The following is a 72,089-nucleotide window of genomic DNA, read 5'->3' on the forward strand; positions in this document are numbered from 1 at the left end:
AATGTTTATTCTCTTTGATTTTTTTTTTCATAAAACATGATGAAAATATGCATATCTTCTAATAAATCTTGTCGATGTATCTAAAGTAAAGAATGTCAGTTGAAGAGTTTTTATGAATTAATAGTAAATTGCATTTTAGTCCTTAATTTGACCTGGATTTTTTTGGTTTTGGTCCCTATAAGAACCATGATTTAGTTTTGGTTCTTATATTGAACTTTCCTAACAATTTTGCACATTTGGTCACCTAAGTTAACAACCAAGATGTTAATTATTTGAAATGACCATTTTGCCCTTGGACCAAAATTGGCTGTACTTTCATTTAATAATGTATTTAAGCATATTACTTTCATTAATATTTTATGTTGTTGTTGTTGTTGTTGTGCGTGTGTGTGTTTACAAGTCCTGAAATAAGATGGCATTGTGGTCATGCATATCATTTTCAGAATGGTTTTAATACGGATCCGAGAAACACCATAAGCAGTTTCAGATTGTTGTTGGTATTTTAGTTGTTAATTCTCTTTTGTTGTTCTTCTGTTGTAGCATGTAGTCGTTTTGATGGGCATAATACCTTCTTTTTTGTTATTGTTGTTAACAGCTGTTTAGTTTAGCCGAATAAATTTCAGTTAATCTCTAAATATTATTAAAAGAGAACCTTTAATTCACCAATGAAGCAACCAGAGCCCTTGATTGTGTTTTAATCCTAAGTTTTCCACCCTTAGATCAAATTGCTGACATCATCTTCCACAAATAAAATTCAAATACAATTACATTTAATTATAAAATCTATAATAATTATAGAATCTTTAAATCCAGTAATTATTTTATCAATTGAAACATATCATTCTATTTATATACATGATATCAGTTTCTCTAATTAATATTGTTCCTAATTTAACTCCCTTATTTATAGTTTTTGATTTCCAAATTCAAACCGGTTTACATTTTATTTTTTATTATTATTTTTTTTAAACTCATTAAACAAGCATATCAATAATTAAGTTATTAACCTATAAAATCTAATGTAATCCCACTAAATAAACAAATTATTTACGAGTCAAAATTAAAGTCAATATTATTCATAATTTATCTCTTAGTATATCTCACATAAAATGAATCAATTTGAGATAATTGTTTGAATTTTAAAACTGATTAAATAAGAAAATCAATTAATTTGAAATTTTGAATTAATATAGCTGATATCTTTCTTTTTTTCCAGATGAATAGCCGAAAATCTCCAAGATGATATCTTAGGATCCCAAATTTTTTAGAAGATACTGATTTCCTTATTAAAAAACACCATATATATATATATATATATATATATATATATATATATATATATATATATATACACAATTACACTGAAGTGGTTATTATGATTTTGGATTGAGTCATATGATTTACAGTGTTCTTCTTGAGCAATCTTCTTCTCCAATTCTTTTTTCCAAGTTCTTACTTTACTCTGTTCTCCTTATTCTTCTTCAATTTCTTGCATTTACTATGTTCTTATTATTTGTTATTATTGTGTTCTTGTTGAGAGGTCATGAAAAAAATTAATCAATCTACTTTAAGCATATTAATTTCATTCATTTAGTTACAGAAACAAAATTATACCCTTTATATCGATTTTTTAATGTGTTGACCTATGTTTGTCAAGGAAAAGTCATAAAAGTCGTTTTAATGCATGATGACAAAGCTAGTGGCACGGACCAAAAGCAGGATAAAGAAGTTTTTTATTGTTACACTTCAACTTGAATGAACAAAGAAGTATCTGTTGTTCCAAGGATTTCAATAAATCTTTTATACATATTATTATAATCTTCGATAAAAAATTTCTAATTTTATATTATTGAATTTGTTTATATCAATGGTTTTAGTTTCAAAATCACAATTATAGTACAAGACTTTACCGGCGTGGTGTCACTTACGTTATTTGATCGTGACGCAAAGAAACTTCTGGAAAAAAACACACAAGAGTTGCTTCAAAAGTTTAATGAGGTTATCGATATTAACTTCATTTACAAAAAACTAATTTTTACTTTTTGTTTGTCTATTTTTATAACCGTTAATTTTTTCATTTTTAGGAGGGTAATATGGAGATTTATCTGTCTGCTTTGAAATTACTTTTGGATAAAAAGTTGGCGTTGAAAATTCAAATTTCTCATTATAATTTGAAGAACAATGTTTGACGGATATGAATCTCAAACTTCAATGTTGATAATAAAATCACTGTTGAAATGGAAAAAAAAATTAACATCGAACATGTAACATTCTTTTACGAAACATACTACAAATACTACACTTATTAGATTCGTTTTTTATATCTTAGTTGATCAACTAACATATTTTTATGTACTACAAATATAGGTACCGTAATCTGATTCATTTAACATTTTATCGACAAAATTCGGATGTCAAGACATATTAAATTTAAAGGTTTTAAATACAATATAACTAAATCTAATATTTTAAATACTTTAAAATATTATTAACTTTTAGATTGACATATGAATTTATTTTTTATATTTAGGATGCAGTTTCGTTTACTGGTGAAAACGTCACATCCGCTTCGAATCTTGATAAAAGTATTGCAACAAGTCCACTAACTAAGCTGACATCCTTTAAAAAGTGTCTAGACATGAAGAATTAAAACAAAACTTGGAAGATGTTTACGATGTTGATAATCTGGAAACAATGTCTTCAACCAAACGATCATTAACATCAATGACAGATCGTACTTCTAGAGAAAGCAAGCCAAAACTGTTAATTCCAAAGAAAGAAAAATAATATATGATTTTCATGATTTTATATGAGTAGTTGGGTGATTTGAGTACGGTTGATTTTATCTTATGTTTACATACTATTTGGTTTTTGGGTTTGGTTTTTGATTACTTTGTTTCATACTATTCGTTTTTTGGATTAAAATTTTGATCATTTGAATACATTTTAGGTTTTATGAAATGTTGAATTATTCATCTATTTGTCTTTTGGGTTTAAACTCATATGAATTTAGAATTTTTATCATTTTTTACTCTATTATTCCGTTTGAATGTGAATTTGTCAGCATTGTTACAATGTTATTCATTACAACTTCAATATAAATATTAGCAAACTACAACTTTTTATGAAATTATAAACTTTTATAAATCTTTTAACCGTTCTAAAACAATTATTTATAGTTCCTTGTGAATTTATTGATAAATTTATTAGTAAACATTTACCATTGAATTTGAGCAATTGTTAAATTTGTTCATTTTCTATTGTTAAATCAAGTATAAATGAATTTGACCAATCGTTAAATTTCATATTCTATAATGTAATTTATGCACTAACTAATCAAATAATAGTACATATCCAAGTGGTCGGGTACCTCCAAGACAATAAGCAAACATGTAAATTATATGCAATTTCACAATATTGTAATTTTTTTAATGGATTTAAATGAACAATTACTTATTTCACTTGATTTAGATTCTTGATTACTCATATAAGGTTGTAATAAAATAAAACTATGATAAATTGAAAAAATTGTTCAGCTAAACGTTAAAATTTTGAAATTTATTGGAAATTTTGTTATATGCCAAATTATGCTTCTTTTTGTGTTGTCATGTTTGTTGATTTGACTATGTAGGGTGCATTTGAAGTTCCATTTCTCTATAAGAATGTTAATGTTCACATCCAAGTTGAAACAATCACAACTGGTAAACATTCTAAATGATTTTTTCACTTACATTAATCAAAACTATTATTTTAAGTGGTGCGTTCTCATGGATACCACACCGGTTGTCACTATATAGACCTTCTAGCGGTCTATACAAGAATCCTAGCGGCTTTATGAAAAAATTTGTTGCGTTTTCAATGAAGTATCACTCTGTCAACATTCTTCTTTATAGTTATTTCTCTTATTTTCGATATAGATGCGTGTCACAACAATAAGACAAAAGAGGTGTTAGTGACCATTAAAGATGAACAGGTAATATATATTTTAAGAATAAAATATAAAGTGTAAATTGTAGATTTATGATATTTATTTCAATGAAAGATATGTTGTTTGATTGTTAGGTTACATATTTGGTTATTTTATTATTATTTTTTTATAATTTGATTTTGACAAGTTTGATCTAAATTTGATAATTGAAGCAGGTAGGAAAGATATGTGCTAGCGATTTTGAATTTGCATTGCCCTATAGAAACCAACTGTAGCTTCACAGACCATTTTCTTATATCTTAGTAGGTCTTAACATTTTCCAAAATTCAGCTACAAGAAGTCATGGATGCACTTCTTGAATCAATCCTCTAAATCGAATTTCATTTGTTAGTTGGATGTAATGACCAAAATGCAAGATTTGTGAAAGTTCATTATTATTTATTAGTGTTAACCTTTAGCAAATTATGAAACTAATATTATATTTTTGTTCATAACATGTTTTTTTTTGTAATAATTTATTTGATCGGAAGATATGTATATGTGATTGGGTGTAGCCTGGAAAATCATATTTTGTTTTTTATAAGAAAAAGTTACTTTGAAATTGATATGGTTATGACAATTCATTTTATTTGTAATGTTTATCAAATTTCTTTGCAGAATTTAATGTTGCTGGTACATGTAACAACTTATTGTTGCTTTTGGTTTTACAGAGCTAATATGAAAAAAGTCATATGAGCCTCCATGAGGGTTGGTACACCTCCATTCATAAAGCTACTACACAACATGTTTTAATCAAGAAGTCGCATTATGTTGTGATAAAACAAAGATCACATAGATCATTTATATTAAAAATTACTATATTAAAAAACCAAATTGCTCTAATATAAATATTAAATATTTATATATAATAAGTTTGGTTAAAAAACTCTAAAAATGAATCTAACTAACATTTTTTTATTAAAATTCAACCTAAGACAAAGCTACTTATTAATGTGATATGTATTTAATTTATGTTCTCCGCGTTTAACGCGGGTCATAATCTAGTTGACAAAAAAAGTACAAATGACCCTGTTCACTAAAAGATCAAAATTTTCGTTTTTTTCAAAAATAGTTATCCGTTATTAGACTTTCATATCATTATAAAGTTATTTTTATCATTTTTTCGCTGTAAAAAAAAGTAGGATGCTATTACACGTAAATGGCCATTTTCACCAAAAAATATTTATTTTCTACTTTGATTCATTACATAAAGTACATTGTTATTTATTCAACATAGGTCATTTAAGTGGTCATTTTTTATATAATTACCAAACCATGGACTATTTCTGTTATCATTTAATCAATATACATTGCTATTAATAATGATCAAATTTACCAAATTGACCAAAAAGTCAAAAACAATATTTAATTGTATAATTACCTAACAGGGACCATTTTTGTCTTTTAAAAACCCTTTACTTTTCTGTTTTTAGCGTCTCATATCCGTATTAGTTTTATTTTTCTTCCTTATAAATAGGTCCAAATGACTAAAAAAATATTTTTTTGTCAAAATGGTTAACTTTACCAAATTTACCAAAAAGTCTAAAATGGTATAATTACTTAACCAGGGACAATTACTATTATAATTCATTCAATAAAAGTACATTACTATTAATAATTATCAAATTGACCAAATAGTCAAAATGGACTTTAATTGTATAATTACTTAAGCATGGAGCATTTATGTTATAATTAATTCAATAAAAGTACGTTGCTATTTATTCAACATATGTTATTTAAGCGGTCCAAATTAGAATAAGAAAAAAATTACAATGACAAAATTGTCCAAAACAATCAAAATGATCATTGAAACCACAAAAAGACTTCTACTTTTCTGTTTTTACTGTTTCTTATTAGTATTAGTTTTTTCCCCCTTTTTGTTGTTTCATTCTTATTAGTATTAGTTTTTTTCTTCCTTTTTGTTTTTTCACACAAACAAACATTCACATATGTCCTTTTTATTTGATAGTATTGTAACTGTATGCAATAACAATATACTTTTTTGAATCAGCTACTTTGTGACTATTTAGATTATCAGGCAACCTTGACCAAATTATTTTATTTTACTAAACTTCAACTACTTTGCTATCATAAATAAATTACATTATTTAATTATTCTAACCATTTTAAATATTATTTATACATAATCATTATAAACATACCAATATACACCAATTATTATATATATAAATATTGGTTTACAATTGTAGATAAAAAAATTTTTTATCTTCACTCGTGTATCACACGGATTATAACCTAATATATATATATATATATATATATATATATATATATATATATAATATTTAGATAATTTTATCCAAAACGTAAGGTGATCATAAAAATATAAGAAAAAAAACTTAAGCATTATGTTACCATTTATATTTATATACATATTAATAAAAAAAAAAACTTAAGCATTATGTTACCATTTATATTTATATACATATTAATAAAAATATAAGAAAAAAATTTAAGCATTATGTTCCCTTAGGAATAGTAGACCCAGTAGTTTTTTTTCCTTGACTTTTACCTCTTATATGGTTCAAAATTTTACTGTGCGCCCTTTTCTTTTTACCAGGAGGTTTCAAGTTCTCGATTGTTCTTCCCAACTTTAATCACCGATCCACCGCCTCGACTTCCTCCATAGCTTTAATCCTCTTCCTACTGCCACCGACTACATGTTTCCTTACCTTAGATCCCTCCACCGCCTAAACCTCCGACATATGTGTTTCGATTTCGTCTACAACATCACCAATGAACCTGATTAGCAAGATAGACGAAATCAAACTTCAAAAAACATACCTGAATTTCAAGGTGGAGGTGTTCGAACGACGGTGGTGCGATGGTTGGGGGTTCGATGCTGCTCCTGTTGTGTGGTGTGCGAGAGCTCGCCCAATCACGTACGGTTGCTTCCACCGCCTTCTACTTCTTTCATCCACTTCCGTATTTTGGAGATGGCTGGCTTCTTCTCCCACCGTCTCTCTCAACAAATGGTAACGCACACCGACATCCTCTTTCTCTTCCTGTTAGTTCATCTTTTCACTTAATGATTTCATGTCGCTATTCGTGAACCTGAGTGATCTGCAGTTTTCTTTTTTCTTATGCTATAAAGATTCAAGGTGGAAAGTGCCACTCAACAACGTCATCGGAGATGTGAAGGGTTTGTCTTGGAAACACGAGTACGCTGATGTTGACGCCGCACGTGCACAGAATGTTACGAGGAGGCGATCGCCACTGAGGAAGAATCGAAGCGTGATATGGAAGAGGTGAAATCAAAAGTTAAGTTTCTCCGCTCCCAAATTGATCTACTGTTTAGGCTTGCTGTATTTTTTTGAATGAGTGGTATGTTTGATTACGTTGATTTGATCTAAACGACTTTCTCAAAATAAACGATATTTTTTGTGTGGAAGAGACAACTTTCATTTTCTTCGATTTCACTATTCCAGGTTCCTCTTTTCTTATTCTCATTCGGAATTGATTATCAGAAAAAAATCAAAAGGGGAGGGTTGCTACTTTTTTCTCCTGAGGTTTCTTCTTCATTATTTTTATCAATTCTATTCTTGAAAGCAATTCACTTTTATATTTTACCCTTCATAATGTATGTTCATTGCAGGTATATTGATATGTGTATGCTTGGCAATGGCAGGAAAGAATCGTGAACCTATTTGAGAACAACACTTAATTCTGTTGTCAATATATTTGATGTAACTCTATGCCCCCAGCTTAATGTTACAGGGGTAGTTGAATTAATTTTGAACAAGCACATAAGCCTGGTTGTAGTGAGTTTGACATGTATTGTATTTGAGACTGATAGATTCTTGAAGGCAATGGTTCAGGAGTTGTTTGGGATGAAGAAGGGCACATTGTCATGAATTACCATGGTAAGGACATATGATGTTTTACTCTCTTTAAAATTTCGTCAATGATTAATATGTTAAATATGATTATAAAAATTATCATCAAATTACTAATCCAGTTTTTGAAAAAAACTATTTCAAAGGTTGAGTAAACTTTGGGCATCTTTTGAACTATCCTACCTTTTAGCTAACTCGCTTTTTGTACCCAAATTAACCAATTTATACAAACAATGTATCGTTTTTTGTTCTTGAATATTTTTTCTCATTATTCTTTCATAATGGTGTTTTGAGTTATTAAATGGGATATAAAGCACTAAACTAATGTTATGGTTGACCAGTTATTGGCAATTCTTTATCAAGGAATCCAAAACCTGGACAAGTTGTTGCAGAGTTAATATTCTTACCTCATAAGGGTGAGACTCTTTTTGATCTTATTATATATTTAATAATTTATATAAATTATGCGTCACCGATTTCTTATATTGAAAGGGTATAAAATATTTTTGAAGCCAAGTTGATAGGTGCAGACCGATCCAAGGACCTTGCTGTCTTGCAGGTAAAACCTTTTTCATATACCTTTTTTTTTTTTTTTGTAATAAACCATTATTATTTTTTTAACAATTTAAAAAGCCATTTTCCTGGTTACTCGGTTTTGGAAAAGGTTAAAATATAAAAAAGCACAACACCTTTCACCGTTTTATCGATTTACCCCTGAACTATTACTTTTTTATGATTATTATAATAATAATAGTTCAGTTACTAAATGGATATCAAAACCGGGTGATTGGAAACATTATATCGGTCGTATTTATTTCGTACTTAATTATTTATTATATTGGTCGTATTTATTTCGAATTTTTATTTTAAATGTTTAGTGTTTAGACATTTATATCTAATTTTTTGTTTTAATATATACCAATTTTACAGCTATTCAGTGGTATTTGTTACTTATTACTTTCTTTAAATGTCATACTAATTTACTAACATATATTTTGGATATTTAAAATGTCCTAAAAAAACAAACGGATTATTCTGTAATAAAGTTAATGGGTGTGGATATCAAAATATGGATATGTTTATTTATATATTAAAAAAATATATAAAATTGAGAAGATAGACGAAGGAAATGTGGTATAGAAATTTGACCGGTGATGTTTGGTAGTCAAAATTCAAAGTCTCACACGAATAGTTCGTGTATTTAGGAGGACCTCTTACCTACCCCTCACAATCCTCTCCTCCACAATTGTTTTTTTCCTTTCTCCCTCTCAATACTTTTTCCTTCCTCTTTGTCTCCTTAAGAAAAACTCAAAATCCAAGATCAAAATACCATCACCGTATACGCGAACACGAAGATGAGGCTGTTAACCCACAACATTCTCAAATCGCAGATCAAGGGAGTAACAAACAACTACCCTCTCAAAATCATTGTAAGAAAAGTCAGCGTAGAGGAAGAGACATTCGATCCTGATTATCTCAAGAGAGCGTTCTTCACTATCAATTGGGATGCCCTAGTCTACGCGTCAAACACCTTGGGATACACCGAGCTCCCTGACAAAGTCCCCGATGCGTCGGTGCTCGATTCCAATGAGTTTTTGAAGAAATTCCACCATGCACTCCTTGAACTTCAACTCGAGGAAGGTGTACTGCTTTGCCCCGAGACTTATCGCCGGTTCCCTGTTAAGAACGGGTCACCTAATATGATTCTTCGTGAAGATGAGGTGCGATTAACAATTTTCGTTACGATTTATGGTTTATTATGAAAATGCACCCTAATTTAAAGATTAGGGCTATTTCTTGAACAAATGTAATAAAATTTACTTTGCTATGTCGCATTGATAGGTTTCCACCCTGAATTTTGATTTTTGTATGATAGTAGGTATCATCATACATATAAAAATCACTTATGAACACTTGTTAGCTCTTGTTAGCTGACTTGTTCTTGACGCATCTAGCAAAGGGTTAAGGTTTCACCTAGGTCATCAAGTATTTTTCTGGCACTTAGTGTCTTATTTTGTTGTTATCTTTCTGGACTCAGACTTTGAATCTTGCAAGTGGAATGTCATTTCATATAAGTTGTATTTTTTTTTCCTTTTTCTATCTTCATATATGTTTCTCATAACATCCCTTTAATCATAGTATAGATGACACTTGTGCTACAAGTTGGACCTTGTATCTATCTCTCAGTTGAATCATTATATGTTTTCTATTTCTAACCTAATTGCCAAATTTTATTTATGATTTAGATGCGCCTTCCAAGTAAGGAGGAGGCGGAGAATAGAAAGGCGGAGGCTGAGAATAGAAAGGCAGAGGCCGAGAAGATAGCCAAGAAGAAAATGAAACGAGTAATGATATTTTAGTTGTTTAGATAAATTCCTGCTCTCAATTTAATTGGAATTTATAGTGGTTAATTGCTAATGTTTTTTTTAATGATGATCCTAAAAAAGGCCATGAAGGAAAAAAAGAAAGAAAAACAGGAAGAACCACCGAAAAAAATTGAGATGGATTGGATCGCCAAGTTCAAGCCGAAAATAGAGTTTGTACCCATGAGCAGTGATACTTGGGATGAGTACAATCCATAAGGAGTGTTTGTTTGTTTGGTTGTTTGGTTGTTTTTTGTTTTTTTTATGTAAGACCACAAAACCTCGGTTTATCTGAATCCTCATGTTAACTACAATTTGCATGAAATATTTGTTTAGGAATGCCAATGAATGTTGTGCATTAGACCACAAAACAAACTTGATTTCAGATTCATTTGAACTAGATGTTGTCGTGTAAACCAGTTTTAGTCAATGGGTAATGAAAGGGTATTTTGTGAGATTAAAAATTCTGGAATCAATCCAAATAATTACACTTACACCATTGTAATCGATGCTTTATGTAGAAGGTGGGTAGAGATGGATGGAAACCCATAAGATGAGATGTAATTGTGCAAATCAAAAACCCAGACAATGAGATGTGGTAAATCAAAAAGCCAGAGGAATGTTTAAACCAAATTTGATATGTATAGAAGGAGACTCACTTGACTCCTATAACTAGCACCTCCATTAGCGACTTTCCATATTACAGTAACAGAGGTGATGAAGGCTCCATATCTAGAGACAATTCTTCTTTTCTAGAACGAGCCGAGAGTAGTAACACAATCTCGATCTAGAGATCTATGAGTAGTATTCGTGAGATAGATCTGATACCTTCTAATATTTTTTGTAATCTTCACAACATCCGACACAATCGCCACCGGTAGGGAGTGTGCTCATGAGAGAGAGAGAGAGAGAGAGAGAGAGATATTTCCATATTATTATTTTTTTAAATTAATGAAAACCTCATAAATGGTCTTGGGTGAAATGACGAAAATATCCTTCATTTAACGGCCAAAAGTTAACGGAGTTAGCAAAAAGAACCAAATATCAAAAGTTTTGAAAACACAGGGACAATCTATGATGTTTATAAACAATGAGACTAAACTTCATATCTGAAGAAATTACAAGGACAATTTATGATTTTTTTTGTTTTTTTTTATTATCCCCATTATGTAAAGAAAATAGATAGATGCCATGACCGTTAACATGAGTCTAATTTTTAAGAATTTTACTGCTATCAAAATGAAGATTTTGACAATTTAAACATATAAAAGACGTAAAAAAAATTGAGGAGCTGTCGTTTTTTTTTCTTTGTTTTTTTATGAAATACCAAATATTTATCCTCCTGTTAAATACAATGATTAATGTGTGGATGTTGTTAAATAATAAATGTTACAAGTCAATATGGTTTAATGCATCATTCTTGATAAAACTATTTTATTTATACTTTTAGAAAAAAAAAAAAAAAAACTTTTAATGTCTCTTAATTAACTCATACTCATGTATAGTTAGTATTCAGATCTCTTTTCAGATTTGAATACGTTGATATTAAGTTTCTTAAGTGGTGTTTGTTTTTTGCAAAAAGTTATTTTTAAAGATGTATGTAGACAATTGTTTTATGCATGTAGACGTCAAAACGTCTGTGTGTTACAACATCTAAATCAATGTCTTCGGATGAGAATACCTTTCTTGCAGACCCCTTGTATAAAAAAAGATTAATAATAAAAAAAAAAAACTACAAATACCCGATTGCTAGATTTTAACAATATTCAGCCGTTCAACAAAAGTTATAAGCTAATTTGGTAAATTTAATTCAATCATATTCATAAGTATTACTCTTTTTATATATTATTAAACCAAATGCATAATATTGTCTTAAATATTCTTCGATAATGAAAATATAGAAAAAAAAAAAAAAACAAAAAAACAAAAACGAGATATATAAGTACACATTGTGGCTTTATATATATATATATATATATATATATATATATATATATATATATATATATATATATATATATATATATATATATAGGTTCAGGTTCATTTGAGACCATGCTAATTTTGTGAGACTGTGAGACCAAATTTAAAAATAATTTTAAAATGCAAAATAAAAGAAAAAATCCAAAAAATCTTTTTTTAATTATTATTTTCGGAACATTAATTACCTAAAAAAATAAAAAAAATTTACCGTTTTTCTTTAAATACGTGAAATATTCTAATAGAATATTACACTGTAAATATTCCAATGTGATTTTTAGAATGTTAGAATATTCTACTAGATTTGTCAGATATGTAGAATATTCTAATATTCTACTAGAATGTGTAAAAAATGGTATTTTTTTGGAAAATATAAATTCTGAAAATAATATTTGAATTTTTTTTTCGAAAATTTTCAATTATTTTGCATTTTAAAAATGTTTTTTTTATCTACCAAATGAGTGGTTAGGATTGCGTCTCACGGTCTCACAAAATTAGGCCGTCTCAAATGAACTTAAACATATATATATATATATATATATATATATATATATATATATATATATATATATATATATATATATATATATATATATATATATATATGTTCAGGTTCATTTGAGACCATACTAATTTTGTGAGACTGTGAAATGCAATCTAAAAATAATTTTAAAATGCAAAATAGAAGGAAAAATCCAAAAATTCTTTTTTTAATTATTATTTTCGTCACTTTTTTTACCTAAAAAAATTACCGTTTTTTTTTTAAATACGTGAAATATTCTAATAGAATATTACATTGTAAATATTCTAATATGATTTTTAGAATGTTAGAATATTCTACTAGATTTGTCAGATATGTAGAATATTCTACTACAATACGTAAAAAAGCGGAATTTTTTTTTGGTATTTTTTTTTTTTTTTTTTGGAAAATATAAATGACGAAAATAGTATTTGAAAAAAAAAATTCGAAAATTTTCAATTATTTTTTATTTTAAAAATGATTTTTTTTTAATCTACAAAATGAGTGGCTAGGATTGCATCTCACGGTCTCACAAAATTAGGCCGTGTCACATGAACCTAACCATATATATATATATATATATATATATATATATATATATATATATATATATATATATATATATATATATATATATATATATATATATATATATATATAGAGAGAGAGAGAGAGAGAGAGAGAGAGAGAGAGAGAGAGAGAGAGAGAGAAAGAGAGAGAGGAATGATCATTTGAGAACTCAAAGTTTTCCGAGAACTTGAGAACAAAACGAAGGCCGTTAGATCAAAATAATTGAAGGTTAGAATGCTTTGTGGCAGTTTTGTAAATAACTAAGAAAGAAAAGAGGCGGGGGCATCTTATTAAAAATGATCCAGAGGCATTTTAGAGATAACTTAATATACCCTTATTCGACTGAATCATGTTGATCCCTTTCCCCTTCTCTCTTTGTCCTGCATCTCTCATCCCTTCATCTCGCCTCTCTCCTCCAACCATCCACACTCCTTAATGTCCAACTCGTTGAAGTTGAATCCAAGTAACAAGAGACCGACGATGTGATTTGGATCGACAGATCGATTACATTCCCCTCACGCCGTCTCAGTCGTCTCCAACATCCCTTCAACTAATGATCTGTAATCTCGCGTGAAATATCCTGTGAACGATCGGTGTGTTCACTTACGCTTTTCCTCAACATATTCTTACTGCCTCTAGATCTGAGAGCATCTCATTTATTCTCTGGAGTCTTCGTATCCTTAATATGTTATCACCTCTGCCTTTCAAAACTTAGTACATCGACAATGAGTCGATCTCTCGCCCTAAGATCAAATATCTAGATGCATCTCATCGATTCAATTTTTTTTTTGTGTTTATCCAAACTCCAATTGATTCATCTCAGGTACATTTCGATCCATCTACTGCTTATATCCATTTAATTTTGTTTTTTGATAATCAGATTTGTATCTGGTAGGCTATGTTGGTAGCATAAACCTGCAATGATATTCAATCAGTAGTTTTTTAGAATTCGATTGATTATGCTTAATTCATGTTGTTGAAAAGCAGAAAACGAGATAATCTTCCCTTACTATAGGTAGTTTCATCCTCCTGTCAAGCTCAAACCAACACAGATTCAAGAATAAATCCTTATGTTGATTGTTTTTGCCTAATTGTTAAGTTGAACCTGTTTAGTCAATATGTTTGTAAAAAGAGTTAAATCCTTATGTTGATTGTAGGTATAAAAATAGACGCATGCATTATAGAAAAATATAGATATTTGTTTGCACTCAACATGTTCGATGAAATGTCTCAATGAGAAATATCACATGTTAACTTCACTTTGACTTCATGAATGATGAACCAATTCCAATTTATGATTCTAACGTTGATATAAGTACTTTATCACTTTTATTGACGATTGCATTAAATTTTGTTATGTTATTTACTTAAAAGTAAAGATGTACAAGTTTAAATTTGTACAAAAGTGAGGTTGAGAATCATCTCAACAAAAAGGGTGAATGTGGAGGTGAATATGCATCACCATTTGAGGATTTTTTTTTGCAAGTCATGGTATTAAACATGAGCTTAAGGCACCTTACTGACCATAACAAATGGCATCACCGAAATGAAACATTATATCGTAAATGAAATGATGAATGTCATGTTGTTGTTTATGTTTTGGGTTGCCACACTCAATGTGGGGGGAAGTAAGGTTGTCAACTAATTACCTTTTAAATAAGGTACCACAAAAGAAAACAGAAAAAAAAAATACCATCTAAGTTATGGTCGGATATAAAATCATCTTACAATTACATTCAAATGTGGGGGTATCTTACAATGGTTTTATACCTAACCCCAAGGTTGTAAGGATTTGACACTAGCTTGTTGGTTGCATCTTTATTGGTTATGCACAAAACAATAATGCTTAATGTTTATGTGTACATAACTCTGAAATAAAGGCACTCTAATGGAATCCACAACTGCTTCATACTTTGAAAATGTGTTTTCATGTCTTGATAGATAAAAGACAAGTGTTCCAAAAAACAATTGGGCACAAAAAATCCTCTCATGAAGAAGAAATGGATGAAGAAATAGATCATGATGGAGTAAAAGAGGACAAGTGAGAAATCATTTGGAGATGATTTATGCATGTATATGGTGTTAGGGTCGAAGTCTTGTTGTAAAGAGTCGAAGTGTCATTATGTAATATTTCGTATGTAATGTATTTACTAAGTCATTTTATGTTCGAAGCGTAACTCCTAGACTTAGTATTTTTTGTACTCTCAGTTTCCTATAAATAGGAAGTGAACTTAGAGTTAGATAACAAGTTTTCCCAGTATGTTGTCTAGTTTGTACTCTGTGTTCATTGAGAGTAATAAGAGCTGAAACCAGATTATATTTACATATTGTGTTCTTAATTGATCTTTAGCTTGATTAACTCTGATCTTATTCGATTTCTCGTTACAATTCCTCTTCAATTGGTATCAGAGCAGGAATCAAACTGCAATGATCTGATTTTCATTTTGAATCATCTGTTTTTGAGTCATTTCTCGTCTCAAAAATTTTCCGCACTTTTGGTTCTGAAAATCACGTCTAATCTACAGATTTGATTAGATTCTGCATTTGAATTGTAAAATCGAATGATCGATTACAAGCTTCTGATCAATTTATTTGATCAAATTTCAAATTCATCAAGTTTTCTGAATTTTCTCGTTTGTTCATCAATGACGAACTTCAACATGAACACGATGACTTATTATTCTCATCTGCTTGGATCATCAACACAAATTCCAATGTTGATTCTAGAATACTACGATCAATGGGCGGATCGTATGGAGACTACCTGAATGGACTGGATGAAGAATTGTGGAATTGCATCAAAGGAACTGTTCAACCTCCACCAAATGTTCAGAATATAGATTCATATGGTTCTACTTCTACAGTTGAAGATCAATCAACAAGGCTGAAAAACAATGAGAAACGTTGCATGAGAGAGCTGAGAGGTGCATTGCCACCTGTTGTTTACAACTACATCCGTGGTTGTAAAACTGCTAAAGAGATATGGATCACTCTCAAGGAGAAATATCAGGGGAGTGAGAAGACGAAGATCAATTCTGTAAAGCAGTGTTTGGTAGAGCTGAAGGAATTCAGACAAAAGGAAAATGAAACTATTGAAGTTTATTATGATCGTCTGAATGAACTGATTTACAGATGTAATCATTGTGGAATTACAAGGTCCTTAATGGAGTTCAATCGTACTTTTGTCATGGGACTTCGTAAGGAATGGAGGAGTGTGAGTATGATGATCAAAAATCAATAGAGTATCGACAGTTCATCTCTAAATCATCTGTACAACCAGTTGAAAACACACGAAAGTGAAGTTTCGGAAATGATGGAAGAGGCGAAACAGAGCATAGGAGGACCATTGGCTCTTGTTTCGAAAGTGTCTGAGGTGGAGACTGTTGAAAAGGAGGGTTCGGATGAAGAAGGTTTTCTCATGAACTCTGATGATGAAGTTGTAGCTTTTTACTCGAACAATCGAGTTAAAAAGTTTTTCAAGAAGCCTTTTAATCCTAAAGGGAAGCAAGGTGAGACTAAGGGAAGCTTCGTTAAGTCTGTTGTTGAAGAGAAGAAGAAGTTCGAAAAGTTTGAGAAGAATGATGAAAAAGCGAAAGAGTCAAAGACAGAGAAGAAGCTGAAAGGGGATTTAGGAATAGATTGTCATTACTGCAATGGTGCGAACCATCTTGCGAACGACTGCATGCTTCGAAAGAAAGATGAGAAAAAGAATAGAGTGAAGGACGAAGCATACTACTCTGAAAAGCTTGAAGAGGTTCGTACGAAGGCCAAAGGAATGTCGCTTGTGGCAAGAGGTGAAGATGAAGCCGATGGCACTTATCAGATCTGGTCATCTGGATCAGATGATGAAGAGATGAGGCATCCCACTCATGGAGCCATGTTTGCAAAGTTTGAGGATGGAGAAGAAGAGGAAGTGACTGGTCGATGCTTCATGACGAAGTCAAGTGACAAATCACCTATGACCACAAAGGTACGTTCTATTCTTGAATCTTTTAATATTCCTTTACAAGCATATGATTCTGAAATAGTTGCATTTGATGATATTGTTGCTTACTTTGATGCTATTGTTGTGTCTGCTAGTAACGAAGCAAAGAAACTTAATAATCAACTGCTAGAGACACAAAAGTTACTAGACACGAAACGAAGCAGGTTAGAGTATCTAGAATTGCAACTAAGGAATGCTAATACTGATAGAGAGAATCTAGATAAGGATGTTAGAATGTTACTTGCTCAATGAAACATCTATTGTAATTCTGCTAAGCGTTTGTATGCAAAATTGACTGCTTTACATCATTCATCTGATATTAGCAAAGAACAACATTGTAAGTTGTTACCTTTTCTTGTCTTTGAGAGAGAAAAAGTTGATATCATGTCATATGATTGTGAGAATACCATAGCTGATTTTAACAAAGTGTCAGATGATAGGTTTGCATATGGTATTGTTAAGATAGATGAATTTCTAAATGCTGATGAACTTGTTGAGATTGTGAATAAAAGTTTAACAAAAGACGAACAAATAAATTTTTTGAAAAGAACTGATCATTCGAAACTAGACTCTCAATTCAATTCTGCTGATATTGATGATAATTCTGATAATATTAGTGAAATCAGTGAAATTGAAGAAGAGGAAAGTATTGATTGTTCTCAGTTATCTATCATTAATGTCTCATCAAAAATCAAAGGTAAAGAAATTATTAATGATTCGATGGTTGAGGATGACATTGGAAAACCCTCTACTTCGAAAATCTGTGACTTTGATGATGTGGATGTACGAGACAGTCAAACGGATAGTAGTGATGATGAGGAGGACGAAGTCAATGTTTCGAATGATGAAGAGTCAGAAAAGAATGTTTCGAATGAAACATCTATTCCAAGAATTCACTACTAGAAAAACAGCCTTTTACGACGCTCATTACGCGTCGTAAAAGGCTCAGACGACTTGCGCGTCAAGAAAGGCCCTGTCATAAAGAGAGACGACGCGCATTTACGACGCTTATTTACGACGTGCAATTACGACACGCAATGCGTATCAAGGAAAGCCCTGTCATAAAGGAAGACGACACGCATTCGCATGTCGTAACCTTACGACGCGCGTGTTAATGACACGCAATGCGTATCAAGAAAGCCCCTGTCAAGAAAGGCCATGTCATAAATGAAGATGACACACAGTTTTGAGTATCATAACTTTAAATGTTTAAAAAAATATTATTTATAGATTTACTAATTTTCAAATTAAATTTGTATTTAATGTCTCATAATAGAAAATAAAATATCATATACAAAAAATACAATCCATTACATAAAATTTAATGCCATACAAATAATCGTTCCATATATAGAAAAATAAAGCAAATCAATAGAAGTTGTAACAAAAATTTACAAACTAATAGTTCTAATAACCTAATGTGTGCCTCACTGTAAACAAGATTTGTGCTGATTTTTTTAAATGTGTGCCTCACTTGTCTCCACTCTTCCTTAATAACACCACTTAAGGACTCTAAACCTATGAACTTGCTCACAGTATCTATATTGCCTGCAAAAAAAACATAACTACAAAATAAGTGTGAAGATGGATTATTACAGTGTAAGAAAAGTAAAGAACCTTGAGCTTCCTCCAATGGGACACATGGGTGGTCAGACAAAAGAACACGAGGTTCTTGGCGACACATCTGATCTGAGTCTCTGGAGTAACCGATCTTTGTTCTTTGGCTTGCTGAAGGAATTGGTTACTGTATCAAGCAACACACACTGTCAAATTTATATACTTTTTTATTTTTTTTTAAAAGTGTTTTGATGTTGGAACTTTCTGTATACTTGGGGCAGTGTTTGTTGGTTTTCATGTGACCAAACTGATGAATCAAACCATAAAATCATCACATCACAACATATGTAGACCATACTTGACCTTTGTATTTTATGTTAAAAAGGAAAACGGCATAACATTTGTAGAGCATACCTGACCACAAGCTCCATATGCGAAACTCTCTCTTGCATTTTTCTTTGTATTTCCAACCTACATTAGGATAGATCAAGCAACAACTTATTGAACAAAATTATGTTAAAACTTCATCTTCTTTTTTGTGCCAATAAAGAGAAAAAAGCAACTAACTTACTAACCTTCATAATATTCATTCCACCATTCAAAATTCTAAGCTTTTTATTTAGCAAACCACCAACTTGTTCAAGATCTTTTGGGCTTCATCTTTCCAGAAAAGTTCTTCCTGTAAGGAAACATTTCATCCTGCCACCCCACCACATGAACATCAGTCACTAAAACTATATAATATAAATATAAATATTACATAACACGGGTCCCACATGATGAATACAGAGTCACACAATAGATAGCAAAGCATACTTGTGTTTTAGGTACAAATGATTTCTTCAAATTTTTGGATATAATGAAATGAATACCTTTTGGAACAGAAAACCATTGTTCCCTATTTACAGCTTTCTTTAAAGGCTCATGAATAGCGAATATTTCTGAAAATCGTAAGATTACATTTCCATCTTCTACACAGAGAACAGGAAGTGGTGTTGAACTTTTAGCTTCAAGTGGCTCTTCTAACATATCTGTGTCCTCCTGAAAACAGAAGTTATATGTATATCAAATGTATCTTTAATTCTTTATATAAAGGAAGCTTAAATGATGTCTTTAAATAATGAACACAATAAATGTTATAAACCTTTTGAGGCCCCATAACATCAGGATCTGAGTTTTCTATTTCAACTGCAGGACTACCATCCTCTGGAGAGCATTTTTCTTGAGGAACAATTGGTAAAGAAGGACTTTGAACTTGGTCAACATTATCCACACGATCAAGTTCTTTCTGTAATTCTTCCTCTTCTTCATCTTCATCATTAAACAATGAAGATGAGGCAACAGGTGGTACAGTTGTAGAAACATAATCAGATTTTGGTAATAGATAGTCCTCCTCAGTCAATGCTTGGACTTCTGGTCCCTCATACTGTTCATCAATATCTTCATAATCAACTGCATTTTCAGCATTCAGATCATAATCTATTTGGATGTAGCACAAGAGGTGGAATTAGAAGATTATCAGTTATATAATGTCCACATAATCAACCATTATCCTATAAGTCCAAAGTCATAAATTCATTAATAAGAACAATGATACCTTGTTCAGCAACATCAGCAGATGTTTGTGAGGTTTTTACTGACAGCTGAATAATGAGATAGTAAAAGAACAAAGAGTTAGATCTAGATACTAAAATAGTGAAAAGTTCTTATCAGTTATCATACCAAAACAGAGTACATGGAAATGTGTAATGAGTAATAAAACTAATCATAAACACAAGTTGAAGGAAGTAGAAAGTAGTTGTATACATGGATATCTGTTAGTGAAGAACCAAGCTTGTCAGCTAGTGCAGCAAGATGCTCTTTTGCATCCTGAGAAACAAAACCATGGTTTTAGTATCCAAGTTGTAGGTATCCATGATGTGTATGGATGATATTTGTTGTATGTAACCTTGTCCAATTTGTATATGTATTCATACCACATATATGCCACATACTCAAAGAATACTTGAATAACATGGTGTTAGAGATATTAAATTTAGTATTGTAGTAATCATTGATGGAGTAAAATTAAACTAACCTAATAGGAATGTTAAATATTATAAAAACTTGATAAAAGACGATATGTTAAATTTTAAGAAAGACATGTGAACATAATTGTTTTAACTTTTAGTTGCACTGGAAAACAACTTCAAATATTTAAGATAGCATACCAAAATTTGTCCATCTACATGTGGATCATGCAAAGCAGTTTCTTTTGGGTAACCCACCAGCAACAGGGGTAATTTGTCCATCTACATGCAGTAGATTGTACTAGGGACTTAAAGCACTTATAAAACTATCGTATGGAGGGTATTTTGGTAAACCCACCAGCAACAGGGGCAAGTCTGTCCAAAAAAATATCTGAACGGCCTAATCATATTTAAATAGCATCAAATCAGCACCAATCTCTCTATATCTTCTTCATTTTGTCCAGAAAAACAACTAAAAGACCTTGAAAGCACAAATACAACAAAAAAATATTAAAAATATGTATTTGAAGGATTAATTAATGAAGAGAAAAAAACAAAGTAACTTTATTTACGATTTTACCCCTGTAACTGCAGTTTCTGTCCATGCCCAAGCTAATGGAAGAAAATGTCATGGGGATTTGGCAATCATGAAAAGCCCCAATGCATATGAAGTGGCAAATATCAAAACAGATTTCCATGCTTTCATGTTATCAATTTCAAATACCTTTTGAGAAAAAAAATAAAAAGTATTAAATATGAATATGTTCAAATAAAAAAGGATAAAAATTAATAAGTAAGAGTGTAATACGGTCTTGGGAAGAGTATTGATGATGTCTTCAAAGTGATATTATCTGAAAGTGGTTCTCCAATTTTTCTAAAACCGTAATTTCGCATAATTCTTGTCTTCTTTCTGCACTCTCTGTTGGTAATGGTGGTGTGATAGGACTGGCTACTGCTTTGACTATTTTACCCTTTCGTAAAGGAATCATTGCAAGTTATATATCAGGGTTTAAGAAATAGCTTAGAAAGACCATCAGTAACGGCCTGTTTTGACATAATCACAAAACTATAAGGACTTAACTATTATATAATTTTAAAAAAAAAAAAAAAGAGGGGGAGGGGGTTTACGTATCAAGGCAAAGATCTGCCAAAGAACTGCGTCTAATGTGTTCGTTTTTCATAGCAACATCAGTGAAAATACTATGGTCTGGTTGCGCACCCTGTGCAACAGCATCTACACAATACCCAAAAACATGTAAGAAAAAGCAACCTACTTTTATTTCTTCTTATTACAACATTCAAACTATAATGTCTTAATTAAAAGTACAAGGTTATAACTGGGTATAGTTTTATATAATAAGAGGATTAAAAATGACATACAGGCACGAAGTCTCATTTCACCAGCAGCTGGGAACCTGAGAAGCCAAAGGGCACTATTGGGAACACGCTTTAAAATATTGCACCTGAAACAAACATTATGTTAAATGTTACTTACAAGAGTAACATAAATTGAGATTATATCTTTAATGTTACCAAGTGATAAAAATTTCAGGATCCATCTTGTAAAGCTGATTAAAACAAGCAAATATGAACTTGTTTTCAGGCAATCCGTAAGCTGAACGCTTGGGTTGGCGGTTTACATCCAGCACATCAAGGTTTTTCTGCACCCAACCATTAAAAAAAAGATTATTAAAAAGAGCTGACGTCACTTTAAAAAATCTAACAAATTAGAATTTAGGAGAGTATGTAGTATGAAAAATCTACTCAATTATAACAATAACAGATTAATCAAACTACATTTACACCTTTACCTGCTTGTAATCATTCACAAAGTAGCAATGAGGGAGATGAACGACCTTCTCAGAGTAAATATGAGCAGACCGAGTTGGAGAGACAAATTGTAAGTAAGATTAAACATTTAAGCATCTAGTAAAAATGAGATTTAAAAAAATGAGAAGATAAAAAGAAAATCGTTTACTTCATCAGTGACCAAATACTGTATGTAGTTAGCACCAGTTGTGCCAGGGAATCCCATATATGAGACCTGAATGGGAGCTGGTTGCAGAGCAAATATTTCATTTCATGCCCCCTGGAATATGAATATATTATAGAAACAAGATGCAACAGGATTAACAAACCTTGTTTAAAACCACCATAGTTTTTATTATTGTCCCTTTTGAAACCCATATTATAAGTAGATGTGATTAATCATGAACAACAAACACTCTATTATTGTAAAAAACCATATTTGGTTTGTGTATTCCCAAGAATCAGACAGATTTGGAATTTAGGATTCCATTCCATGGTGTGTTCGGTTGGCAAATGGGCGGAATTCAGTTTTGTCAAATTTTGCATGTGATGAATTTCACCATTCCTAGGATGGGTGGAAGATATTTAATACCATTCTTCATTTTTTTATTAGGAGACCAAAAATACCCTCATTATGTATATTGAAATAACCAAAAATAAAAAAAATAAAATTTATTACAAGTGAAATTCTAAAAAAACAATTCAATTATTATTATTGAACTCCATTCCAGTTCCAGCCTAACCAAAGCATGACAGATTATGATTCCTTCATATTCCAATTCCTTCCAAAAACATTCTAAGAACCAAACAATCCTTGGGGTTAATATTTTTATGTATATTTAAATATATTTTGTTCATTGTTATTATATATACTTGAAGTTTTCATTATATTTATTTAATATATCTTGTGTGGGTATCTTGGTCTTCAATAAAAAAAAAGGAAGAAATCAACCAAATGCAACCAAAGATTCAAGATTCGCAACTAAATGCAACCAAAGATTCAAATTACAAGAAAAAACCATACCTTCTTGGAAAACCATTCATGTTTCCAAAAGAGTTGTTTGGAAATGGAAAACCAGCAACAGGGGCCACAATGTTTAATCCCACAATCTCTATCTTCATTGGCTTCCCATCAAGTTGGACATTGTTATACCTTTTGACAGCCGCTAATGCATCTTGCCTTCTTGAATACAATATCTTAGCCGTCCCCTGAAAGAAAATTTAGTTACAACAGAATCACAAACATGAAACTTTACAAAAGGTACTAAAACCTTGAAAATTACCTTTGATCTCCCACTTCTATCATAATGTATAGAATACTTTTTCAGGTCACCAACTTCTGCAAAAAGCTCCTGCACAGATTGAAGTGGTTTCATCCATGTGAGATTTCACCCAAGAAATTCTATGATTTACCAGTAAAGAAATAGAAAGTATATTGTGCACAAAATACAATCTCATCCACAAATCGACCAAAACAGTTTTCAGATACATCAGCTACACTTAACTATTTTCTTGTTACTATTAGTGTTTGCCTAACTACAAGAAACCATTAATCTCTACTATAACTTAGATTGGCTATGTACCATTTAATTCATGCCCTTGCACACGAGTAAAAGAATCTGGAAATAGATTTACACATCTTCAAAGAATCTTTAAGATGTATTGTAATTTATACTAACTTTGCCTTCTACCAAGTACCAAACTTAGAAGTACAAGGATTTCAATTTTGCGTTTATTAGATCGTCAATAAAGAAGAAACAACCAAATCAGTTTGATTTTTTGAAATATTCAAGTCTGATTTTTTATGGTTAATCCAAACATTGGAGTACGGTATCCAGATCTAGCCGAAGTTAGCTATAAGAGGTAAAAAGAAAGTATCAATCACCTTAATATCGTCATTCGAGACACTGTAATCAAGGTTTGATATGTAAAACTTCGTCCCAGTTTCAATCGCAGATGGATGGCCGCCAGGTCCAACTTTCCCCATGACCTGATCCGGAACAACGAACATATCATGCCTCCAAGCCGCATCTGGTGCCTAAATCAGACACGGAAACCCTTTACAAACATACTTTAGTCATCACCTACAACTACATAGTACGAGCAGCACATTCAGTAGCTTCCCGAACAGCAACAACTTGATCAGAGAACGAAACCTGCAAATGAGGTCTAGGGTTTACATGGAAACCCAAAAAGATGGATTATATAAGAAAAACCAAAAGGATATGAACATACCATTCGATGACCAGAACACGAACTGTGAGGAGGGCTGTTAGGGCTAGAAATAGCTTCCAAGGTCATCTTTCGACAAATCTAGGTATAATGTCCAATTGTTGTTATCTTCCATCTCTAAAGTCACCGACATGGCATCTTTTTTCTTTGGAGCCATCGTCGTTGCCCCATAACTTCGGAGATGGCGTGCCTACGATGGTCGAAGTGCGAGGGAAGAAGTAGGCGGCAGTCGATGTCGGGAGGGGGAAGGAAGGAGCTTCGATAATTAGGTCAAGAGGGAAATGAGAAAAAAGGAAGGCGGGGTTTTTAATTTTTTTTAGTATTTCATTTCCCCCCGGCTATTAAATGATGGAACGCGCGTTCCATTAAAATTTATAAAGCGACATCCTTAGACGACACACATTTTACTATAGGTGCCCTCCGTTTTTTTTTTTTTTTTTTTAGACACTAATTTAAGGGCACGCAATAATGCGTGACCTAAATCCTTAAATTTTTTGAAGAGATGACCCTTTTTTAATGTCACTCTCTTTTGTGTAACATAAATCAATGAGTGTCGTGGTTTGCACGTCGTAAAAGGATATTTTTCTTGTAGTGATTGTTGTTGAACAAGTGTATGGAGACACAAAAGAGTTTGACAAAGTGATGAATGACAAAGGTGCTCATTATTTGGAAACTAACACTGTCGTGTATCCAAATTTCACATGCACAGATGAAGTAGTTTTTCCAAATCAAGTATTTGTCACTGTTGGGCATGCTGAGAGCATCAAGCCAGAGTTTAATAAATTGGTTGAAGAAGACAATAAGAAAACTTCAGACGAAGGATTCTTTTCAAATCAAAGCACAGTCGAAAACAATCTAACGAAGAATTTGTATGTTTTTCAAATACAAAAACCACAACGAAAATGGGTTGTAAAATCAAAAAAAGAAAAGGAAGTTTTCAAACAAGAAGTTGTTGAAACAACCTAAGTTGTAAAACTCAACTCACAAGAATTCAAAACACTTGTTGACAAATTTTCAAAAGAAAAAGGAGTTTCAAAAAGAAACACATTGATGACTCTACACTAACATCTAATACTACTGCAAATGGCGAAAGTATGCTAGATGCTCGTACGGAGGGGGAGCATACGAATATATCTTCAAATGTTGAGGGGGAGCATCCTTTCGAGGGGGAGAAGAGTAGTATGAATGATGATTTCGAGGGGGAGCATCAAAATGACAATTATGTTGAGGGGGAGCATAATGAAACAGAAACAATAAATCTTGATCAAAATGATGAATTTCATGAGTTTAATGATAATAATTCTGTTGCAGGATCTGAAAATGAAGAAATGTACGAAGATGCACCATTGGAATTTGATCCAGCATATCCACCACTTGAGAAATGGACGAAAAATCATCCAAGAGAACAAGTAATAGGAAATCCACAAGATGGAGTTTTAACGAGAGCTCAAATTCGTGCGAAAAATGAGGTACTCAATACGAATCAATAATTGTGCATGTTTAATGTCTTTATTTCGAAAATAGAGCCAAAGACAATTAAGGTTGCTATGGAACACCCAGATTGGGTTGTTGCAATGCAATCTGAACTTGCTGAATTCGAACGAAATAAGGTTTGGAGACTTATTCCAAAACCTAATGATGTTTCGATTGTCGGATTAAAATGGATTTTCAAAAACAAAACCGACAAAGATGGCAATATTATTCGAAATAAAGCTAGGCTTGTAGTAAAAGGTTATTCGCAACAAGAAGGTATCGACTATGAAGAAACATTTGCCCCTGTCGCAAGACTCGAGGCTGTTCGAATATTTTTAGCCTATGCAGCACACAAGGACTTTGATGTTTATCAAATGGATGTCAAATGTGCATTCTTGAATGGAGAGCTTGAAGAGACAGTGTATGTTGAACAACCACCAGGTTTCATTAACAAAGAATTTCCTAATCATGTTTACATTTTAGATAAGGCAGTTTATGGGTTAAAACAAGCACCAAGAGCATAGTATGCAACACTTACCAATTTCTTAAAACAGTCAAAATTAAACAAGGATCAGTTGACCCCACATTATTTCGAAAGAAAGTTGGGAATCATATTATGCTTGTTCAAATTTATGTTGATGATATTATTTCTGGCTCTACTGACCCAGCTTTGTCTAGTGAATTTGAGAATTTGATGAAGAGTCAATTCGAAATGAGCATGATGGGTAAAATCAACAATTTTCTTGGATTGAATATTCGTCAAAGCAGAGAAGGAATTTTCATCAACCAAGAAAAATACACGAAGAACTTGCTTGAGAAGTTTGGAATGACAAATAGCACGAAGCTAAGAGTGCCTATGGCAGTGGGAACGAAATTAACACCTTCGTTAGATTCACCTGCTGTTGATCTTACTTTATTCAGAAGCATGATAGGTTCACTACTTTATCTAACTGCAAGTAGACCTAATATCATGTTTTCTGTATGTAATTGTGCTAGGTATCAAGCGAATCCAAGAGAACCACACTTAACAGCTGTGAAGAATATTTTTCGTTATCTCAAAGGAACAATTTCGTTAGGGTTGTGGTATCCTTCGAAATCTGGATTTTTCATTCAAGCCTTTTCGGATGCAGATCTTGGTGGATGTACTCTTGATAGGAAAAGTACAAGTGGAGGATGTCAATTACTAGATGGGAAGCTTGTAAGTTGGCAATCGAAAAAGCAAACTTGTGTTGCAATTTCCACTGCTGAAGCTGAATACATTTCTGCTGCTGCTGCTTGCACTTCTCAAATCATTTGGATTCAAAGCCAATTGCGTGATTATGCAATTAACATGAAAAAGATTCCATTGTATTGTGATTCACAAAGTGCTATACGCATTTGTCATAATCCAATACAACAGTCGAAAACAAAACATATTGCTCTTCGTTATCATTTCATAAATGATCATGTTGAAGATGAAAATATTGAAGTTCATTTTGTGAAAACAACAGATCAACTTGCTGATATTTTCACAAAACCTCTTGATGAAAAATCTTTTATGAGAATTTTGACAGGTTTGGGAATGATAGATGCGAATTCTGTACCAGGATCAATCATTCAAAATTAACGAAGTCTTATTGGTGAAAAGGTGTTGATTCAGAGGCAAAATGATTCATTCAGAGGTTGATAGTATTAACCGTTCAGAGGTTACTGTTCACATTCAGCGCTTCGACACGCTTCGTTTTCGTATATTGGAGCTGAAAATTTTCGCATGTTTGGTATCATCTTTTAATTTCGTTAGTTTGTCTTTTATTCTTTGAAAAACTGAAAAAACCAAAAATATTTTCATTTCTTTGCATTCATTTTCGAAAATTCAAAAATATCAAAAAGATTTTTTTTTTTTGTTTTACTTTTTGAAAAATCCAAAATCACAAAAATATTTTTTATTTTTCAGAAACATAAAATCACAAAAAGATTTTTGTTACTTTGTTATTTTCTTTATTTTTTCAGGAATCAAGGATGTTAACACGAAGAATTTTTCAAGGGTCATGCTTGTGTTTCTTAGGGAAGATATTTTTCTTAAAACTATGTACTAGTTAAGATGTCCCTAGAAGCATGCTGCAGCATGTCGACCCAAGCCTCTGTAGACTCGATGTGTGTAAAAGAAAGCCTTAATGAAATTTTTCATACGAAAATTTCTTCCCACTCAGGCTTACATTCGCATTAGTCAAATGAGCTACCTTACTCTTCTCAAATGAGTTAAGAGTTTACTGTTTGGTCCAACTATAACAGAGGTACATTCGAATCTTAACCAACCTTTTTCATCACAAAATTCTTAACACTTTTCACACACGAAGACACATGTTCATGAGGTCATTGATCAAACCAATCATGAGTTAGACATGTCAAACATCTGTGTTAATAATCTTAATTCATGAGACCGTGATGCAAGTGAAACCCAAATATTCGAAATTATCAAGGAATAGACGGGGAACTTTGTTCCAGATTTTAACGAAACACTTGTTTTTGTGCCAAAATTTCGTATACTCCAAATTACATTCTTTCTTTTGAGAGGTCTTGATCAAATGTTCGAAGCCCACGACATTTGTTTCCCAACAAGATCCAGTTGAAATAATTTTTCTTTGAATGTGATTTCCGTGTGAGTATCAATTCTTATCCTTAGTCACTTTTACATATTTTCCAAAGCAACTTGTCACTGAATACACTGGCCAAACAAGTAATTTCGGTTACAATTACTCACCTTATGTTTAGGATGATATGTAACGAAATTCGTAAACTACCTTTGAAGCCTTGAAAAAGAAGCCCTTCAATATTTCTCTATAAGTATTTGATTGTAATTCACGGGAAAATACACAAGCTGTTGATTATCTCTCTTGATAATTAGCGAAGTAACCTTTGCCCGGGATTTAACTGATTTCGTGTCGAAATTTTCGACATCACAGAACCCAAATTTTTGTTAGAATTACTTCTTATCTTTTTCATTGGCATACTGCACTCACGAAATCCTTGAGGTTCTAAGTAAAACCAACTTAGGCTGAAGATTTCACAAGACTAGCAAATGACTTCGTTTCGAATCCCAAAAACGAAAGAGCCTAGCCTCCAATCCGAAGGGTTTGATCTTATCCACTGGTACTCATGAACAGTCTAAAGTAATCGTTTGGCAACTTGGCCCTAGTTTCAAGGCACTTTATGAGACGTGATGAGATAAACGGCTACTGGTGCGAGTTTCAAGGAAAGACGTGGCCTACTCTTTAATGATAAACGGTTCAAATTAATTTGGGGTTACATATAAAAGGAAAATCCTTTTACTTTGATCATTACGCGATCAAAAATTCTCAGACGACCAAAAAGCCCTAATTCTCTCAAAAGCTTTCAAGAACTCACAAATGGCTGCTATTCGGAACTCCAACACTGATGAGGTTGCATCTCAACCTTTGATGAAGATCCAAAGCACCAACTACCAAGTTGAGGCCAATGTTTCACTGTACCCTGAAGAACTTAAGATGTTAATCGTTTCTCTGAAACGATCTAGGCTAGCCACTGCGATGTTCAACTCATTCGCAGTCCCGATGACATGGTTGTCTATGGCTGCTTCAACTGCTACTTATAACAAAGCAACAGATGTCATCACTTTTAATCTGGTGGATGAGAAGCGCATTCGTCTAACCAAGAAGATGTTCATGCAATTCTTGGATATTCCAAACTCTCCACCATTCTTCAAGCCTACGAATCAACAAATCATGCACATGTTCAACGAGATGGGTCATCAGCCCCCAATCGAGAAGATTAGTGACTTCAAGAAGTCAGGGCTACCCTGTATATGGAACTTTTTCTTTGGAATTTACCTAAGATGTTTGACGGGAAGAAGTGTAGGTCTTGACAAGGGCAGATTGGAAGTTTATGCAATGGTAATGGGTCTTTACTACGACTTGAGTGTAGACTATGCCACTCAGTTGTTGAAAGAGTTTGCCAAGAGCCTGGAGAACACGAATCTGGTGAAGGGGATTTCCTGTGCAAGGTACTAGAGCCTTGTTCTTGAAAAGGTGTATGAAAAATAGGGAATCCAAGTGTCACACCCTCGAACCGAATGACGGAAACGTCTGAGGGCTCGTGTGACTACCAATTGAGTTATCATTACAATGAATATACATGAAACAAACACATACATAGCCAACATTACATAAGACAACCGTCATTGTTCACATCAAGTGTGTTGTACAATTTTTCATTACATATTTGTAATACAATTATTCTGAGAATTCACAAATGGATAACATAACACTACACTTGAACATTTTCTTCAACTTATCTGTTACCTGAGAATACAAGTATTTTGAATACGGTCAACATATATAATGTTGGTGAGTTCATAAGCATGTTTGGTATAAAATGTTTTGCACTATTTGTGAAAGCCCAGAAAATCCGATATTTTCTGAAATAGAAACTGTTACGATATAATGTGATGATCCAATTAAATGTATGTGTAGATGTGATTTCAAAACATGTTCATATGAATTATCTATAATTGTATTTCTTGTATAACAGTTGAGTATGACATAGTAACGAAGTAAATTCCCGGAAAATCCGATATTTTCCATATAATAAATGAGATAGTATGATAACTTAGTGAATTTATATAAATCACCAAGTACGGCCAAATAGTGTGAAGTTGATTTCCCAAAAATAGTGTTATGGTAATGGATCTCTATGTGAGGCATTATAACCATGCATAATAATGACTAGTTCACCTGTCTTGATATTTTTCAATGCCGGTTTTGATCAAGACTTTGTCACCCTAGACTGGCCGAGTCTAACTGTAGCGAACAGCTGAGGTGTGGGGGAGTCACCCCCGTATAGATCTATACACAAACTCTCGCTCTCCCTCCAGGAGACTCTGGTTATAACTACAGGCTACGACCGGCACTCATAGGTGACAGCCGCTAATTCTCACTAAATCCCAAATATTACCCCGAGTATTGAAATAGTATCGATTCACATTCCACTTATTGTTCACATGAGTTCGAATAGTATCGTTTTCGTTTCGTTTAGTGTCTTTATGAGTTTGAGTAAGCCCAACAACACGAGAAAGGACAACGTGGTCCATTAGTCGTGTATGTTAGTTTAGGCTGTCGAGTATGCGACGAACATTTTAGTCTATCAAGCATATTATGGGTTTTGGACCATACTAGTGGTGCAAATGGGCCACTAAGGCCCAATAGCACATAAAACCATTGATGGTCCGTTTAAAACATGTAATCGGGTCACCGGAAGCCCAATAGACATGTATTATTTAAGTTGGGCCCAAAAGTCATGTTAATGGGTCACAAAGGCCCAATAAGCATGATTAGAATTATTCAAGCCCAACAATTAAAAGGTTTACTTGTTTCGTATAATATTAGTGTTGCGAAGTTGTTAAATCGAGATGTCGTAAAAATCACCAATTTGTTTTTATAACGATTCATAGATTTATAAAAATATATATTTCTATTAAATCCATAAGTTATAAATTTTGTATATTTTTGACCCAATTATTTTAATATTAACATAATTGACCAAAAATATTAGTTTGACCAATTCAGCCCCTTATTTTGATAAAGTTGACAATTTTAGTCCTTTTAAAAAAAAGACAAATTAAGTCCTTGAACTATCTTTCTTGACATTTTTGACCCAAAGACTTATTTAAATAGTGTTTCCAGCCCAAGGTTTACTTTTCGACAGTTTCAGCCCCTTTAGTAAAAAGAATTTCATTTATAATCCAAACTTTTCGCAACTTTTACAAATTTGACCCAAAATCCAAAAACTTTACATTTTAGTCCTTTTTGACAAATAAGGTCATTTTAACCCCTGAAATAGATTTATTTATTTTTCTACCCACTGTTTTGAGAAATTTACCATTTCAGCCCCTTAAAATCACATTTTTCGCAAATTTGGGCCTAAGGGCCGAAAAGCCCAAAATTTTAGCCCAATAGGCTAAAATTTACATTTTTAGTCCCTTGAAAAGCATAATGTTCATAAAAACTTCTATTATAACTGTTTTGACCTTTTGATCCTTGTAAAAACCGTAAATGACAACTTTTTCCCCAACTTTTGTTTATTTGACAAAAATAGTCCAATAATGAGTTTTATGTTGTAACATGCTTATTATAAACCTTATATGGTAGTTTTTCTTAACTTGTTAAGTGTAATACATCCTAGATCACTTATCTTTCCTTCTTGAACTATAGATCTCGAAATATCTTTCCTTTTTGGCACATATTTACCACATAAAATCAAGAAATCACACATAACATACAAATACACATAGATCTACACATTTTACTTGTATTCTCCCCCATAAAACATGTGAAAACCAAAAATAGAGGGGTATGAACTCACCTTTGCTTTGATGTTTCGGTTTTGAGGAAGAATTATGAGAAGATGATGTTGTTTTCGGCCTAGCTTGTTTCTTTGATGGGATCTTCGAATTTCTAGGAAGTTTTAAGAGTATGATTCATGAAATCAAGGTGGTAAGAGGAGTAACTTGGGTTTAAAAATGAAATAAATCATCTTAGGTTTGAAATATCTTACCAAGGATGTTGATCTTGATGAATAATCCTCTTGAAACTCACCCAAAAATCTCGAAAATGAAGAAGATGAATGAAGAGTTCTTGAGAGATTTCTTGGAAATTTTTGAAAGAAGATGGAGGTTGTGAGAGGGCGTGGCCGAGAATATGGAGAGAAGAGAGGAGAGAGGGAGTGAAATGACTTGCATGGAGATCCACCATGCAATAGGGAGGTGGCATGCTGAAGAGGAATTGTATACGAGAAATCGAATAAGATCTGAGTTTTAATCAAGTATGAATCAAAACAAGAACACAAGATGTAAATATAATTTGGTTTCAGCTTTATTACTCTCTATGAACTTGGTTACAAAATTAGACAAAGAAGTGGGAAAACTCTTATGTCTACAACAAAGCTCAGTCCCTATTTATAGGAAACAGAGAGTACAAAAAATACTAAGTCTATTACATTTCAGCTTCGTACGAAAGTGACTTAGCATATAGATTACATACGAAAAAGACTTAACACTATTCGACTCTTTACAATATTTTGACTCTAACAATCTCCCCCTTTGTAAACGACTCGAACATACTCAGTTCGTGAGAATCTGAGCAACCGAGTGCATCATCCTTCGTATCTCAGAGTACCAAGTGATAACCTTCCGTAACTCCTTCTTGTCTACTTCGTTGTTCTTCGTACAATTGTTCATACGAACTATGAAATTCGTATATTGAGACGTTGTATATCTTTCGATATCAGCAACTTGGAATAAAAACCTCTTTGCCTTCCCTTTCGTATCCTTCCCAGCAAAGACCATGCCAAATGGTTTTAAACAGATCTCACCATCTGCATACTTTTTGAGCTCAGCTTGTGGCTTCGTAGGTTCCATCGCAACAGTTACCTTTCTCCCAAGGCCCGAAGCCAGTTCTTCGTCAGTTAGGGCCAGACAGTCATAATAGTTATCAATGAAGATTTTGAGATGTGCAAGACCAAGTCGAAACACATCCTTGTCTGTTCCCTTCAGCTGAGATCCTTCCATGTCTTTCAGAATTAATGCAACTTGAATAAGATCATTCAAGTTCATCAATGGGAAGTCAGCAACACTAAAGTCCACTTGTTAGTTGTTTGCTCGAACCATATGATACCTGAAGTTCTGTATCATGTCTTCGAACATCACATCTTTCTTGATTGCAACTACTTTCTTGATCTTGACCAAGGACCATACTTCATCTTGTTCTTTACCGAGCACAGCATGAAAACGAATCTTCATGTGCGTGTAGTCATCAGGGTTTTTGAGCTTTTCACTGACCTTATACTGAGCAGTTATAAACATCATTTCGTTTATAGGAAAATCCAACTGGCTCATGTCAGTGTTGGCTATCGAATAACTCTTCCTGGGCTTCTTTTCAAATGCATTCATGTGATTGAACACAACTCTTGACTCGATAGTTTCATACGAATATAGCTTCTTGGGATCACCTTTCTCCATACCAGGTGGGTCGTTTTCCCTCAGCCTAAGAGTGCTTTGTATGTGTCTTTGACGTTCAATCTCAGCTTCGATTTCTGCTTTCTTCTCCTCTTTTGACTTTTCCACAACAACTCCTTTTCCCTTCCCAACATCCGAAGACTTTGGCTTTGAACTTGAACTTCCCCCTTCAGTAGCTGAACCAATTACAATCCCCTTCGAAATAGGTTTTGTAATCGGCTTAGTTGTAACAATTATAGTTGAAATGGGGCCAGTCTTCATAGGCATACTGATAGGAATCTGTGAAGTAATGACCTTCCCAACCACCTTCGCATCATCAGTCGAACTTTTAACCCCATCTCCCTTCGGATCATTTTTCTTCTCAATCTTCGAACTTTTGCTCACCTTACTTTCTCCCCCTTGCACCCCTGTGAAAGCAGGTGGGGCATTCTGTGGTAGCATCTGAGCAAACTTCAAAATTGGAGCTACTGCCTTTTGAATGACCTAGTCTAGTACATTTAATTTCTGAGTTAAGAACTCAGGGGTTAAAATGATTGTTGGGCAGGCTTTGAAACGATTTGTTTTAGTTCAGCAAGCAAGTTCACCAACTTCGCAAACTGATCCTTATCCTCAGTTGCTTTGGCTTCGAACTGTGGCACGGTATTTTGAAAAGTCTGAATAAAGTTTGTAACCGCCCCAGCTATGATATCAACCTTTTCTTGAATCAAAGTGTATTGAGAATGAACTTCGTGGATCTCCTTAGACAACTCCTTCTTTAACTCTTTGATTTTTAGGTTTACATCCTCACGAACCTTCTTGACATCCTGTACAAAAAGAACATGATGTTCCTTCGCAACAGTTTTCAATTCCTGTAAGGCACCTTCGAATATTCCTCCTTGAGCTTTAATGTGAAGCTCATTATTTTTATCACAAGAATCAACTTTCTCCTGAATTCGATGCTCAACCGCCTTCAACATAACATCAACCTCAATGCCAGAAATCGAATGCGTATTCCCTGAGTCAGCTTGTGACTGAAGAATCGAATTTAACTTCCTGTTTAAAATCTTGAACTGCTTTCCTGACATCAACATGTGATCAGGAATATCCTCCTCTTCCGAATCAAAATGTAGATCATCGAAAGTTCCTCCGAAACCACCTCCTTCTGTTTCTTCATCGGAATGAGGTTTGGATGGTTCAGTGGATTGGGATGGAAAGAGAGTTGTTATTGGTTGGTTTAAGATGTGTTCGAATATAGGTGAAGTGGTAGCAGTTGAATTTGGTAAGATAAATGGTGGTAGTGAAACAAACGAAGTGGACGTGATAGGTGGTAACGAAGATGAAAGAATAATGGGCTGCGAAGTGTTAACACTCATGGAAACATGTGCTCCCGTATCAGATACGTTAGCAGTGATGTTAGAAATAGGAACCACCTCATTAAATGACTTGGTAAGCACTATTTCGAGTGGAAGTGTGGTTGTAGGAGATGTGGTAGAAACATGCGTAGTTGATAAAATGAGAGGTGTAGAAGTTACCATGGGAGAAGTCGAAACCAACGGAGTTTCAAGAACGACTTCGTTCTCTGAGGAGTCATCTCGTACCATACTCCTTCGCTTGTATCTTTTCTCCTTGATGTGCTTCGCAACATCTTGAGCACGACGCTTTTTAGACGAAGGTGAAGCAGGAGCAGGAATTTCTCTGATTACGACCCCTTTGCTACTAACCTGGGTCTTACGAACTGTCTGAGAGTCATCAGAGGTGGTTCGTTTGGATGAGACTTTACGAAGTCGCTTGAGAACTCCTGATTTGGAAGGAACCACTTCCTTCGAAGACTGAGCTTCTTTATCTTCTTCTTTCTTCTTATCATCCCCCTTGGCCTTCTTAGGTGATGGCTTCGATTTGGTAGCTTGTGCTTCAGCACCATCAGGTTTCGTTTTCTTGGATGACTTCGAAAACCCTGCTTCTACTTGGAGTAACACCCCAGTTTCCACACCAGGGTTTACATTTTTCAGGTACTTTACAAGAATCTTGTGAGTAGGATTGACCTTCTTAAGCATTGCATCTGGAATTCTTGCAACACTTGTGAAGATGTTCTCATCATCTTCAACTACCTTCGAAAATTGATACTTTGAAAATTCAGCAATCTCCTCACCCTCAGGGACTTGAATTCCCTCTTTTTCGTATACCTTCTCCAAGATCAGACTCCAGTAACGAGCACAAGAAATTCCCTTGGCCACACTTGCGTTTTCCAAGCTTTTCGTGAATTCCTTCCAAAGTTGAGTAGCATAATGAACACTCAGATCATAGTAGAGCCCCATTACCATGGCGTAAACTTCGAGTCTGCCCTTGTCAAGACCCACTGTTCGTCCTGTCAAACACCTTAGGTAAATCCCGAACAGAAAGTTCCACATACATGGAAGACCTGACTTCTTGAAGTCACTTATCTTCTCGAGTGGGGGTTGATGACCCATCTCGTTGAACATAAACATTATCTGTTGGTTGGTAGGCTTGAAAAACGGTGGAGAGTTAGGAATATCCAAGAACTGTTGAAACATTTTCTTGGTAAGGCAAATCCGTCTGTCATTCACCAAGTTGAAGGTGATAATGTCAGTTGCTTTGTTGTACGAGGCAGTTGATGCAGCCATGGATAGCCAAGACATCGGAACTGCAAAAGAATTAAACATCGCAGTAGCAAGCCCTGATCGTTTCAGAGCAACGATCAACATCTTCAGTTCGTCTGGGTACACTGAAACATTGGACTCGACTTGATAGTTTGTGATTTGGATCTTCATGATGGGTTGAGAAGCAACCTCATCAGTGTTGGAGTTAAGAACAGCAGTAGCAGCCATTGTTGAGTGTTTTGAAAGCTTTGAGAGAAATAGGGCTTTTTGAATCGTCTGAAAATTTTGAATTGCGTAATGAACAATGAAATAGGATTTGCCTTTTATATGTAAGCCTAAATTGATTTGAACCGTCTCTCATGAAAGATTAGGCCACGTCTTCCTGGAAACCCGCACCAGTAGCTGTTGTAATGATCACGTTCAATAAAGTGCCTTGAAATTAGGGCCAAGTTGCCAAACGGTTAGTTTTTGACTGTTCGTGAGTACTTGTGGATAAGATCGAACCCTTCGGATTGGAGGCTAGGCTCTTTCGTTTTTGGGATTCGAAACGAAGTCATTTGCCAGTCTTGTGAAATATTCAGCCTAAGTTGGTATTACTTAGAACCTCAAGGATTTCGTGAGTGCAGTGATTCAAAGAAAAAGATAAGGAGCAAATCTAACAAAATTTTGGGTTCTGTGATGTCAAGTGTAGTGACATGAAAGCAGTTAAACCCCGGGCAACGGTTGCTTCGTTAATTATCAAGAGAGATAATCAACAGCTTGTGTGTTTTCCCGTGAATTACAATCGAATACTTATAGAGAAGCATTGAAGGGCTTCTTTTTATAGGCTTCATGGGTGGCATATGAATTTCGTTACATATCAGCCTAAACATAAGGTGAGTAATTATAACCGAAATTACTTGTTTGAACAGTGTAGTCAGTGACAAGTTGCTTTGTAAAATTTGTGATAGCGACAAAGGAAAAGAATTGATACTCACACGGAAATCACATTCAAAGAAAAAATAGTTCAACTGGATCTTGTTGGGAAACAAATGTCGTGGGCTTCGAACATTTGATCAAGACCACTCATACGAAATAATGTGATTTGGAGTATTCGAAATGGATACTGAAACAAGTGTTTCGTAAGAATCTGGAACAATGTTCCCCGTCAATTCCTTAATGATTTCGAATATTTGGGTTTCACTTGCATCACGGAATCATGAATTAAGATCATTAACACAGATGTTTGACATGTTTAATTCATGATTGGTTTGATCAATGACCTCATGAACATGTGTCTTCGTGTGTGAAATGTGTTAAGAAAGTTGTGATGAAAAATATTGGTGAAGAGTCGAATGTACCTGTGTTATTCATGGACCAAACAGAAAACTCTTAACTCATTTGAGAAGAGTAAGGTAGCTCAGTGGACTTAGAAACATAGACAAGACCCTTCAAAAAATTTCCTTGACTTAAAACTCCGAGTGTTCCATTGCAACCTTAACTGTCTTTGGCTCAATCTTCGAAATAAAAACATTAAACATGCATAATTCTTGATTCGTATTGAGTACCTCATTTTTCGCACGAATCTGAGCTCTTGTCAAAACTCCATCTTGTGGATTTCCTATAACTTGTTCCTTTGGATGGTTCTTCGTCCATTTCTCAAGTGGTGGATATTCTGGATGGAATTCCAATGGTGCTTCTTCGTACATTACTTCATTTTCAGATCCTGCAATGGAATTGTTATCATTAAATTCATGGAACTCATCATTTTCATCAAGATTTATTGTGTCTGAATCATTATGCTCCCCCTCAACATAATGATCATTTTGATGCTCCCCCTCAAAAGGATACTGTTAGGTTCATTTTTACGTATCATTTTAGTACATTTTCTTAATTATTTTCACGATATATTGTGTATATTTAGTATGCATTTCATATGTTTCATTACGTCGTTAATTTGGAACAATTTTACTCGTTTAAGTTTAATTTGTGCAGATTTATGTAAGCGGGTCATGACATTTTTGAGCACCAATATAAGTCACATGGAAGGCCTTGCAACCGCGATCGATGTCTGGGAACAAAATCCACAATAAAGCAATAAACCGAAACGATTTAAGGATTTTTTGGAAACTTGGAAGCAATGCGCGGTCTTCGTGAAGTGATTGGATCGAGAGATAAACATGGTCCTATTGAGATGAAATTTTACCGGTGTCTTACTAACTCATTAATCTAAAATATGAACGGTGGAGATTGAATTTGGACGATGTTTGATACACATTTGGGCCTCGTTAACAGCAGCAATAAAATCTGCCCAGATTCTGTTTTGGCAGCCCACTTTACCTTTTAATTGAGCCCACTTGTGAAACCTTTATCAGCCCAAAATCTGATTTAAATGATATCGTATGAAGCCCATGATTTTAAGTATGTGTCACGTTTTCCACATAAAAAAAAGAAAGGGGGATTAGTTAGAAAAAAGGGGAAGTTCACGGGGACGCACGAGAGGACAGAAAAGAAGAAGAACGAGAAAGGGACTTGAGGTTTTCTTTAGGTTTCAAACATCAAAACAATCTTGATTTTTGTAGTAAGTTTTATTTTTCGTTGATTGAATTGTAGTTTCCGGGGTTTAGCCGTATTAATCGGCTAAACCACCGGGGTTGATGTTTGGATTGGTTTAATCATTTGATTTTGTGTTTAGATCGTTGTGTGAGATTGTTATTTAGATTTAATACACTCCTATCCATATGATTTCTAATTTTCATTAATTTCGTTGTTACAATTTTAGTTGGGCTTGAGCAACCCGGTTAGGGTTTTAACGATGAATTGCTAATCAATTAATTAAATCCGTAATTGTTCTTTTAATTGGTCTAAGTAGCAAATAATACACTTGTGTTATGAAATCATGTTGGTACAATGTAAATTCTCTGAACTTACGTGAGGGTTCATTGTGTTTGGTGTTTCGTTTGTGTTTTAATGCGGCTCTCACCTAATTACAAATTGCTCGTTTGATAATTTTGTAGTGAGTCGGTTCTAACTGAAACACCCATTTTAGTTAGATAAGTTTGCAGCTTGGTTAAAGAGCATGTTTTAATCGAGTGTCTGGCGAAACGGGTTGTCAGAGCATGTTGACAACCGTGGCCAAACTAGGAATTGTATAAAAATCATTGCACGTAACAATCCATGATCACACGTCTAAATCAGTCTTTTGATGCTAATGCAATCATCAACTAGTTAGTTCTTTTTAGTATTTATTTATCGTATTTTAGTTAACGCATCCGGTTTTGTAGTCTGAATTTCCTTTTTATGTAGTTGATCATATGATTTGATGTTGAATTTGTATTCTATCTAGTGAATTTGATTTCGTTTCAATCGAATGTTTGATTTTAATTGTAATTCTTGTTGGTCATTTGAATTAGAGTTAGATCATTCAAGTTATCTATTTTGCAAAATCCATAATTGTTTTGTGAAATAGAACAAGTAACAAGCACTAAATTGAATTCTCTTGAATAAATCTAGTGTAAATCATATTCACACATTCTTACGCTCCCGAGCTTGTGAGGAGTATTGGATGTTGTTGGGAACATTCACATAAAACTTAATGCAATCTTTCAGTTTAATTCTAAGAGCTTGTTTAGATTAGATTATAAGGGTTAGGTTTAATTCAAAGAGCTTGTTTTGGTTAAACAATTTGGTGAATAGGAAGTGTTAGAGCTTGTTAATGTTTCCAAGTACCAACTTAGATTAGAATTCAATTTGACATCAATCATTATTAGCTTGCATCATTAGGAAAATAGAACTCGGAACCGGATCGTTTTTATTTTTGTTTCTAGTATTTCTTTTACCATATCTCAATATAGTTTTATTCGTTTTCAAAATCCTCCTCCGTATTTACTTTTTATGCAATAGGAATAAATACATGATTATTTTGGTTTATTTATTGATTAAAACCGAGTCTCTGAGGATCGACCCTATTTGCCACTATTACTATTATTATTATTTTTAATTAGTGCAAAATAGGATTTATTTGTTTGATGGATTCAACACCCATAAAAATGGAGCCGTTGCCGGGGACTCGGTGTATTTATTCTATTTATATACCAAGATTATCATGTATTTTTGATTGATTGATGCTTCTTAAGTCTTTATCACACCCACTGGAAAATGGGAAGGTTGAATGGTGTTTTCTTATGAAACTCGACAAAGCTTTGCCACAAAAGTCAGTTTTGCAGGATATTGACATACAAGAAGCATTTTTATGGCTGCAAACATTGATTGATGGGATTCAAGGGATTGAAAGACTACATATTCTAGTCCAAGCAAAAGCATCAATCCTCAATTCCCAGTTACGAGACCTATATGAGCACCACCTTGGATTACAGCAATATTTTGAGCATCAACATTTAAATCCAGGTGCACATTTAATTCCAATTTTTTGTTCCTGATAAAAGTCAAACTTTTGAATTTGCAAGATTTATCAAGTTGACTGTATTTTGCTTCAAATGATTGAATCTGATTGCTTTAGTGGAAATTTAGGAGCATGCATGTTGTACTGTTTTGTCATTTGTCACTAGGTTTTGCTTGGTTCGACATGAGTTGACTATGGTCGACCTTGCCAAGTTTTAATTCTGTTGACTTATATCCATGTCTATGTGTGCATTCGGCTTTTAGATTCATGTTTGATTCTGCCATAAATCTGCCATCACCTTTACTGAGACATCCCTATGTCAAGTCGGTCTATGTTACGACCCGTACGAGTAGTTTCAAGTCCCGCTCCTTCCCAAGCATCGAGGACGATGCTACATCTTAAGCTTGGGGAGGGGTATGTATTGCACTTGCATTTTTTTTTATTTTTTTATTTTTTTTTAGTTTGCATCTTCATTTTAGGGGTAACTTTTTTTATTTTTTTTATTTTTCGAAAAACCACAAAAATATTTTTGTTTTAGTCCACCATGCAACTTCTATAAAAAAAAACTACCAAAAGATTTTCCATTTTCATTTTTATTTTTGATCCAACCATTACCAAAACCTTTGAAAAATAGTTCAAAATCAATAAATGAGCCACATGCCTTGAGATTAGACTTGCTCTTTTTATTGAAAATCTAAAACCAAGTTAATCGCACATGAACACACCTCACGAAGCTACTTGTGCAAAACAGAAAGTGAGAAGCTTGTCAACATTGGAGCATAACAGCAGGTATGAGTCAATTCTTTGGGATGCATGACTGGTCTTATGAGTAGTAAATGCTCAATTGAACTAAAAATGCAAAATTCATAAATTCATAAAAAGAATACAAATTTTCAATGTCCTGAGCCTTCCAGTGCTCTAAAAAGTCATTTCTACTCATTCCCTTTTATATACCCTGCTTGGGGACATAGCTTCTAACTATACCTACGGGTCTTTGCATGTTGACCTTTAGTCCGCCGAAAAATGTCTTAGAAGTCCTCACGGTAATAGACCGTGAGAGGTCCCACAATAAAAAAGTCAAGGACGAAAATATAAAGAAACAGGCCTAGCAAATAAATTAATAAGAGTGTTATGTGTTATCTTAGTTATATAATTAAAAAAAAATCTATTATTAAGTTAATCTGTGACCTTTGGGATTCGAACAAGTAAGCTCTGAGGGGTGTTTTACACCTAATCGCCTAAAGCTAAATTGTTTGGGACTGATTGAGTTGAAAATTCGCTACACGGGTTCCATAGAAAGTCATGAACTTAATAATAACAAATAAAGCTAATCTGTGGCCTTAGAGGTTCGGGCAAGTAAACCCGAGGGAACTCTTTAATTCTAGCACACCAAGGTCATATGGTCTGGATGTGTTGGTTGGAAGCCCATTACACGGATTTCAAAGAAAGTCATGAGCTTTATTTGTAAAAAAAATATAATTAGGAAGTTTGTATATAGTTGTGTTTCAAGTTTAATTGAATATTGTGTTTAGGAAAAATACTTGGCTGTCAAAAAATTCCTTTGGACTTGGATTTGAACTTATGACATTGGGATTGATTGTTAATTACTCTGACTGGTGTAAGTGGTTTGAAATTTATAACCAATCTGGGTAAATTTTAGGGAATTCTTAGAAAAGATTTTTTAGAAAAAGATTGTTGTTAATCAACAAATAGCTAGAGTCGGTCATTGTTTTATTTTGTAAAACAAAGATGATTGAGCATGTTTTTGTCACATATGTTTTCACGAAAGTAAGACCATGATTTGTTCCATGAATTGACTTGATGCTATTAGAAGTGAATAAGTGTTGTAATCTTCGATTCTATTGAGTTGTATTAAGGAGTTGCTAAAAGTATTGTTTTTAATGAATATGTGATTGTGGGGTCAAAGCCAAGTCAGCTCAAAGCACGACAGGTATATTCTGAACTACTTGGAAAAAGCAAGTTCATTTGGGTTGGATCATTTTTTTTTGTTTGATTCATTGCATTGTACTCCACATTTAGGATCTAGATTTTTGTCTTCTTTTCTTTTCTTTTCTCCGGTTTATGTCTAACTTTTGTTCTTTCTTGAGGACAAGAAAGGTTTAAGCTTGGGGAGATTTGTTAGGTTCATTTTTACGTATCATTTTAGTACATTTTCTTAATTATTTTCACGATATATTGTGTATATTTAGTATGCATTTCATATGTTTCATTACGTCGTTAGTTTGGAACAATTTTACTCGTTTAAGTTTAATTTATGCAGATTTATGTAAGCGGGTCATGACATTTTTGAGCACCAATATAAGTCACATGGAAGGCCTTGCAACCGCGATCGATGTCTGGGAACAAAATCCACAATAAAGCAATAAATCGAAACGATTTAAGGATTTTTTGGAAACTTGGCAGCAATGCGCGGTCTTCGTGAAGTGATTGGATCGAGAGGTAAACGTGGTCCGATTGAGATGAAATTTTACCGGTGTCTTCCTAACTCATTAATCTAAAATCTGAACGGTGGAGATTGAATTTGGACGACGTTTGATACACATTTGGGCCTCGTTAACAGCAGCAATAAAATCTGCCCAGATTCTGTTTTGACAGCCCACTTTACCTTTTAATTGAGCCCACTTGTGAAACCTTTATCAGCCCAAAATCTGATTTAAATGATATCGTATGAAGCCCATGATTTTAAGTATGTGTCACGTTTTCCACATAAAAAAAAGAAAGGGGGATTAGTTAGAAAAAGGGGAAGTTCACGGGGACGCACAAGAGGACAGAATAGAAGAAGAACGAGAAAGCGACTTGAGGTTTTCTTTAGGTTTCAAGCATCAAAACAATCTTAATTTTTGTAGTAAGTTTTATTTTTCGTTGATTGAATTGTAGTTTCCGGGGTTTAGCCATATTAATCGGCTAAACCACCGGGGTTGATGTTTGGATTGGTTTAATCATTTGATTTTGTGTTTAGATCGTTGTGTGAGATTGTTATTTAGATTTAATACACTCCTATCCATATGATTTCTGATTTTCATTAATTTCGTTGTTACAATTTTAGTTGGGCTTGAGCAACCCGGTTAGGGTTTTAACGATGAATTGCTAATCAATTAATTGAATCCGTAATTGTTCTTTTAATTGGTCTAAGTAGCAAATAATACACTTGTGTTATGAAATCATGTTGGTACAATGTAAATTCTCTGAACTTACGTGAGGGTTCATTGTGTTTGGTGTTTCGTTTGTGTTTTAATGCGGCTCTCACCTAATTACAAATTGCTCGTTTGATAATTTTGTAGTGAGTCGGTTCTAACTGAAACACCCATTTTAGTTAGATAAGTTAGCAACTTGGTTAAAGAGCATGTTTTAATCGAGTGTCTGGCGAAACGGGTTGTCAGAGCATGTTGACAACCGTGGCCAAACTAGGAATTGTATAAAAATCATTGCACGTAACAATCCATGATCACACGTCTAAATCAGTCTTTTGATGCTAATGCAATCATCAACTAGTTAGTTCTTTTTAGTATTTATTTATCGTATTTTAGTTAACGCATCCGGTTTTGTAGTCTGAATTTCCTTTTTATGTAGTTGATCATATGATTTGATGTTGAATTTGTATTCTATCTAGTGAATTTGATTTCGTTTCAATCGAATGTTTGATTTTAATTGTAATTCTTGTTGGTCATTTGAATTAGAGTTATATCATTCAAGTTATCTATTTTGCAAAATCCATAATTGTTTTGTGAAATAGAACAAGTAACAAGCACTAAATTGAATTCTCTTGAATAAATCTAGTGTAATCATATTCACACATTCTTACGCTCGCAAGCTTGTGAGGAGTATTGGATGTTGTGAGGAGTTTTTGTTTGAGATATCATTGAAGACTTTAATTTTGAATCACACGCAACTTTAGATTTAGGTAGAGCGGGATTTTTCTTTTTCGATTTACCAATTTGTTTTTCTTTTGACACAACCTGCCAAAAAATTTCTTTTCGTGCTTTTCTTTTTGAAACTCCTTTTTCTTTTGAAAACTTTTCAACAAGTGTTTTAAATTCTTGAGAATTGAGTTTCACTTGTTCAATGGTTTCAACAATTTCAGGTTTTTCAATAACTTTTTCTTTTTCTGTTTTGACAACCCATTTTCTTTGTGATTTTTGTCTTTGAAAAACATACGAATTTTTGTGAGGTTGTTTTCGACTGTGCTTTGATTCGAAAAGAATCCTTCATCCGAAGTTCGTTTGTTGTCTTCTTTAACCAATTTATTGAATTCTGGTTTGATATTCTCAACATTTCCAGCAGTGACAAAAACTTGATTTGGAAAAACTACATCATCTGTGCATGTAAAATTTGGATACACGACGGTGTTAGTTTCCAAATAATGAGCACCTTTGTCATTCAACACTTTGTCGAACTCTTTTGTGTGTCCATACACTTGTTCAACAACAATTCTTGGTATTGATGTTTCATCCGAAACATTCTTTTCTGTCTTTTTATCATTCGAAACTTTGATTTCGTCTGCCTCATCATCACTACTATCAGTTTGACTGTCTCGTACAGTCACATCATCAAAGTCACAAACATTCGAAGTAGAGGGTTTTTCAATTTCATCCTTAACTATCGAATCATTAAGAATTTCTTTACCTTTTATCTTAGATGTGACATTAATGATAGATAACTGAGAACAATCAATACTTTCCTCTTCTTCAATTTCGCTAATTTCACTAATAGTATCTGAATTATCATCAATATTAGCAAAATTGAATTGAGAGTCAAGTTTCGAATGTTCAGTTCTTTTCAAAATTTTCACTTGTTCATCTTTTGTCAAACTTTCATTCACAATTTCAACAAGTTCATGAGCATTAAGATACTCATCTATCTTAACAACTCCATATGCAAATCTATCATCTGGCACTTTATCAAAATCATTTATAGTGTTCTCACAGTTATATGACATGATATCAACTTTTTCTCTTTCGAATGCAAGAAAAGGCAACAATTTACGATGTTGTTCTTTGCTTATGTCAGAAGAATGATGTAAAGCTGTTAATTTTGCATATAATCGTTTTGCAGTATTACAATAAATGTTACGTTGTGCGAACAACATTCTTACATCTCTATCTAGATTCTCTCTATCATTATTGACATTTCCTAATTGCAACTCTAGATACTCTACCTTGCTACGTTTCGTGTCTAGCAACTTTCGAGTCTCAAGCAATTGATTAGTTATTTCTTTGCTTCGTTACTAGCAGACACAACAATAGCATCAAAGTAAGCAACAGTATCATCAAATGCAACTATTTCAGAATCATAAGCTTGTAGAGGAATATTAAAAGATTCAAGGATAGAACGTACCTTAGTAGTCATGGGAGATTTGTCACTTGATTTTGAAACAAAGAACCTTCCTGTTATCTCTTCTTCTTCTTCTTCCTCAAGTCTTGCGAACATTGCACCATGTGTTGGATGCCTCATCTCCTCATCATCAGACCCGGATGACCAAATCTGATATGTTCCATCTTCTTCATCTTCTCCTCTAGCAACAAGTGATAATCCTTTTGCTTTCGTACGAACTTCCTCTAGCTTTTTAGAGTAATATGCTTCGTCCTTTACTCTATTCTTTTTCTCTTCCTTCTTTCGAAGCACACAATCAATTGCAAAGTGATTCGTACCATTACAATAATGGCAATCTATGCCAGAATCTCCTTTCAATTTCTTCTCAGCCTTAGATTCTTTCACCTTCTCATCACTCTTTTCAAACTTCTGAAACTTCTTCATCTCTTCTCCTCCAGACTTCGCATAACTTCCTTTCACATCATTTTGCTTCCCTTTCGGATTGAAAGGCTTTTTAAAGAACTTTTTGACTCGATTGTTCGAATAGAATGCCACAGCTTCATCATCCGAATTCATGAGAAAACCTTCTTCATCCGAATTCTCCTTTTCAGCAGACTCTACTTCAGACCCCTTCGAAACGAGAGCTAAAGGACCTCCAATGCTCTGTTTTGCTTCTTCCATCATTTCACCAACTTCACTTTCGTGAGTTTTCAGCTGATTGTAGAGATCATTAAGAGATGAATTGTCAAAACTTTGCTGATTCTTGATCATCATGCTAATACTTCTCCATTCCTTACGAAGTCCCATAACAAACGTAAGATTGAACTCCATTAACGACCTAGTGATTCCATAGCGATTGCATCTGTAAATAAGTTCATTCAGACGATCATAGTAGACTTCAATGGACTCATTATCCTTTTGTCTGAATTACTTCAGTTCAACCATACATTGCTTCACAGAGTTGATCCTTGTCTTCTCACTCCCTTGATATTTCTCTTTCAACGTGATCCAGATTTCTTTTGCTGTTTTACAACCACGAATGTAATTGTAAACAACAGGTAGCAACGCACCTCTTAGCTCTCTCATACACCGCTTTTCGTTGTTCTTCAGCCTTGTTTGTTGTTCTCCAACAGCAGATGTTGTTCCAGATGAACCAATGTTTTGAACATTTGATGGAGGTTGAACTGTTCCATTGATGCAATTCCATAATTCCTCATCCAGACCATTCAAATAATCTTCCATACGATCTGCCCACTGATCGTAGTACTCTGGAATCAGCATCGGAATATTTGTTGATGATCCAAGCAGATGTGAATACGAAGTCATTGTATTCATGTTAAAGTTCGCCATTGATGAACACTCGAGAAAATTCAGAAAACTCAGAAAACTTGATGAATTTCAAATTTTATCAAATGAATTGATCAGAATTTTGTAATCGATCACTCGATTATACAATTCGAACACATAATCAAATCAAATCTGTAGATCAGATATGATTTTCAGAACCAAAAGCACGGAAACTTTTGAGAAAAAACAAATGACTCAAAATCAGATGATTCAGAATGAAAATCAGATCAATGCAGTTTGATTCCTGCTTTGATACCAATTGAAGAGGAATTGTATACGAGAAATCGAATAAGATCTTATCACAAAATTCCTCTTAGTTCCTTTTATTTAATTCTTCTTCCAATCTTTTTCTTTTTTTTTTCTTTGGGCCGAGAATGGGCCTAGAGATATGAAGAAATAATGTTGGGCTTAACCTCTTAGCTAAATCGGATTTCATAGGCCCATAATTATTTTTCGGCCCATTGGGCTCATTAAATGGTTCACGGCCCAAAATCATCTAAGAATAGGCTTTACGACCCATTAGAGCTAATTAGGTTAGTTATGGCCCAATAAAACTCATTAGAGTAATTTATTCCATTTTAGGCCCAATATGGCCCAAAATGTTAAATTTCGAGAGAGTGGGTCCAATTAGAGCCCATTTAAGGGTTCTATGCCCAAAATAGTCGAATTGGAAACTTATTGGCCCAACAGGCCCAACAAAGAAATCTTAGTCCATAATGGGCTTAAGTAGGGATTTGCAGGGTTTCCAAATCTTTACTTGACTATTTGAAGTGTTTGTATAGGGTCCTTGATGAATTTCAGTTGTCATTGAATAAACGCCAAGTGTGTTTTCAAATTTTGGTTACAAATGTTATCTTTATTGTTGTTACAGAGGCATAGAATTCCTAGTTGTGACATCATCCCCCCGTTAGAAGGAATTTCGTCCCGAAATTCTTTTTGAAGCTAGATTTGAGAATGCGAGAATAAGTGAGGGTACTTTCAGTTTCATCTGGTCTTCGCGTTCCCATAGCCTTTTGTAGTGTTTGTCAAAAGTGTGATGTGAGTCTACTATCTCGAGCTGAGACGGTAGATATTGGCACTCCATGAAGTCTTACTACTTCCTTGATGTATAGCTTGATTAATCTTTCTATCTTGTAGGACTCTTTTATTGGTAGGAAATGGACGGACTTCGTCAATTTGTCAACTATCACCCATAAGGCATCCAATTTGTCGGTTGTCTTGGGTAATTTAGTCACAAAATTCATGGTGATCCTTTCCCATTTCCACTCGGGTGTTATTGACTGTTGCAATAGTCCCGAGGGCTTTTGAGATTCCACCTTTTTCTTAGCGCAGGTGAGGCACTTGCCAACGAAAGTTGCAATATATGCCTTCATATTAGGCCACCAATAGTGTTGCTTGACATCCAGGTGCATCTTATCTGAACCCGGCTGGACGGGGTATCGCGTTTTATGAGTCTCGTCCATGACTACTGCTCTGAATCCCTTAAGTTTAGGGATCCAAATTTGGTTCATGGAGTACTAGGCTCTATCTTGGTTGACTATGTTCGATTTTTACTCCGGGAATACGTAAGAATATCCTTGATGAAGACAATTACGAAGTGATCGAGGAATGGTTGACAAACTCAGTTCACGAGGTCCATGAATGCTGCAGGAGCATTTGTTAGACCGAAGAGCATCACGACAAATTCGTAATGTCCATAGAGGGTTCGGAAAGCATTTTTCGGAATATCATCCTCTCGAACTTTGAGTTGATGATAACCAGGTCTCATATCTATTTTCGAAAAATAACTAGCTCCTTGCAGCTGGTCAAATAGATCATCGATTCGTGGAAGAGGGTAGCGATTTTTGATAGTGAGCTTGTTTAACTCCTTATAGTTGGTACACATCCGGAAGGATCCGTCTTTCTTTAACAAAAAGACCGGAGCTTCCCCAAGGTGAGAGGCTGGGTTTAACGAATCCTCTGCTTAAAGACTCGCTTAGTTGGCTCGATAACTCTTGCATCTCAACGGATGCTATCCTATAGGGTGCTTTGGCAATTGCAGTAGCTCCAGGAACAAGATCAATCCGAATTTTAACCTGTCTATTTGGAGGTATTCCTGGGGGATCTTCAGGAAACACGTCCGGAATTTCACACGCCACCGGGATATCTTGGATGTTGCTTTCCTCCTTAGTCTTATCTACGATGTGAGCCAAGAACGCGTAGTTCTTCCTTTGCAGGCATTTCTGTGCCTTAACGCATGATATAAGATGAAGGTTGACGTCAGACTTATCTCCGTAGATAATTAGGGTTTCACAACTGGGGGGAAAGGTGAAGGCGAACGGCCTTCTCGTGACACCTAATTTCAGCATGGTGGGGCTTAACCAATCCATGTCAACAATCTTATCAAAGATCCAAACGTTTACCGGCCCCAAGTTTATTTGGAATTTTATGATTATTTAAGGTTAGCATGCACCCCAGATAGATATCTTTGGTTGATTCTGTTTTCCCATTAGTCATTTCTACCATAAAGGTTTCATTCAACTTATGGGGTTGTTGTTTCAATAAATGTTTAGCCTATTAGTCATAGAACTTTGTTCTTCCTTACTATCTAACATAATGCATGCGTATGTGTTGTTAAGTGGAGAACATACCAGTAACACCCCTTGGGTCTTGCATTATTTCTCCTTGGCTCAAAGTCAAGTCTCTTCCTGGTCCTCCTGCTCCAATTTGTTGGCTGCAGGGCATTTGCGTTTGAAATGACCGACTTCTCCACATTTGTAACAAGCGCAACTAACCTCTGTGTTAGTGTTGTTATGGTTGTTGTTATTGTTGTTGTTGTTTGGTCGTCGGCTTTGCTGAAACTGTGTCCTGCAGTATTTTGCAGTATGACCCTTCCGATTGCATCTTGTGCAAAACATTTCCTTGCAATCTCCATGATGATGGAAATTCCATTTGTTACACTTAGGAAGACTTCCAGCATATGGTCTTGCTGGTTTAGGTTTAGTTGATGTTGTGATCGCATAGACAGCAACAGTACGTTGTTTCTTCGAGGATCCTTGAGTTGGTTGTCCCTTCCTCTTACTCCCAGACTTCCGCTTCCTACCCTTAAAGTTGGGGTTTGGAGTGCCCTGATAAGATGTCACTCGTTGGTTTCCGGGGTTGTTACCTCGGCTGGTGCGATCGACGCTATTTCCTCCTCTGTTGGTTTTGCTTGTGTTGAGCCGTGCCATAGCAGCGGTCACGACAGCGGTGACAACAACTTGAAATGTAGCAAAATCCATTTGCAAAATTGGGGTTCCACGGTTGTGCTTGTTATTTATGGGGAACGACATCTTCGGCTGCATGTTGATAAGCAGGATCATAAGTAGCGGTGATCATTTCCGACTGTACTCTATAAGCTTCGCGTTTTTTTTTTCCGCTCTACATCCCTAGGATGTATTTATGATAGTAGATAATTTGAATATTTGGTCGTATTCATAGAGTTCATAGGTTATTTTTGGTTTCAAGGTTCTTGCGTATCCAACGATTTCGATGGTTTGTTTGTGCACATAAGTGAATCCCACATTAAAACACATCGCATTTCTACTAGAAATAGTCGTTTTTAATACATGAAAATTTATCTGAAGATCATACAATACATAGGAAAATGTATGATTTGACAGCATTACGACACAAGATCATCGGTACGCAGGGCGGTATACTTAGAAGAAGCACAATACTAGTAGGAGACACGACTTATAATACTAAGTAGTAGAGCAGGTTCCATTAGTGGTGATGACAATGATACTCAATCGTCGAGCTGACGTATCAGAAGTTCTGTCAGTTCATTCGCCTCTTGGGTGATTACCTCTTCCCTTTGCTCGGCTCGAACAACTCTAGCCTCGGTTAAAAAGAGTAGACACTTGAGATTGACTATTTCTTTTTCAAGAGAGCGTATGTAGTCTGCATCACTTTCCTGAATCGTATGTGTGTTTGATGGGGCTTTCGGTGGGTGAGGTTTACTAGATGTCTCTTTGACGTCCTTTCCTTCATCTCACCCCTGGTCGGATTCGTCATATTCATAATCAGTTACTACATACTCATCCGGTTCCACTCCGGGTCCTACCTCCTGACCCATTACAGGGTCTCCTTCAGGGTTTTCTTCAGGATTCTCATCTGGATCAACTTCAATCTCCCCATAGACTACTAGAGCTTGATAGTAAGGGTCGTCTTGCTGCATTCCTGCCATATTGCCTGCGTGGGGCATGTAGATGTGAGGAGTGTGTGCATTGGGGTGTATAAGACTAGTATTCTTAAAATGCTCCTATAGTGTTTATTTTTCTTAGGTTTAGTTCTCCTAACTTATTTGGATAGTTATATGGTAAGTTTATTTATTTTTTATTTTTTTATTTTTTTATTTTTTTTTTGGTTGTTGACCATCACAATTTTTAAAATACATAACACCTTCATTAATATATGATTTTTCTTACATGAAAATTTTGCCACACGGCATACGGTACATAAAAGTCTAAAGTTTGACAGCATAACGACTCTATGAGTAGTGTAATCACTTAAACATAGAGTCGGGAGTACATCACATATCACCCTTACACAAGTAATCCTACTATTATCACATTAGAGATTTATTTAAGGTTTGTGGCGTAATTATATTCCAAAATGTTGTGCTAGCAGTTGCGCCATCTCGGTCATCTCCCGTATTACCTCATCCCTTTCTTGCTCAGCTGATACGACTCGTGCCTCTATAACGAAAAGTTGTTGCCGGAGAGCGGCATTCTCTTCCTCTAGAGTGGGGGCCCTTCCAATGGGGTTTCCTGCTGGTGTAGGAATATTCTGATGTTCCTCGATGGTAAGTGGATCAGAGGGGTCTCCTTCTTCTTCTGTGTTATCGTCATCTCCTATGTCCTCATCGACTTCATCGAATTCGTAGTCGATGTCGGTATATTCATCATATTCTGAGTCAGGAGCTACCCCTTGCCCTTCACCAGGGTTTTCTTCGAGTATTCCATGAGCCACCAGGGCTTGATGGAATTGGATTCCTTGTTGATCCTCATCCATGATCATTGTACGTATAATTGGGGTACGGATTGTGAAGGAAAAATGGTTTTATAAGTATTTATCCCTACAATATTTTGGGTTGCTTTTATATTTTGTTTCATGCTTTCCCACTATAGTTATTAAGAGGGCATATTTCAGATTTACTGACCATTGCGATTCTTGCAAGGCCTGTGATAGTTGTACTTCGAAGGAATGTAGTTAATCAGGCTACACTCATCCTTAACACAACTATGAACAACCTCGATCTAACCCAAATGTCGAAATTTTATTTCAAATGTTAAGTTTTTATTATTAGGTTAAATTTCTCTAAGCCACGCAAATAAGAATGTTTGTTATTATTATTTTTTTGTTCAGAGTTATTTAGTCCCCTCTTTGGGTGTATAGTTGCATATCAATGTTTGGTTAGATATGCTGGTTCACTATAAACACTGCTCTGATACCAACCTGTCACACCCTCGAACCAAACGGCGGAAACGTCTGAGGGCTCGTGTGACTACCGATTGAGTTATCATTACAATGAATATACATGAAACAAACACATAAATAGCCAACATTACATAAGACAACCGTCATTGTTCACATCAAGTGTGTTGTACACTTTTTCATTACATATTTGTAATATAATTATTCCGAGAATTCACAAAAAGATAACATAACACTACACTTGAACATTTTCTTCAACTTATTTGTTACCTGATAATACAAGTATTTTGAAAACGGTCAACATATATAATGTTGGTGAGTTCATAAGCATGTTTGGTATAAAATGTTTTGCACAATTTGTGAAAGCCCAGAAAATCCGATATTTTCTGAAATAGAAACTGTTACGATATAATGTGATGATCCAATTAAATGTATGTGTAGATGTGATTTCAAAACATGTTCATATGAATTATCCACAATTGTATTTCTTGTATAACAGTTGAGTATGACATAGTAACGAAGTAAATTCCCGGAAAATCCTATATTTTCCATATAATAAATGAGATAGTATGATAACTTAGTGAATTTATATAAATCACAAAGTACGGCCAAATAGTGTGAAGTTGATTTTCCAAAAATAGTGTTATGGTAATGGATCTCTATGTGAGGCATTATAACCATGCATAATAATGATTAGTTCACATGTCTTGACATTTTTCAATGCCGGTTTTGATCAAGACTTTGTCACCCTAGACTGGCCGAGTCTAACTGTAGCGAACAGCTGAGGTGTGGGGGAGTCACCCCCGTATAGATCTATACACAAACTCTCGCTCTCCCTCCAGGAGACTCTGGTTATAACTACAGGCTACGACCGACACTCATAGGTGCCGGCCGCTAATTCTCACTAAATCCCAAATATTACCCCGAGTATTGAAATAGTATCGATTCACATTCCACTTATTGTTCACATGAGTTCGAATAGTATCGTTTTCGTTTCGTTTAGTGTCTTTATGAGTTTGAGTAATCCCAACAACACGAGAAAGGACAACGTGGTCCATTAGTTGTGTATGTTAGTTTAGGCTGTCGAGTATGCGACGGACATTTTAGTCTATCAAGCATATTATGGGTTTTGGACCATACTAGTGGTGCAAATGGGCCACTAAGGCCCAATAGCACATAAAACCATTGATGGTCCGTTTAAAACATGTAATCGGGTCACCGGAAGCCCAATAGACATGTATTATTTAAGTTGGGCCCAAAAGTCATGTTAATGGGCCACAAATGCCCAATAAGCATGATTAGAATTATTCAAGCCCAACAATTAAAAGGTTTACTTGTTTCGTATAATATTAGTGTTGCGAAGTTGTTAAATCGAGATGTCGTAAAAATCACCAATTTGTTTTTAAAACGATTCATAGATTTATAAAAATATATATTTCTATTTAAATCCATAAGTTATAAATTTTGTATATTTTGACCCAATTATTTTAATATTAACATAATTGACCAAAAATATTAGTTTGACCAATTCAGCCCCTTATTTTGATAAAGTTGACAATTTTAGTCCTTTTAAAAAAAAGACAAATTAAGTCCTTGAACTATCTTTCTTGACATTTTTGACCCAAAGACTTATTTAAATAGTGTTTCCAGCCCAAGGTTTACTTTTCGACAGTTTCAGCCCCTTTAGTAAAAAGAATTTCATTTATAATCCAAACTTTTCGCAACTTTTACAAATTTGACCCAAAATCCAAAAATTTTACATTTTTAGTCCTTTTTGACAAATAAGGTCATTTTAACCCCTGAAATAAATTTATTTATTTTTCTACCCACTGTTTTGAGAAATTTACCATTTCAGCCCCTTAAAATCACATTTTTCGCAAATTTGGGCCTAAGGGCCGAAAAGCCCAAAATTTTAGCCCAATAGGCTAAAATTTACATTTTTAGTCCCTTGAAAAGCATAATGTTCATAAAAACTTCTATTATAACTGTTTTGACCTTTTGATCCTTGTAAAAACCGTAAATGACAACTTTTTCCCCAACTTTTGTTTATTTGACAAAAATAGTCCAATAATGAGTTTTATGTTGTAACATGCTTATTATAAACCTTATATGGTAGTTTTTCTTAACTTGTTAAGTGTAATACATCCTAGATCACTTATCTTTACTTCTTGAACTATAGATCTCGAAATATCTTTCCTTTTTGGCACATATTTACCACATAAAAACAAGAAATCACACATAACATACAAATACACATAGATCTACACATTTTACTTGTATTCTCCCCCATAAAACATGTGAAAACCGAAAATAGAGCGGTATGAACTCACCTTTGCTTTGATGTTTCGGTTTTGAGGAAGAATTATGAGAAGATGATGTTGTTTTCGGCCTAGCTTGTTTCTTTGATGGGATCTTCGAATTTCTAGGAAGTTTTAAGAGTATGATTCATGAAACAAGGTGGTAAGAGGAGTAACTTGGGTTTAAAAATGAAATAAATCATCTTAGGTTTGAAATATCTTACCAAGGATGTTGATCTTGATGAATAATCCTCTTGAAACTCACCCAAAAATCTCGAAAATGAAGAAGATGAATGAAGAGTTCTTGAGAGATTTCTTGGAAATTTTTGAAAGAAGATGGAGGTGGTGAGAGGGAGTGGCCGAGAATATGGAGAGAAGAGAGGAGAGAGGGAGTGAAATGACTTGCATGGAGATCCACCATGCAATAGGGAGGTGGCATGCTCACAAAATTCCTCTTAATTCCTGTTATTTAATTCTTCTTCCAATCTTTTTCTTTTTTTTTCTTTGGGCCGAGAATGGGCCTAAAGATATGAAGAAATAATGTTGGGCTTAACCTCTTAGCTAAATCGGATTTCATAGGCCCATAATTATTTTTTGGCCCATTGGGCTCATTAAATGGTTCACGGCCTAAAATCATCTAAGAATAGGCTTTACGACCCATTAGAGCTAATTAGGTTAGTTATGGCCCAATAAAACTCATTAGAGTAATTTATTCCATTTTAGGCCCAATATGGCCCAAAATGTTAAATTTCGAGAGAGTGGGTCCAATTAGACCCCATTTAAATGTTCTATGCCCAAAATAGTCGAATTGGAAACTTATTGGCCCAACAGGCCCAACAAAGAAATCTTAGTCCATAATGGGCTTAAGTAGGGATTTGCAGGGTTTCCAAATCTTTACTTGACTATTTGAAGTGTTTGTATAGGGTCCTTGATGAATTTCAGTTGTCATTGAATAAACGCCAAGTGTGTTTTCAAATTTTGGTTACAAATGTTATCTTTATTGTTGTTACAGAGGCATAGAATTCCTAGTTGTGACACCAAGTCCCTGCTGATGAAGCTACTGCTGAATTTGCAAAGTATCAGTTTCCGAAAGTTGTGGAGGATGATGAAAATATTTTTCCAAGTGTAGCAAGAATTCCAGATGCTATGCTAAAGAAGGTGAATCCTACTCACAAGGTTCTTGTAAAGTATTTGAAGCATGTAAACTCTGATGTGGAAACGGGGGTTTTACTCGAAGTTGAAAGTGGATCGACTAAGCCATCTAAGAAGACCAAATCAGATGGTGAAGAGGTTAAAGTTGCAAGTTCAAAATAGTCTCCAAAGAAAGTTAAGGGTGATGATACGAAGAAGACTGAAGAAGGTGATCAGTCGAAGGAGGTTGTTAATGAAAACCTTTGAAGGAGGTAATGCCATCAAAGTCAGGAGTGTTGAAAAGGTTACGAAAAATGTCAACAAAACGAACTTTGTCTGATGACTCACAGTGTAACGCCCGGGTTTCGGGGCTAAGCATTTTTAGACGATGTAATAGTCTAGGTCAACTATTGTAACTCTTTTGATGTAATAAAAATGAAATATTTGAGTATTTTGTGAATTTATGTGCTTATTATTTAATTATAAATGTATAATTAATAAAGAATAAAAATAAGCGTCAAAATTAAAATATGAGATAAGCTCGATATCTTTACATAAAGTTGTAGTGGTCAAAACAAGGATTCCGGAGATATAAAGAACGCCGAAATCCGAGTTATAACGAAGAAGTTATGACCCGACGAAGTTTCACGACGGAACCGGCACGATACCGGGAAGCGTGAATAGTGAATTTATGATAAAGCGAGTTTTTAGCCGACACGACCTAAACGAGAATCGAAGAGCTCTTTAATTGTGGCGTAACAATAAAAAGACAGACGAAAACGGACGTCGGATGAAGAAGTTATGAATTTTTAACGGACCAATCCTGTCCCGGCCTGTTAAAAATATAACTTTTAAAATAAATTCAAAATTTGCCAACGGAGTCTAAACGAAAGTTGTAGATTACGTTCCCGCCTTCGCGTGGATATAAATAACGTCAAAAACGGAGCTCGTATGCGAGAGTTATGATTTTTCTAAGACGGGAGGCCGATACGCGGTATTGGGTGACATGGCACCACCAGAAATTGGACATGTGGCACCACCAGAAATTGGACATGTGGCACCACCAGAAATTGGACACATGGCACCACCAGAAATTGGACATGTGACACCACCAGAATTTGGACAAGTGGCACCACCAGAAGGCCACCACATGCCCCAAGTCACTATAAATAGAAGTGTCGGGTTCTCTCATTTCTTACACCTTTCCTCTTCCACTTTCTCTCTCTAAACTCTCTCTCTAAGCTCCCTTGAGCCCCTAAAGTCTAGGTAAACCCCCTAGCATCCGAAGGAAGTCCCGAGGCTCCCGGAGTCCCGAGAAAAGAACCTTTCGGCTCGGAAACGCTGCTCCAGCGAAGTCCGGTTTTGAGAAAAACCCGCTGTAAGTAAGGTACGCCTACGAAATTTTTAATATAACTTTTAAATAATTATAGTAATATTATTAGGTCCTTAAAATAATTATTTGGGCTATTATTATTTATATATTGGGTTTTATTTAACGCTTGTATAATAATAATAATAGCCAGACTATTAATTAGTCGCGGTTAACGTTAAAACTAAACGCTAGTGATATTAATACTAGGTTTTGATCAAGGAAAAATTGTTTTGAGATAACGGAGTGCTGTTCGAGTACCGAGTCACCACCTAATCAGGTGAGTGCATAGTTACTTTCATCTTACACATAGATATGAAGTATTTTATATTAATTACGTGCTATGTGGGCATATTATCTGAATACTTGCTGCCTATGCTGATGAAAGATTTTTATACATGTTTTAAATAATTTAAACTGTATATGTATTTTATATCTACAAAAATGTTGGGGTAAAACATGGGTAGATGTAATAAGACGATGTGTGATAAAATGATGAGAGGCCTCGATGTTGTTGTTATTGATTCTGTCATCTAGCGGAGTATGGATGACGACCACGGACTCTTCTAGACAGTCCAGTGGAACGCTAGCAGGCTCGCAACCTGTAGGTGTTTGTGAACGATGTGTTCACCGGTGTACTCCATCCCCCTCATGGTTGCCTTTAGGACATTTATTGCTGAGGAAACCCCTTGGCAGTAGTGTCCATCCCGATGTTGATCCTTAGTCTAGGTCCCTTATGATAGGTGTTTTAGGGACGTAATGTGAGGATAACGGGAACGGGTAATCGGGTTATTATTGGTTGATGAAATTAATAAACTTATTTATTGTGGGTTGAAAACCCTATGTGCTCACCAGGCTCCCAAGCCTGACCCACTCAGTTTCTTGTATTACAGGTAATGGCGCACGAGCATAGATATGATGTTTGGGATGAGAGATTATGAATAAATGTAGTAAGGCTTTATTGTACTGTTTATGCTTTTGATCTGTATCGAACATGACATCCCGATGTTTATAATGAAATACATTTCTACGGAAATGCTTTGATAAATCTTTATCATATTTTATTTTGGGAACAAATTCCGCAACACTTTTATTTAAAATGTTACTCTGATTTTTAAACAAAGCATAAACAAAATCGGTCTTTTCTGGCCGTGAAAATGGGGATGTCACACACAGACAGTTCGTAAAGCTCAAGTCAGTAGCAAAGGGGTCATTGTTCGTGAGATCCCTGCTCCTGCTTCTCCGTCATCCAAGAAAAGAAGAGTTCAAGATGTAGCCAAGCATATTACTGCGAAGAGGTACAAAACGAAAAATCGTTCTTCGTGATGATTCATCCGAAAACAATGTGGTTCCTGATACACCAACGGTTTCGTCTTCACCAATGGTAACTTCTTTACCTATTACTTCGTTTGTTTCTCAACCCTCTATCTCACTTCCACTCGAAATAGTGGTGACCAAGTCAGTTTCTGAGGAGGTCCCTATTTCAAACATCCCTGCTAACGTATCTGATACGGGAGCAAATGTTTCAATGAGTGTCGACGTTTCGCAACCCATTTCAGTTTCAACATCATTACCACTCATAACAACATCTTCGTTAATTTCACTTCCACCATTCATTCTTCCTATATCTACTGTCACCACATCACCTATCTTCGATAATATCCTTCAACAACCAATCACCACATTATTCCCATCTCAATCCACTGAACCAACAAAACCAAGTTCCGATGATGAAACAGAAGGAGGTGGTTTCGGAGGAACATTTGAAGACTTGCACTTCGATTTAGAGGAAGAGGATATTCTTGACCACATGTTAATGTCAGGAAAGCAGTTTAAAATCCTCAATCGAAAGATGAACTCCATTTTACAATCTCAAGCTGACTCTGGTGCTAAAATTTCAGTTACTAGGATAGAAGTCGACCTTTTACTTAAAGGTGTTGAGAATCGTCTTCAAGAGAAGATTGATGTAAATGATCAAAACAACGAGCTTCAGATCAAAGCTCAAGGAGATATGTATAATTCTTCATTAAAAGAGTTACGAAATGTTGCCAAAGAGAGACATGTTCTCTTCGTACAAGACGTGAAGAAGGTATGAGAGGATGTGAATTTCAAGATTGAAGAGCTAAAGAAGGAGTTTTCGAATGAACTTCATCAAGGAAATGATCGTTATGCTTCGATTCAAGAAAAGGTTGATATAATTGTTGGGGCTGTAACAAATTTCATACAATCTTTTCAAGAAGCGATGCCAACATTCGAAGCCAAGGGAAAAGAAGATAGAGATCAGTTTACGAAACTGAGTACCTTGATTGCTGAGTTGAAAGAAGCTGTATCGAATCCCATCCAACAGTCCTTCTTGACTCCTGAGTTTTTAACTCAGAAGTTGAATGTGCTTGACCAAGTAATACAGAAGGTTGTTGCTCCTATAACAAAATTTGCTCAGATGTTACCACAGAATGCCCCACCTGTTGTCACAGGGGGGGAGAAAGAAAAGTGAGCAAAGTAACGAAGAGTGATAATAAGGGAGAAGGCATTCGAAAAACAAACGAAGATGCGAATGTTGTGGGGAAAGTGCTGACTTCGAAAATTCCAACTTCTCTACCTACCAAAACTGATCCCATTACAACAACCATTGTAACCACAAAACCAATGGCAAGACCTATTGTCAAAGGAATTGTCATTGGTTCATCAACAGAAGGGGGAAGTTCGAGTTCTTCTAAACCTGTGCCTTCGAATGAGGGTAAAGGAAAGGGAGTAGTAGTTGAAAAGACAAAAGAAGAAAAGAAGGCTGAGGTAGAAGCCGAAACTGAGCTTCAGAGGCACATCCAAAGCATTTTAAGGATGAGGGAAAGTGATCCTCCGGGTATGGAAAAGGGAGACCCGAAGAAGCTATACGGCTATGAAACAATCGAATCAAGGGTTGCATTTAACCATATGCATGCCTTTGAGAAGAAACCGAAGAAGAGTTATTCAATTGTTAATACTGACTTGAACCAGCTTGATTTTCCTATCAACGAAATGATGTTCATTACAACTCAATACAAAGTCAGTGAAAAGTTCAAGAATGCTGATGATTACACACACATGAAGATTCGTTTTCATGCTGTACTTGGAAAGGAACCTGAAGAGGTGTGGTCACTCGTAAAGATCAAGAAGGTTGTGGCCATCAAGAAAGATGTGTTGTTCGAAGACATGATCCAAAACTTTAGGTATCATGTGGTTCGTGCAAACAATCAACAAGTCGACTTCAGTGTAGCAGATTTCCCATTGATGAACTTGAATGACTTGATTCAAGTTGCACTAATCTTGAAGGATATGGAAGCATCTCAACTCAAGGGTACAGACAAGGATGTGTTCAGACTTGGTCTTGCTCACATTAAAATTTTCATTGACAATTACTATGATTGTCTGGCCCTGACAGACGAAGAGTTGGCTTCGGGTCTAGGAAGAAAAGTAACTGTTGCTATGTAACCAGAATTGAAGAAGTATGTTGATGGTGAAATATGCCTGAAGCCTTTTGGAATGATCTTTGCTGGTAAAGACACGAAGGGAAAGGCCAAAAGATTCTTATTCCAAGTTGCTGAAATAGAGAGATATACAACTTCACAATATACGAACTTCATTGTTCGTATGAATAGTTGTACAAAGAACAATGATGAAGATAAGAAGGAGTCAAAGAAGGTTTTGACCTGGTACTCAGAGATCAGAAGGATGATGCACTTTGCTGCTCAGATTCTCACGAACTGAGTAGTTCGACTCGTTTACAAAGGGGGAGATTGTTAGGGTCGAAGTCTTGTTGTAAAGAGTCGAAGTGTCATTATGTAATATTTCGTATGTAATGTATTTACTAAGGCATTTTATGTTCGAAGCGTAACTCCTAGACTTAGTATTTTTTGTACTCTCAGTTTCCTATAAATAGGAACTGAACTTAGAGTTAGATAACAAGTTTTCCCAGTATGTTGTCTAGTTTGTACTCTGTGTTCATTAAGAGCTGAAATCAGATTATATTTACATCTTGTGTTCTTAATTGATCTTTAGCTTGATTAACTCTGATCTTATTCGATTTCTCGTTACAATTCCTCTTCATATGGTTGAAAGAGAGACTTAAACTTTCAAAAAGGAATTCACTTCCTTTGACAGATCTCAATGAAAAGAGGAAACTAAAAGTGAAATGGATTCTATCTTGCCAAATCCCACATGAGAGCTAGTGGATATACCTCTAGTATGTAAACCACTAGGCTATAAATGGATTGTCAAGAGGAAAATGAAAGCAAATAGATCTAAAGAATATGAGAATCAGTTAGAACGTAATGGTATATGATTTCAATAGAAATATGCACCAATTTCTTGTTTGAAAATTTAGAATCAAATGATACTTCTATACTCCAAGAAGCTATTTCCATTAAATCCAATAATATTGGTTGGAATTCATCAAAATAAGATAAAGGTTTTGATGAATATTAAGATATTCAACATGAAGTTGAAAGACTATGAATGGAAATATAAGTATTCTAAATTTGGAATCATATGATCGTTTCTTAGAAAATCATATTGATTAAGTTGTAAAAACTATATTGTTCTATCGTTTGAACTATTAAGCTTGAGAAGTCACCGCGATTTAGTGGATTTCCAAATGAGAAGTAAGAGATGATGACATATTTGAAATATATGTTTGGATTACAAACATAAGAACGCCTTGATTAATTTCATTTGTATGCTCTTATAATTATATGTAGTTGTAACTTCTCGAAATTTGGAAGTATATCATTCTGATATGAACTAAAACTTCTAAATATAGATTTAGAAGTATAAATCTACATGGAACTCCCAAGCAGTTATATTATCCAAGGGAAAGCAACAAAATGTATGAGTAGTAAAGTCATTATATGATTAAAGCAAGCTTTGGAACAACGGGTATCAAAAGTTTGACTATGTCATTCAACATCAATGGATGTGATGAAATATATCTATATAAATGGCACTTAAAAGTGTTATTCTATTTTATGACATAGTAGGATCCTTGAGATAAGATGCCTAAAGAATTTTACATGTAGATGGTTAAAGCAAGAAATTGCATGGAAAAATACGATATTTGCAAGAAAACTCATGTATGGAATCTTCATAATGACATCTGGCCAATGTTATTGTGAATTCACAAATACGTGTAGTGTATATGTTTATCGTATTATGTTGACATAATTATATCATTATTCGATAGTGGCAACTATGGCATAGTAAGGACCATATTGATAATTGTCAACATTTGTTGGAAAATATAGGAGATTAAGTTTAGAAGTTTATCCAAGATTGGACAATAAACTAAAAGAGATATGTAGGTATTGGGAGACGTCCCATAATGAGCAATTATATCCTATATATGTACATGGTGAGTCTAAACATATTTGTTAAAAACATAACACCATTCAAACGATGACTCTCAAGATGAATTATCATTAAGGACTACATAAAGTCAAAATAAGATTACAGATCTGCTAATGAAATACTTGAAATGAGAGCTCGTTACGAGGAATGAGACTAAAACCCATGAATTAATAAGTTATTGCGAAGGAAAACCCAACCTAGTTGACTGGAGATCCCAAGATCTAGATTCAATGGGACAACCTACTTGCATATAACATTTGTGAATCACTGTGGGGGTCTACCCCACCCATTCCTAAAAAAAACAGTGATGCAGGTTAAGCTTATTATAGTAGATGATAAATTGAAGATCATCATAAATTAGCTTTTAATGATTATGATTGAATCACCTATGTGAGAGAGAAGTGGGGTCGCTTCAAAGGGAAATGTATGGGCGCATTCCTCAGGGCTCTTACAGAACCAGGCAAGTGTCCATGACCATAACGGACACATCAATGAGAACCTAACTAGGTCAGGGAGAATCATGTAAGACACATATTGATTATTTACACAAACGGCAAAACAGTTCAAGGACATCGAGTCTACTGATCAGCTAGTAAAATAAATATGTATCTTAAGGGAAGGTTCAAAGGGTAACACCTACCTATTCTATGCACGATTCAACTGTTGGATTTTATCTAGGTAGCTTGAAAATGCTTGATTAATTTTCATTCATGTGGGGGATTAATGGAAAATTGGTGTTAACCAATTTATAAAAAATGGGGTTTCCCTATTTTTTTAACACGTCCAAAATGGATTTATATGAATGAGAAATTAATCCTTAAAGTAAGAGTGTTGGAAGAAGTAAATAAAAGAGTTTAATGGTTGGGAGAAAGAATAGAAAAGTTCAGGGACCTTTCTTGCAAACATTTCTTTCTTTTGTAACTGAAATTGTAATTAATATTACAATTTAATTACACATTAAACACACATTAATCTTGTGATTAATAGAGGTGTTTAAATGGGAGGTTATAGAATGTGTAGTATAAATACCACTACTCTACAACCATTTGCAAATACCAAATAGAATGCAAGAAAACTCTCTTCTTCCCCACTTCATCTTCTTATTTTTCTTGCTATATTAAGGATATAATTCAGGCCTATTGAGGGTTCGGGTGGTCTAGAAGAACCACTTCAAACTGTTGTATCCTGGGAAACAAACACCCGGTAGCGGGTGAATTTGTTTTAAGGACAATGTGTTAAACACATGCCTCGGTTTTTCTACTTTCTTGTTTGTTTTCGTACATTACCGGAATATTATTCCTACACCTATATTATTAGGTTTATTTTTTAGGTTAATGATGGTAATTTTTACCATATTATTATTATCAACTAATCATTTTCATTAATTAATAATTTTATTGCATTGTTTTCAGAAAAAAAAATATTTTTTTACTTCTCTCTCTCTCTCTCTCTCTATATATATATATATATATATATATATATATATATATATATATATATATATATAGGTAGGTTCCGTTGAGATTAAAAATAAAATAGAGATCTCGAGATTAAACCTCAGCCACGTATTTCACATCTGCCGCAATAACCTTCCGGCGTACCGGCGCGGCAGGTCTGGTATAATCATAAATGATTATACAACGCCGCCCATTCCTTTCTCCTCCGCCACCATCCCTACCACCATAACCGCCACCGCCACCGCCACCACCCCTACCACCACCTCTGACACCAGCCGACCCCACCACTGTCACCTCTGTTACTTATACCACCGCCATCTCTGTCACCACCACCTTTTCTGCCACCAACTGTCATAATCATTTATGATTACTCAATCTGTAAACAGACATATATGTATAATCATTTATGATTAGTCATATACGTATAAATATGTATAATCTTATATGATTATATCTCTCTGCTGTGTAATCATTTATGATTAGGCATACCATGTTGCTGCCGGTACGCTAGAGCATTAGAGCGGCAAATGAGAAATATGTGACTGAGGTTGAATCTCAAGATCTCTATTTTTTTTAATCTCAAATGAACCGTCCCATATATATATATATATATATATATATATATATATATATATATATATATATAAACTATGAAAATATATGGCAGCTATAATTAAAAAAATATAGTTAAATGATGAACACAAAAGAAAAAAAAACTAGATAAATAAAAGAAAAAAGTGGCAGCTCCCAATAAAATTTAGTCAAAACTATAAATTTAGTTATCCTCAAACTTATTATTTTTTTTTTAATTTTAAACATTGCGATAAAATTCGATCAAATATTACATTTTATTTACTGCATAAATGGTATATTCGTCAAAAGAATAAAATCTAACATGGTTTAAAACTACGATTTTTTATTACATTATAATTTAGGAATTTCATTATAAATTGTATAGAGTTAAAATATATTATAAAGTAGACCATATTTAATATTTATATAAAAAATAATTATAAAGGTTGGACGTTACAAATAAACATAATGGGTTAAAAAGGTGGGTATTAAAAAAAAGGCAATGCATCGGTGCTATGCTATTAAAAAAAAGATGTGTAAATTGTGAACACACAAAAGAAAAAAATTCTGATTAAAAATTAAAAAAAATAAAAAAAATAAAAAAAATAAAAATAAAATAAAATAAGGTTTCAAGCAGCTGCCAATAAATTTAGTCAAAAGTCTAGATTATACAATGATGTAATTAAAAAAAACCCTATAAGCTAAAATCAGACTTGTATGGTAAAGTAAACTAGGTTAGATTGGTGTGTGGGATAGGTTGATGTATAAAAAAAATTCTTAAATTTTTAATCATAATATATAAGCTGTTTTGTTATAATTACTTTAAACACATTAACTATTAACTAAAAACTCAATCCACCAAAATATGTCACAAAAATTCCGAAAAGGTAAAAGCTCTCTAATTTTTAAACTCAATTTCGATTATATATATAAGAATGAAGAAATTTCAAGAAAATAACAAAAAATGACAACTAAATTATGTCATAATCGTTATAAGTCATTGAATTGCATAAGCTTTGGTTCAATTCTTAATAACCTATCTAAAGCATGTGACGTGAACTTCCTCGGAAAGAGGTGACATATTTGGTTTTTCTTTCTATTATACTCACAATTCTTATCATTTCTTAATTTTTCCAAAAACTTTTCGGTCACATCATTTCTTGTGTACTTAGTTGGATGGGGCCCACCCTTTGCCCAGTCGACAAAAGTCAACGTCCTATTTGAATTCTTCGCACCGAAATGCTTAGTGACAAATGTTGGCAAGTAATGCTCGTCTGCATAACATTGTCCATCACAAAAGTCATGGAACACTAAAAAATACATCTTATCAAATATCACTTCAATAGCAAACTCACGGTCCATTTCAAACCATTGTGACCCTTTTCGCCAATCCTCGATATCTACAACGGGTGCCATATTGGGGCTATAGCGCCCACGGCCAACAGGCCCCTCTAAATCATAGGACTCTACAAAGTTATGCTTTGAGTTTGTCAGGTAAGAGTACACGGTTGAGAAGTTGAACAGAGGAATACAAGCTTCAGATAGCAGAATGAATCGTTGGTTTGTGAAATCCATTAGTGCATTTGCTAACAGTCGAAGCTCGGCTTCAATCATATTGACTTTTCCCCATTCAACATCCTATATTCAAAAAGATAAATGAACATTTAATAAAACAAAATTAAAGAAACTTAAGGACTAAAATAAAAAAGATTGCAATATCTTATAAAGATTATAATTTATAAGAAAAAGGTTGTAAATTGGTTCTCATAATGAAACATTGAAACTCACATGTGCGATAATAGAATAAAATTCATTTCAAACCCATATGAATCGATGTTCCAAATTACTTTTAATAATTTTTATAGGAAAAAATGCATTTAATTATTATAAATGGAAAAAAGAATATTCCAATAAACTTTTGAAAAAGTATAACGGCACCACACTCATCCAGCTTGGATACATCATACAAGTTTATGGCTATTGGCCGATGCTTGTATTTGTATTTTTTAGAAAAACAACTTTTTTAAATAATAAATTATTAGAAATTTATTTATAATCCCAATGATTAAATTACATCCGTTATTATTTCATTGGAGCTGAAATTATTATTTTCAAATGTAACGATATTGATTCGAGCTTATAAAAGTATGTCTCAAAATTCAAAATTGTAAATAATTTTATAAAGATCATGATATGAAATTTCCAAAAACAAAATGAAATAATTGCTTACAATTTAAGGAAACCAAATATTCGAGACAATTTGATTACAAATGATTTTGTTGATCTTCCTAATTAAGTAACTTCCAATCATCTATATATTCAAATAAAATATTCTAGCATTATAAAATCTTTGATAATATTGATTTTAAATAACCAACAATCCTAAATTTCAGATTTTACGAATTGCTATGATGCCTATGGCAGAACTAGAAACCCTAAAGCAAAAGTTCTGTTTTGAAAAATTCCAACTTTTTATGCATATGATATAACTATGAAATCAAAAGAACTAATTCGATAATTTAGCAACTTTTTACCTTGCTTGGAATTCGCCGGCCATGAAATACAGAACCCCCCGGCTCCGTCTCATTGGCAGCCGAATCGGAGCTATGAACATAAATGGTCTAAAGACCTTCGTTCCCTTTGAAAAATTTATCCCACAGCGGCGACAACACCACCGGACCTCTAGTCAAAAACATGAAGGCAACCTTCGGGATTCTCTCAAACGGATAATCTCTGACCTTCGGAACCATCGATGCTCTCCAAATCAACTCTTCATCGGTCATATCGTGCATCAATTCCGGTGGGTTCAAGTAGCTTCCCAATCCAACTTTCGGCGGCGGCGGCGTTGTTTGTGGTGTGGTTATAACGTCGGCCGGGACGGCCGTGTTGGTGTTGGTGGTGGTGGAGAGAGAAAATTGTGTGAACTGGAGATTGAATGAGACGTTTTTGAGATGGAAAGTGAGAATGATACCGACGCATAAACCGAAGGCGAAGAATAGGATGAGAGAAAGGAGATTGGATAGATGTAATGGAGCATTGAAGAGCTTGAAGAGTGAGATCATTTGATTCTGATTACTGTTGTGATTGTTCTTCATGTTCCCGAGTCTAGATCTACAGACGCGGATTGAAATCGAGATCCTGAGTGCGAATATGGAAGAAGGGTAGGAAGGGATTTATGCAGTGTGGGAGAGAGTAGGCGGTGGGAATGATTCAAAAGGGAGGTCCAAGTCAACAGCAACGTCCTCCTCATTTCCATAAAATCAAAAATCAAATTATTACTCGGCATACCAGCAGCCGATCTTTACAGATTTTTAACGCATTTATTCTACTTTTCAATATTAAACCTATGGTTTTCATTTTCATTATTTAATTTAATTTAATTTAATTTATATATATAATTTATTTATTATAAAAGTTTATCATTCAAAACTAATGTAAATTATAAATTTTAGTTCATATGTTTTGCTCAATTACAAGTTTAAACCAAAATTTTAAATTGTCTTGGCGGCGTACTTAAGTTTGTATTTAGCTACCGGATAGTTACCGGATATGGTCATGTCTTATATAAAATGAATTTAAAATTCAGATTAATCTTGCAATTTTGAAAAATAAACATGACAATATCAGCAACGAAATGCACGTTTAAGGATGTCATTGGGCACAATTTTAAAACTTAGATTGGACTTACAATTTGAGTAAAGATTATGAACCAAAATTCGTAATTTAATTTAAAAAATATATTTCAATGCGGAAGCTTTTTGTAACATTTTCTTCAAAAATCTACCTCCTTTAAGGCTGTGCGGAGTGGACCACGGTTTTGCCAACTAGACCGTGCACACCGCCCCCTGGGTGCGGTTTCCTGCGGTTTTGGCCGCAGTGTGGCGAGTTATGGCCGCGTCTCGTGATTGGATGCTACTTCTTTGACCGTTGAATGGTCCTTCGCGCAGTTTATATATATATATATATATATATATATATATATATATATATATATATATATATATATATATATATATATATATATGTATGTATTAAATTCACCCTATATATACTTATCATTACTTATAAAATTTTCACAATAATTTCTTATCTTTTTACTACTTCCTCAATTTTTTTTCAAAAATGTCTTCTTCCAAAAGACCCACCAAAGAAAACACACCCGCTAGAAACACCGCAACCCCAATACCTTCATTTGATCAACCCATTTTTTCACCTCCGTATTACCACTATGACAGTATGCTTCCGTATTTTCCACAACGACCAACGCAACCACTGCCACAACCCGACACAAATTTTAATCCATTTGATTTTTTGTCTCAACCCGAGTTTGTTCAACAAAGTCCAACACAACCACATTCGGTCGTTTCTGATTCCGAACCTGAATTCGTTGAAGAAACTCAGCCCACTCGAGCAACAACTAAAAGAAAAGAAAAGGCACAGGCTAAAGGTTGGGAACCCCTAGAAGTGTTAGGTGCTGTTTGTTTTTTCAAAGCGAAAATTCATAAAGTCTGTGGACCACCTCTGCAATCCTCTGTAGCAGAAGAGGTGGAACAAACGGCTGCAACCTATAATAAGAAGCATGTTTGTTTTTTAACATCTGCAGACTGCTACAGTAAACTGAAATTTAAATAAACTAGTTTTATAAACTGAAAATAGTTATCAACACCGAAATTTAAAAATTATAGTCTTAAAACATTGAAAGAATACTAAAAAGAACATCTAAAAAAACAAAAATATAAAACTTTTTTTTAAAAAAAAAACTTAAAAAAATATAAAAGAAGCTAATAGTTTTATTCTAGAAAAAAACTAATTTTAAAAAACATAAAAAAAAGAAAATAAAAAAAAAATAAAAAAAGTATTGCAAACGATGTCTACAAAGTTCGTAAAAAATTATACACGTTAAAAAAGATGCAACTGAAACTGAAAATATTATTAATAGAAACGGTAAAAAAATTAAAAAAAAAATCAAAATTTAAAAAAAAAAAAAAAAATCAAGTTAAAAAAATTTGTGGAAACTATAAAAAGAAATTGTATCAAATCCGTAAATCAAAATTTAAGAAAATAAAAGTTTTAAAAAAAATAAGTTGAAAAAAAATAAGTTATACCAAAATTCTAAAAAAACACTTGGAAAAAATGAAAGCTGAAGAGGTTAGAAGAGGCAAGTCAAGTGCTGCGCCACGCAGCACACGCACAGATGTTTTGTAGTCTGAAGTCTTCCAAAAAACAAATTGCTGCGAGAAGGAAAGTGTTGCGCGTGTGCTGCGCCGCGTAGCAGTAAGTGGTTTGAAGAGGTTTTTTTTAAAAAAACAAACAACACCTTAGTGTTTGCACAATCTTGGATAGATATTTCAGAAGATGCGACGGTTGGAAAAGATCAAAAGTATGACCGCTTTTGGATTCGCGTTTTACATAGGTTTCATAAAGGAATGAACCGTGGAGAATACCGTTCAAAACATCAAGTGTACTCGAAATGGGGGAAGATGAACAAGGAAATCATGTTGTTTAATGATTTGTATAACAACATGAAACGTCAATGGAAAAGTGGAGAAAGCGATGATGTGATTTTGAGGAAAGCGCTGAAAGTGTATCCAAAAGAAAACTTGAAGGCTTTCAAGTTTCTTGAAGTTCGGAATTTTGTGAAATATAACAAGTAACGGCAAAGTAGCAAAACATCAGACGAACATATCGACAGTGGTTCAAAACGCAGCAAAACATCTGAGTCCGACCACACTACATCAGATGCTCATGTTCAATTTGATCTGAACGAACATGAACATGTTCCAGTTTCACCACCTTCCCGACCAATGGGAAGAGACAAAGCAAAGGCAAAGGCAAAGCGTCGGATTCAGATGAGTTGAAAGAAATGGGGGCCGACATGAAGGGTATAAAATATAGAATGAACAAGATTTTGCAAATTGCTTCTGAAAGAGAGCTTCGGAAACAAAGGGACAGCGACATATGAGTACTATCGTTGGACACGTTGAATATGACCGGGGACGAGCTTCAAGTTATTTTGGCGATGAAGGAGGAAATGAAAAAACGTTACGCAAATTGTGGCTAACTTCTAGTTTTTTTTTTCAAGTTTTTAATCGTTTGGTTTTTTTTTTTTTTTTTTTTTTTTTTTTTTTTTTTTTTTATATATATATAAAATAAGTTGGAGGTTTTATGTTTCTAATTTGCTTTTCTAAATTTTAAGGTTTTTTTTTTAAGTTAAGCAATGTATGGTATTTGTATTTTTAATTAATGAAATATTATCTTTTTAAAATTATGTTTTTTTTTTATTAAAAAAGAAGTTTTATTAAATTTGAAAAATAATAATAAAAAAAATAATAGTGTGGCACCATTCCCTTGGTGTGACAAGAAACCACACTTATGTGGTAAAAAGTGACGTGACGCTTATGTGGCGGTGAAGGAAGTGCGGT

The 72,089-nt window shown here is 34.2% G+C and overlaps 4 protein-coding genes, 1 long non-coding RNA gene and 1 pseudogene across 8 annotated transcripts; 3 read left to right on the forward strand and 3 right to left on the reverse strand.

Annotated features, from left to right (window-relative positions):
* Positions 1–7,241: 7,241 nt before the first annotated feature.
* Positions 7,242–10,532, forward strand: LOC145103790 (uncharacterized). The gene is made up of 8 exons (XM_079041052.1): positions 7,242–7,247; positions 7,415–7,497; positions 7,785–7,851; positions 8,166–8,240; positions 8,337–8,383; positions 9,216–9,545; positions 10,071–10,169; positions 10,272–10,532. Exons 3-8 carry the CDS (start codon positions 7,839–7,841, stop codon positions 10,404–10,406), a joined length of 699 nt encoding a protein of 232 aa, XP_078897178.1. The 5' UTR covers positions 7,242–7,247; positions 7,415–7,497; positions 7,785–7,838; the 3' UTR covers positions 10,407–10,532.
* Positions 10,533–15,997: 5,465 nt separating this feature from the next.
* LOC145104215 (uncharacterized) lies at positions 15,998–16,498 on the forward strand. Its single transcript, XM_079041489.1, has one exon. The coding sequence runs from the start codon at positions 15,998–16,000 to the stop codon at positions 16,496–16,498; it is 501 nt and encodes a 166-aa protein (XP_078897615.1).
* Positions 16,499–18,562: 2,064 nt separating this feature from the next.
* Positions 18,563–21,156, reverse strand: LOC145103791 (transcription initiation factor TFIID subunit 1-like). 3 transcript variants are annotated; one of them, XM_079041055.1, is made up of 9 exons: positions 21,010–21,156; positions 20,606–20,668; positions 20,397–20,442; positions 19,944–20,251; positions 19,672–19,840; positions 19,375–19,498; positions 19,214–19,270; positions 18,860–18,986; positions 18,563–18,790 (listed from the first exon to the last, which is right to left on the reverse strand). In XM_079041055.1, the coding sequence occupies exons 1-6, from the start codon at positions 21,088–21,090 to the stop codon at positions 19,494–19,496; spliced, it is 672 nt and encodes a 223-aa protein (XP_078897181.1). In that variant the 5' UTR covers positions 21,091–21,156; the 3' UTR covers positions 18,563–18,790; positions 18,860–18,986; positions 19,214–19,270; positions 19,375–19,493. The 3 variants fall into 3 exon arrangements, with proteins under 3 accessions (XP_078897181.1, XP_078897179.1, XP_078897180.1); XM_079041053.1 differs by having other exon boundaries at positions 19,944–20,278; XM_079041054.1 differs by having other exon boundaries at positions 18,563–18,807; positions 19,944–20,278.
* Positions 21,157–21,936: 780 nt separating this feature from the next.
* LOC145103792 (THO complex subunit 4B-like) lies at positions 21,937–25,146 on the reverse strand. Its single transcript, XM_079041056.1, has 9 exons — positions 24,853–25,146; positions 24,503–24,773; positions 23,901–23,969; positions 23,642–23,826; positions 22,787–22,897; positions 22,620–22,664; positions 22,342–22,469; positions 22,189–22,271; positions 21,937–22,042 (listed from the first exon to the last, which is right to left on the reverse strand). Exons 2-6 carry the CDS (start codon positions 24,626–24,628, stop codon positions 22,634–22,636), a joined length of 522 nt encoding a protein of 173 aa, XP_078897182.1. The 5' UTR covers positions 24,629–24,773; positions 24,853–25,146; the 3' UTR covers positions 21,937–22,042; positions 22,189–22,271; positions 22,342–22,469; positions 22,620–22,633.
* A 32,975-nt stretch (positions 25,147–58,121) lies between these two features.
* On the forward strand, positions 58,122–59,192 carry LOC145103945 (uncharacterized). The gene is made up of 3 exons (XR_013706948.1): positions 58,122–58,276; positions 58,469–58,538; positions 59,152–59,192. It is a non-coding gene; the product is annotated as an uncharacterized LOC145103945 (long non-coding RNA).
* A 7,249-nt stretch (positions 59,193–66,441) lies between these two features.
* LOC145103793 (glycosyltransferase BC10-like) lies at positions 66,442–68,911 on the reverse strand (annotated as a pseudogene). The gene is made up of 2 exons (XR_013706877.1): positions 68,202–68,911; positions 66,442–67,305 (listed from the first exon to the last, which is right to left on the reverse strand). The product of XR_013706877.1 is annotated as a glycosyltransferase BC10-like (transcript).
* Positions 68,912–72,089: the final 3,178 nt, after the last annotated feature.

The sequence above is a fragment of the Lactuca virosa genome, chromosome 4 (genome assembly GCF_052849685.1).
Source record: "Lactuca virosa cultivar CGN04683 chromosome 4, Lactuca_virosa_CGN04683_v6, whole genome shotgun sequence".
NCBI lineage: Eukaryota > Viridiplantae > Streptophyta > Magnoliopsida > Asterales > Asteraceae > Lactuca > Lactuca virosa.

Bases quoted from the DNA above. Each gene is read 5' to 3' on its own strand.
- LOC145104215 (XM_079041489.1), top strand. From the start codon at position 15,998: ATGGGCGGATCGTATGGAGACTACCTGAATGGACTGGATGAAGAATTG.
- LOC145103791 (XM_079041053.1), bottom strand. From the start codon at position 21,090: ATGGACAAATTACCCCTGTTGCTGGTGGGTTACCCAAAAGAAACTGCT. The intron at 20,443-20,605 runs GTATACAACTAC...CTCATTATTCAG, and splicing joins CTTCACTAACAGATATCCAT to CTGTCAGTAAAAACCTCACA. The intron at 20,279-20,396 runs GTATCATTGTTC...ACATCCAAATAG, and splicing joins TGCTGATGTTGCTGAACAAG to ATTATGATCTGAATGCTGAA.
- LOC145103792 (XM_079041056.1), bottom strand. From the start codon at position 24,628: ATGTTCGTTGTTCCGGATCAGGTCATGGGGAAAGTTGGACCTGGCGGC. The intron at 23,827-23,900 runs GTAATTTTCAAG...ATTTTCTTTCAG, and splicing joins ATAGAAGTGGGAGATCAAAG to GGGACGGCTAAGATATTGTA. The intron at 22,665-22,786 runs GTAAACGATTTT...TACTCTGAGAAG, and splicing joins AGTATTTGGTCACTGATGAA to GTCGTTCATCTCCCTCATTG.
- LOC145103790 (XM_079041052.1), top strand. The intron at 8,241-8,336 runs GTGAGACTCTTT...ATATTTTTGAAG, and splicing joins AATATTCTTACCTCATAAGG to CCAAGTTGATAGGTGCAGAC. The intron at 9,546-10,070 runs GTGCGATTAACA...TTTATGATTTAG, and splicing joins TGATTCTTCGTGAAGATGAG to ATGCGCCTTCCAAGTAAGGA.